Source organism: Ursus maritimus, unplaced genomic scaffold (genome assembly GCF_017311325.1).
Source record: "Ursus maritimus isolate PB19 unplaced genomic scaffold, ASM1731132v1 scaffold_26, whole genome shotgun sequence".
Lineage (NCBI taxonomy): Eukaryota > Metazoa > Chordata > Mammalia > Carnivora > Ursidae > Ursus > Ursus maritimus.
In genome coordinates this window covers 12,596,025-12,665,291 of record NW_024425119.1, presented here as the reverse complement: position 1 = coordinate 12,665,291, position 69,267 = coordinate 12,596,025, and the positions used below count along the sequence as shown (strand labels likewise).

Genomic DNA, 69,267 nt, shown 5'->3' with positions numbered 1-69,267 from the left:
ATAGGCCTCATGCCGCCACTTCTCCCTTACCCGTCTGGTTAGGTGGATTGCGCTTATCTGATCATTACTTTTGGCGTTCTCATCTCTGCATCCCCATCAGGCATCATCATACAGAATAAGAAACGTTGACACTTAACATCAAGTTCCTAGCTCCTGGCGTCCACAGACTATATCCTTCTCAAGGGGCCATTCCTGATCAGTTCTTTCAGCAGAGCTGAATCTAAAATAGTGAACCAAACCAGCAAGATCCTTGCCTTCAAGATCCTTGCAATCTATTGGGGAAGATGGACATTAAGCAACTAATAAAAAATGTATCATTATAAATCGTGATGAACACTATGAAGGAAAAGAACCCAGGACCATGAGAGAGAATTACAGGGAGAACATGGAAGAGGTGGGGCTGGGGGGGTGGCGGAAATGGCTCTCTGGGAAACTGAGACCCGAAGCACAGGTAAAAGTTGGCTGTGTAAAGGCATGTGAAGGCCCGAGTCAGAAGGAGCTTGGTTCTCGGAGGAAACCAGTGCACCTAGAGGACAGTTGCAAAGAGCTGGTGGTGAGAGTGACAGGTGACAGGAGCCAGATGGCACAGACGACGTGAAGGCTGTGAACTTGAAGGACCTTGATCAAAAAGTGATATGATTGCGTTGGCTGCTATGTGGAGAGTAAGTTGGAGAAAGACCAAGAATGCACACAGAGGGAGCAGTTATAAGAAAGAGGTCATGGTGGATTGAGTTACTGATGCTAAGCCTTTCCAACACGGGTGTGAGCACCTACTCCGACTTTTCACCTGCCTTCCTGAGCTGGCAAGAAAGAAAATACGGGTGTTGTTTCTTTTCCTCGTATTATGCAAACTATTAAACCTTACAGGACTCACATGTTTTCTTCTGGGAGCCTGACTGTAGATGGGACAGTTGGCCTACACCCAGCCGGACACGTGCCTGCCATCCACAGCCAGCTCTCGGTGCCATGGTCACGTGGTGACACAGACACAGGCTCCCTGGTGCTCTCCCGCCTTGAGTGAAGCCACTGGGCCATGTCGCCTTAGACAACAGCCCAGCACGCAGTGTATGGAACAAACTCTTTCCCTCTGTATTGATCCGAAATGAGGGGAAGGTAAATAGCCACCATATGAGAAGGTCTCCCTAACACACAATTAAATACTATCCGTTAGTTTGATTCCTATACAATTAACACTTTCAGTTTCCTCTATTTGAAGCACAATGTTATATTGTAATTTAGTGAATTATGTTAAGCCTAAAAATTATTTTAGGCTTAAATGTGAGCTGTGAAACCTTTGACCTAAAAATTATGTCTTATGTATTTTTCATTATAATCTTATGATCTAAAACTAATTTCTTACATAGTTTTCATGATAATCTTGCATCTAAGATAATCTAATAAAAACCTGATTACGGTTTACTTCTGACTAGCTTTCTGGGTTTGGTAGCGAGCTTGTCTGGTCAACCTGGAGTTTAATATGGCACGGTACTCGATGTGATGTTTAGTTTGTCTCTGACATGTTCTTTGAAGTTTTGAGAGGAGTAATCACAGTGACAGAGCTGAAGGGACGTGTGTCACCACAAACCATGCAAAGATTGTGAGACAAATACATCATCTACTCTACCTTTGCCACTACAAATATTTTCATTCATTTTTATTTTATTTTATTTTATTTTATTTTATTTTATTTTATTCTATTCTATTCTATTCTAGTCAAGAGCTTGTCCTTAAAGAACTAAAGGCTCTGAGAAAATTTCCCAGAAACTCTATATAAAGCTGCTTTTTATTTTTCCAGGTCATAAAATCACATTCATTGATTTTTCATCTTTCTTATCATGAACATTATTCTTTTATATCTTAATCTTCCATAGCTGGGAATATTATTCCTTCATCTGAGTAATTACTTTTTATTTCCTTACCACAGTCTTGAAGACACAGGTGGGTTGCTTAGAGATGAGATTGAGCATAAAGTTATTTCCTCTTTCCTAACACAGACTGTCTCATTTTATTCCTTCTTCTGGGTGAATCTCGGGAATTTGAGTTTTGTTCTTCACTTGGAAAGTTTTGCATGAAGCTAATCTTTCCACCACTTCCGCAGTCTTAAAAACTAGTGCCGGTGTTATTTGAGGAGATGTTTTATAATAGGTTGCTGTATTTCCCGCCGTCATCTTTTGGGGCAGCCTGTATTCCCCAATGCTAAGATTTCCATATGGAAGGATTCCTGCTAGAGTATCATGGAAGAAGTGAGTTTTCTGACTGGTGAGTTCAAAAGAAGGAAGGAGGACATGAGCATAGCTGCTTCCCCTTTGGGATTCATTCATTCATTCATTTTTAAAATTAGTCGCTCAACAAACATTTGAGTGACAGTTTCTTCCAGCCCCCATTCTAGATGCTGGGGATGTGAGATCAAACAAAATAGACAAGACTCCTTGCCCTCCAGTGTATGTGTTTTTAGGAGCAGTGGAGCCAGGCAGGGAAGAAGGTAGATAAATAAATAAAATAGATTCTGTAGCAGATGGTGATATATGTTATGGAGGAAAACAGAATAGGAGGGAAATGAAGTATGGAAGCTGCAGACAGTGAGGGGGGCAGGGTGCCCGATTTTAAATGGGATGGTTAAAGAGGGTAATATTTGAACAAAGATTTAGGAAGGCAGGATGAATAGCAAGTGAAACATCTGAGGCAGAAGCCTGGCCTGTTTGAGGACTAGCAAAAATGTGGCTGGAAAGGGTGGTTCTAGGGAACGATTTGTAAGAGATGAGATTAGATATGGCCAGAACAGAAACAGCTATGCAGAGTTTGCAGTAGGCCCATGTCAAGACTTTTCGGCATTTAGTCTGTATTAAATAGGAAGCCTTTGAACATTTAGGGGCACAGAAGTATTGATTTGACTTAGATTTCAAAAGAATGTGTTTGGATCACTTTGCTATTCTGAAAACAGGCTGTGGGGATGGTAGGGGTGTGAATGCTTTTGGCTGCTGCAATAATCCCGATGAGAATTGATGGTGGGAGGGGTGCCTGGGTGGCTTAGTCTGTTAAGCTTCGGACTCTTGGTTTCCTCTCTGGTCATGATCTCATGGGTAGTGGAATCGAGCCCCACACCTGGGTTCTGTGCTCAGCAGGGAGTCTGCTTGAAAATTCTCCCCGTTCAGTCACATAAATAAATAAATCATTTTTTTAAAAAAAGAAATGATGGTGGTTTAGAAGAGAATGGTGGCATAGGAATTAGGGAGAAGTGGTAAGATCTTAATTTATTTTAAAGATGGAGCCCACAGGATTTACTGATGAATTGAATGTGAGCTGTGAAAGAAAGAGGAATTAAGGAGACTTTGAGGCTTTTGGCCTGAGCACCTGGAAAAAACAATGAAGGGGAGACAGAAAGGACCAGAATGAAAGGGGAGATCAAGGTTTGGTTTGGGGGGTGTGCCAAACTGGACATCCAATTGGACATGCAAATGGAAGTGGCAATTAGGCAGTGGAGTTCAGGGAGAAGTCCTAGGTAGAGTTATAAATTTGGGGGTTGTTAGCATAGAGCTAACAAGGAGATCAGCTCAAGGAGTGAGTGTGGCAGAGGAGAGAAGGGAAGGGGAGGGAGGGGAGAGTGAGCCCTGAGGCATTTCAACACTCTTGGTTCTTGGAGAAGGGGAAGAATTAGCAGAGGAACCAGCAGGAGTAGCCAGGGAGATCAGAGAATAACCAGGAGAATTTGGTGTCCCAGAAGCCAAGAGAAAAACGTGTTTGGGGGTGGGAGTGTAATTGATAGCTTGAAATGCTGCAGAAAGACCAAGGAAGAATAGATTAGGACTGATCTGCCTACTTTCAGAGCATACATTTTGGTCTACTCTCTGCAGTTGTCCTGCTGGATAAGTCTCTCTAACTCAAAGAAAGAATTTGTAAGCCCTTTTGGCCACAGATCTAAGCCATGTCACTCAGTCTCACGTTCTTTTAATAGAGCTATGCAGAGAAGATGGGTATTAATTTATTGTCCCCCAAACCTTCAACAATCATAAATATTCTTTTTTTATCTCTCTGCCTGGTATGTGTGAATGTCTGTTCTCTTATACTATGTTTTCCAAATGATATTATTTCCTCTTCTTCTTGCCCTGCCTTAGAAGATTCTCTCCAGGGCTACTTTCTTCAGCTCAGGTTTTAACACCTATCATAGGAGTTACAGATACCTTGACATGGACCCAGATCGAGCCATACAGTGGTTCCTTCTTCTAGTGGGGGACAGATGGGATCTACGGACCATTCCTAATTATTGTTCTTAAACAAGGTACTGCAAGGTTCATAAACCTCTTCCCAGAAACCAAGCCGTACATCAGACACAAAAGAGAAGAAGGTGGATGTTTTTTACAACTTTGCAATTAAAATCCCCTCTTTATGGAGAAACCATGCTTGTATCTTTTCATATATCTAAGAGGACAGGAATAAACATGCCCCTTGGTGGCCCAAATGAAGTAGAGGAAATGATGGGCTATCTCCATGAGCTCACAGTATCTGCTCTGAGCAAAGCAATATATGGAGTGAAAAACAATCCTACTCCCTCCTTGAAAGTCAGCAGGTCACTCAATCGCCCCTTCTCTTCCATGTCCTCATAGAAAGAGACACACCAAATCTGGGCCAAGGACCCTGAGAGCTTTAAGAAAGACCTCTTCAGGTGGACAACACGAGCCACAAAGGTCATAAGGGTGGTGGGCAATCCTCTGGTGGCCTCTGGCCCTTGGTATCCGAACTTTCTCTCTCAAGGTCAAAAGCATCAAGGTACAGTCTAGCTGAGATAGGGTACCGGCCCCAATTTTTGAAAGAGCCTAAAAATAAACCAATGGGATTTATTAGAGAGAGAATATGTGCATGGGACTACTCTTGCATGAAATTAAACTTATTTATTCTTCATACTTTCTTTTATCTTAGAGTTTAAGACCTTGGATTTTTTTGTTGTTGTTGTTTGCCTTGTCAATTGCTTTACAAACTATTAAGTAGGATTCTTGGAGCAATTTACATGAAGTTATTTTCTTATTATTATCAACAATACCTTATTTTCATTCTAACCTCCCCCCAAAGGGTAAGATTTTATTCTTTTATTCCGGAGATTATACATGAAGCTGGTTTCTCATGCCTGTGACAAACACTTATTTTTATTTCTTTTTCTTTTTTTTTTTTTTAAGATTTTATTTATTTATGTGACAGAGAGACAGCCAGCGAGAGAAGGAACACAGAGGGGGAGCAGGAGAGGAAGAAGCAGACTCCCAGCGGAGGAGCCCGATGTGGGACTCGATCCCGGAACACCGGGATCACGTCCTGAGCCGAAGGCAGATGCTTAACGACTGAGCCACCCAGGCGCCCCTATTTTTATTTCTTTACATAAAACTTTCTCTTTTAAGACAGGTAGATTTCTGATAGTGACATATCGCGTAACGTCAACCCATTCTTTAAAAATACAATTTTCTTTCTTTTTTTCCTCAGCCTTAAATACTTATGATTGAGTTCCCTTATTGAGAAAATCTGTGTGCATCTTCTCTCTTTCACCTTGAAATTTGGCTAGAAATATTAGACACTGGAGAACGTATTACCCTTTGCCCTTCTGTTATATAATTCTTTCCAAGTGGAATAACAATTTAATTTTCAATCTATCTTCCATTACATCATTATGCAGGTTTTAAAATATTAATCTTATTGATACTACATCATCTCCTCCAGTTCCTGGTACATAGTAAATTACATGTTCTCAAGTTTGCATTTGAATGAAGGAATGGAGGAGACCATTTGGCAAAAATCTAGTTTAAGATGGAATAAACAAAAAAACTTCCTTAAGCTTAATCACACTCCATGCACTTGCCTCCGACATCATTCATCCACCAACTTTAATGTCATGCCTTCTAACTAAATCCACAATGACAACTGCAGATGAAAGGACAGTAAATACAGCCTTCACACCAGGGCAGACAGGTCTCCTGTTTATATTGATGAAGCCCTGCTAGACATATTTCCCCAGGTCACCCCCCACACCTACTAATAATCTCCCCACCACACAGAGCCACCCCACCTCACTCCCACCCCCATGTCCAGTGTCAGCCCTGCTGAAGGGGATCTGAAGGAGTGGGGTTGTTTCTTTTAATAATATTGGATCTCAGTGTTGGGAGGGATTTCAGAGGTCTGCAAATCTAACCCCCACCGATTAAGAATTGCTTCTGTACTCCCCAGTCATTTCAATCCTTCTCCATGTGACCCCCAGCCAGCAATAGTAACGCTCCCTTCCAAAGCCATAGGGAACAGGCCTAATCCCCGTGCCATATGGCAATCCTTAACAAGCTTGAAATACGAGGCAGTGTTCTCAAGAAATTTCACTTGAAGTCCTTTGCTCTTTTCTATCAAAAAATTTTTCTTTCTCCCTCCTACCCTTTGCCTTAGGTATATGAAGTCTTGTCTCCCAGGGTAAGATGTTTCCTTTGACATTAACTTCTTCAGCAATCAAGCCTCACATTCCTTAGAAGGTTTTTTTATGGAGTTAATTCCTCTTTCTTCTCAAAAAGGTTTTCTCTCAATGCATGGGCTTTATTTTTTTTTAAGATTTTATTTATTTATTCGACAGAGATAGAGACAGCCAGCGAGAGAGGGAACATAAGCAGGGGGAGTGGGAGAGGAAGAAGCAGGCTCATAGCAGAAGAGCCTGATGTGGGGCTTGATCCCATAACGCCGGGATCACGCCCTGAGCCGAAGGCAGATGCTTAACCGCTGTGCCACCCAGGCGCCCCAATGCATGGGCTTTAAATCTTTACAGACCTTACGTATATACTCTAAAAGCTGAAAATGTCCATTTCCATGGTAGAGGTTTGAAGATCAAGTATGGCTCTTTCTATTTTTTTTTAAGATTTTATTTATTTATTTGATAGAGAGCACAAGCAGGGGGAGTGGCAGAGGGAAAGGGAGAAGCAGACTCCCCGCAGAGCAGGGAGCCTGATGTGAGGCTCAATCCCAGGACCCCAGGATCATGACCTGAGCCAAAGGCAGCTGCTTAACCGACTGAAAGCAGCCCCAAGAATGGCTTTTTTTAAGAGAAGAGAATGTACCTAGAGCTACTTAGACCTATCCCACCTCATCACAGAACTCTCTGTTTCCCTTTCTACGTTAACTTTAAAGAACCAAGTTTTTGTTCTCATTTCTAGGAATGAAGCTCCTTTCTTCTTTAGTAGGCCAACCCTAACTAAGAGAAAGCACTTTAGAGAAAGGATTTTTGCATGTTTTTCTGCCTATCCCATATAACCCCTTACAAATTCTTTTTTTAGCCTTAATTTTAGTCCTGCAGCTCTGTTCTCTTATCTGAGAAATTGTTGATTACATTTTCCTCCACTCTCCCATCTTAAAGATCAGGGATGACAGAGTCCATTTGCTTCTGTTACAAATCTATTGCTTTTTACACCTTAGCCTTATAGATCTATGGATTTGTTCTCTCTTTTAGTGAATGAGCAAAAAATACAAACTGGCAAGTTAGAGAATAGATAAAACTGGGACCAATAAACAAGTACTACCTATTCAGGTTGAATGTATAATGTTTTCATTTTAAAAGAATAAAAGAAGGGTAGGGTTCATTTAATTTTATCTTTTTGTGCATCATTTCAATGAAATAAAAATGTAATTCATTACATTGGGGGGAAGGGTGGGCAAAATGGGGGAAGGTGATTAAAAGGTACAGACTTCCAGTTATGAAATAAGTAAGACCCAGTGATACAATGTACACATGGGGAATATAGTTAATAGTGTGTAACGACTTTGAGGTGACAGAGGGTAGCTAGATTTATCATGGTGAGCACCTCATAATATGAATAAATGTTGAATCGCTATATTGTACACCTGCAACTAAGTAATAATACAGTATGTTAATTACACACCAAAACAAAAGTTTTTTTTTTTTTTAAGATTTTATTTATTTATTCGACAGAGATAGAGACAGCCAGCGAGAGAGGGAACACAAGCAGGGGGAGTGGGAGAGGAAGAAGCAGGCTCATAGCAGAAGAGCCTGATGTGGGGCTCGATCCCGGAACGCCATGATCACGCCCTGAGCCGAAGGCAGACGCTTAACCGCTGTGCCACCCAGGCGCCCCAAAACAAAAGTTTTGATACAAAGGAATACATGATATAAAATATATGTTACAAATATAATTATTTAGTAGTCATCCATGAACTGGATACCCAACCCAAGAACTAAAACATTCCCAACAGTGCGTAGCCATGTGTTTCTTCCCTATTCTATTTCTGCTTCCCACAAGTGAAAACCGACATACTGAAGATTGCCTTTCAATTTCCTTACTTTATGAAAATGTTTTAATACATGTGGATATACACCTAAACAATAGCTATTTAATTTTGCTTGTTTCCGATTTTATGAAAATGGCATCATACATATATTATTGTCTGCATTTGCTTTTTCCTTCAACAAAATATTTCAAAGATTCATTCATGTAGCTATATTTCACCACTTTTTCTATTGTACAATATTCCATTGGGTGAATGTATCATAATTTGTGTTGCTATTCTCCTATTAATGTATGTTGGTTGTTTCCATATTTTCCCCATATGTAAGACTGCTGTTGTGAGTGTTCTTGTTTTTGTGGGAAAGTTTTCCTGGGATAGTACCTAGGGATGGAATTGCTGTGTTGAAGGATATGCAAATGTACAGCTGCAAAAAAAAAAAAAATTTAAATTTAAAGTTTAAAAATTTGAAAATATAGGGGTGCCTAGGTGGCTCAATCAGTTAAGTGTCCAACTTAAAAAAAAAAAAAAGGAAAATTTAAAAATAGCAATTTGCTTTTGAAAGTAGTACTAACATCATTAGTAGTTGTACTAATAGCATTTCCACTAACAATGTGTAAGAGTCTTTCGATGTACACACATCCTTGCCAACACATGGTATTGCCAAGACTTCTTTTTGCTAACCAGAAGGGTATATGCAGGGGCGCCTTGGTGGCTCAGTTCATTAAGCATCTGCCTTCGGCTCAGTTCATGATCCTGGGGTCCAGGGATTGAGCCCTGCAGGAAGCCCACTTCTCCCTCTCCTTCTGCCCCTCCCCCCCACTTGTGCACAGCTCTCTCCGTCTCTCTCTCTCAAATAAATAAATAAAATCTTTAAAATAAAGGGGGGTATATGCAGTATGTAATTCCCTGATTACTAATGAGGTTGAGAATATTTTCATATGTTTCTTCTCTTATGTGTTTCTTTTTCTGAAAATTGTCAATTATATCTTTTGCCCATTATTCTACTGAGTTGAGTTAAAAAAATATAAATCTAATGTATTAATATATGTACAAAATGAACTTCAGTGACTTAAAATAATGACATAGATCTAAATGTACTTAGGGATGTACTGTATGGTGACTAACATAAAAAATATTATTAAAAAAATTTTAAAAAATAAATGTACTAATATGGGAACATATCCGTCATTCCATTAGAAGTTTCAGAAATACATATATATGTATATATGTGTGTGTGTGTGTGTATATATATATATAATGATCCTGTATGTGTGTGAGTACATGTAAAAATGTTTAACGTATATAAAAAGGTACAATGGACTGAATGTTTGTGTCCTTCCAAAATTCATATATTGAAACCTAACCCCCAGTGTGATGGTATTTGGAGAAGAGACCTTTGGGAGGTGATTATAGGCAGAACTCATGAATGGAATTAATGCTCTAATAAAAGAGACCCCACAAAGCTCCCTCACCCCTTTGCCATATGAAGACACAACAAGTAGACAGCCATCTATGAGCCAGGAAGCGGGTTCTCACCAGACACCAAATATGATGGCACCTTGATCTTGGACTTCTCAGTCTCCAGAACTATGAGAAATACACTTTTGTTCTTTAAAAGCCACCCAGTCTATGGTATTTTGGGTACAGTAGCCCAGACGGACTAAGATAGGAAAGATAAATCTAGAACTGTCAAAAGTGGTTATCTCTGGGAGATATGTTGTGTTGCATCCATGAGGGAAAGTACTGTTACAGAACAACTTTCATTTTTGACTCTCTATTCACTTGTATTACTAGATAACAAGGGCATATTCCCTGTAAAAAAAATTTTAAAGTTGCCACCAGAACAGAAATAGAAAAGAAAAAAGAAAATGTACTAAAACCATGAGGTCAATCGAGAGAAATTCTAGAAAATGTAGACATTAATTTCTATCGAAATACTTTTCTAATGTCTATTTAAATTTTATTAAATTCAAATGATGTCACAAAATTTAATTTTGTAGTCTACTGGTGATCATGATCGTTTTAATATTGATTGCAATTTTCCTATAAAATAGTCTGTGATGAACTTTGATATCTTTTCCCTTGCATACCGAAGACTAGGGAAATATCTTAACATTATACGTGTTTGCCCACAGTAGAATTTCAGCGTTTTTATATTAAAGAATTCTTCGCAAAGAATACTTTCTTTTTCCTAGCGTTAGTCAATATTTTATTTTCTCACCCAGCATGCAGTTCCCAGCTTTGTTGAATGCCTGTTTTCCTCAACTTGACTCTAATCAGGTTCAATCTCTCTGGGATGTTTTCACAGAGTATTTGAAAGAGATGATAAACCAGAGTTTCCCCATATTTTCTCTCTTTAAAAAAAATAAATATCCCTTTCCCTTGTTAATTTTAGAAATCAAATAGAATTTCTGCTTCCTGTAAAGACGGAAACCTGGCTCAGATTGCTGGCTCCCTTCCCCAGAATCAAGTGAGGAAAGGCTTACAGGGGACGTGAATTCCAGGAATTAATGCCATCGATAGTCAGAAGGGCTGGGGAGGTGGGGGTGGTGCCCCTGCAGTGGGTGGGGGCACAGGTTGGCCACAGCCTGCGGCAGACAACCGGCAGGGAGAAATAGGTTAGTGAGAACAAGTTTATGTTTCCTCTTGCCTCTTCCTTACTTTGCTTTGAGGCCATGATTTTCTTCTGTTCACCAGGGAAATCAGTCAGATAGGGGTCCAGCGGATAAAATTAAGCAACTCAAATCTTAGCTAGAGTTAGGAGTTAGTGAAGACAGGGGAGAACTGACCACCAGCCTGAAGCATTTACACCTCCAATCCTTCGCCATCTTCCCTGGCTGTTAAGTTCCACGTTATTATGCCCAGCCTGGACCTTGCCCTTGAACTCCAGACTCGGATAGACAAGTGTCTACTCTAACTCTCCCTAGATGTGAATAGACATCTCCAACAAAATGTGTCTTCAACCAGACTCCTGATAGTCCCCTTAAAACCTGTTCTTTTTGCAGTCTTCCCCATTGCAGTAAGTGATAATTCTCTCCTTCAAGGTACTGATTTCAAATCTATTAGTGCTATCTTCAATTTATATCTGGATAAACGCACACAGTGGAGAACCATGCAGCTGTAGAAAGGAGTAAAATTTCTGGGGTGCCTGGGTGGCTCAGTCGGTTAAGTGTCTGCTTTCAGCGCAGGTCATGATCTCTGGGTCCTGCGATTGAGCCCCATGTGGGCTCCCTGCTCAGGGAGGAGTCTGCTTCTCCCTCTGCCCCTGCTCTTGTGGTGATGCTTTCTCTCTCTCTCTCAAATAAATAAAGTCTTAAAAAAAAAAAAACTTCTGTGTACCACTATAGAGTGATTTCCATGATGTTTATATTTAGTTCAGTGAGAAAAGCAAGGTACAATATAAAATGTATACTATTCTACACTTTTTATCTTAAAAGTGAGGAAATATGAAAAAATGCATACAGTTTCAAAAGTGGAAGAATAAATTAAAATGTAATGGAAAAATATTTACTTTCAGGAGGAAAAAGGAAGCAGGTTAAAGGGAACAAGGTTAGAAGCTAAACTTCTCTGAATATACTTTGTTGTATAGGTTTTAACTTAGAAACCGTGTAAATGGTTTACATAATTACAAAACAAAATTAAATCAAGATGGGAAAATATCAATCCCTGAAAATTAAAAAGCAAAATATCAAATATATCAAGTTGATGGCTTAACTATATAGAGAAGATTTAATTCAGTAATTTCAAAATGTAGCAATTTGTATTTTCCCAGTGGGATGTATTCTAAAGGGAAAATAAAGTTGCAAAGAAATCTTAAATTGTATTCAGGGGTCATATTGCTAATAACAATAGTATGAAACTATTATACTATATGTATATAATAGGAGAAAGCCAATATGAAATTTGCTAATGATGTTTGAAACTATTATACATATACACAGAACAAGCTAAAGCAAATTAAGTAATCGTGTTAATGAGTAAGATTAAAGAGACACAAATATAAAATAAAATATATTAGGTAAAGAAAAGCTGTAATGTTTTATTTGAATTGGAAGTATGGATATTAACTGATGAGGTATTTTTCTTTTTCATTGAAGAGTATGTGTTTCTAGTTCTGCCGAAGGAAAAGGCATAGAAGTGATGGCCGACCCAATGAGGACCCCTAGTGTCCAGATTGAATCTCTAAATACTACTCAAGAAACGCAACCAGGCTCCTTGGAAAAGTAGATGAGTTTCTATTGGGAGCAAGAATACCTAGTCATGCTAGAAAACAAGGAAGCTGTTAAAGTCCACTGGAGTCATGTTGAAAGGTCACAGGAACCAATCTGACGGAGCTCCCAATGGTCAAAACTGAAACAGTTTGAAGGGCTCCCAAGAGCCAAAGATGGAACATTATCATTAAGAATAATGACTACAGGGGCACCTGGGTAGCGCAGTCGTTAGGCGTCTGCCTTCGGCTCAGGGCGTGATCTCAGCGTTCTGGGATCTAGCCCCACATCAGGCTCCTCCGTGGGAGCCTGCTTCTTCCTCTCCCACTCCCCCTGCTTGTGTTGCCTCTCTCGCTGGCTGTCTCTATCTCTGTCGAATAAATAAATAAAATCTTAAAAAAAAAAAAAAGAATAATGACTACAATAGAATGAAACATAAAAAATATGTTGAAATCCATAAGTTTATAATGATACTTTTTAAAAAACCTTTACTGATCACTTTTAGAAGATACAAAAGGATGACATAATTTTTCTAAAAACTGGAAATGCAAGAGTTAATACCCCATGGGTCAATCCTCATAGAAGAACAGGAGTCAGTGATAAATATTCACTTCCTTCCCATTCAAACAGACAACTCTTGCACACATTCTTCCCTAGAAGGATTACCCTCTAATTACAGTGGGTCAACTCAGTGAGGTGCTCTTAGGCTATCTTTTCCTCCTTTCCTGCTTCATTCTTCCTTCTTCTGTTCCTTAGAGGCTCGTTTTCCAAAATAATGACCATCATGCAAGTCCCTGTCTCAGGCTCTGTGGTTTTGAAAAGCATGAGCTAAAACAATTGGTAGTAGAAGTAGCTGGAAAGCCCACCCTCAGAATGAGATTCTGGAATGGGGTCACTTATGGGTCAGCCAGGGGTATGGACTCCATTACTGGCAATAAAGTAAGAAGGAAATAATTATAAAGACTGTGGAGTTGGCTGGCTTTTGTTCATGACCTGAGAAGCCCTGAAGAAAAAAAAATGAAAATGAAAATGAAATGCGGGGATGCCTGGGTGTCTCAGTCAGTTAAACATCTGCCTTTGGCTCAGGTCATGATCGCAGGTCGTGGGATCAAGTCCTGCCTTGGGCTCCTTGCTCAGCGGGAAGCCTGCTTCTCCCTCTGCCTGCCACTCCCCCCACTTGTGCTCTCTCTCTCTCTTTGACAAATAAATTTTTAAAAAATTTAAAAATTAAATTAAATTTAAGTTAAAAAAAAGATGGGCTCAGGTTAACCAGACAACTCAAGACATCCTGTGAAAGTGAGAAAGCCTCCATGGCAGTGTTTAAAGAGGTGCTTATCCTTTGTCACCATGGGGGGCAGACTCTGCTGAAAATCGAGTCCAGGATTTCATTACTAGGCTAGCGGAGCTCAAAGAATATCCAACAACAGCCAAAACAGATCTCATATGAAGGTCAAATACCTGATACGATGAAAGTGAGAATCAGAGGCTTAAGACGGGGATATCTGGGTGCATGACCTAATGACGTTGAACCCTGATAGCTCTTAATCCTCCCAGTCCTATGAGCTCCCTCCCCCTTGCTATGAATGGAGCTTCCATTCAATTGGAAGCTCCCAAAAGACCCCAGCTGAGGCAGGTACTTCACAAAATGGTGCTTATCCCTCTCAAGATCTGGCTCCATCTTCTCTTTCTTCCAGCCAATGATGACTAGGGAAAAGTCACAGCACAACCCCAGTGGGTAATTCCTCCTCTGCAAACATGTTGCATACACACCCAGTGAATTTGAATACCTGGCCAACATATATCAGCAGGAACTGGGGCATGTATGGGAGTGGTTAGATGGGGAGGGAAGAATTTTAGGCAGGTTGAGAAACAATTGCTGACAAGGGAGCATTCTTCCATGAACTGGGGCTTCTGTTCTGACAAGGACACCTGACGTCAGTCCTCAAATGCTGTTGGGATGACTCCTCGAAGTTTGGACACAATGTTGGTCTGCTGTGAGATAAAAATGCTGAAATTGCCCTGACAGAGTATTGAGGAAGGTGTTAGTAAGCTGAGGAAAACATAAATGTTGGAATGCTTGGTATATGAATCAGAGAACCTGCTACCTAACTAGGTTCCCCATGAAGGCCCAGAGGGCACTCCCATCCCAAGAGCAGTAAGAGATAACACCGGTGATGGGGCACCAGGATCTTTGAGAGCTTCGGTAGTAACTGTCCTCTGTACCACAGCTGACTGCAGGAGAGTCTGCCATGAAACTGGGCTCTCTATTATCAGAGAGGCCAGATGAGGACACCTAGTCTTAAGACTCAAGGTGAACATAATTATTGTAATATAGACCAAGGTTGGAATGATAATTGCAGTCCATTGACCTGTCAGGACCAGTGACAATGGCTAATAGACCATGGTGTTACCAAGAACAATACAGATGAGCAACAGATCAGAACATTATTTGGTTTATATAACCACACAGAAATTGAAAACTTGTGAGTACAAAGCAGATACTACTTACCATTATGAATACTTGCAATCTCATTTTCCAGATCTAGGGCAATTCTGAGACCCAGAGCCTACTGACTGAAGAGAAACCCAAGCAACCTATAGTCATTTTCTAGAAATACTAGGAAAGGGGGAATACCTAGATCTTTTGAAAGCTATTAGACACACAGTCTGGCCTGATACTGATGCCAGGGCACCTGAAATGCCACCATAATGCCTAGGTTACAGGGGAAGTTTATGAAAGCCAGGAGACAATGGGGTCCCAGCCCAAGTCCATCTCAGTGTGTACAATGGGTACCTGAACCTACCAGTGGTTGTCTGGTCCCTAAGTACATCCTTGGGAGGACTATACTTAAAAACTGGATGTATCCTCAATTTTTTTCCTTGACCCATTGAGTTAAAGTCATTATGGTACAAATGGCCAAGAAGAAGTCTCTGAAATCACCTGCCTCCTCTTTCAGCCATGACAGTATATCATAAGAAATACCACATACCGTGAAGAATTACAGAAATTAGTACCACCTTCAAAGAATTAAAACAGACAGGGATGATGGTCCCTATCATATCCCAGTTTAATTTACCTTTCTAACCCTGAAAAAAGAAAGCAGTTATAAATGTAGTTGATATTCATCTAAATTTATTCATAAATACACCAGTTAAAAGACAGAGACCGTCAGAGTAGATAAGAAAAACAAGACCCAGCCATGTACTGTTTACAAGACAAGAAACCCACTTTAATTATAAAGACACAGTTAGATTAAAAGTAAAGTGATGGAGAAAGATAGATATAGATAAGGCTAACATTAATGTAAAGAATGTTGGAGGAGCTATATTAATTTTAGAGAAACAGACTTCAGAACAAGGAAAAATTTTAGGAATAAAGAGGAACACTACATAATGACAATGGGGCCGATTCTCTAGGAAGATATACTAATGCTAAACATGTTCACATCCAAGCCGAATGGAGAAACAGACAAATCCACTATTATAGGTGGAGACTGCAACACTTTCCTGTTAGTAACTGTTAGATCAAACAGGCAGAAGACCCATAAGGATACAGTTGACTTACACAGAACCATCACTTGTATAGATTATTACATCCAACATTAGCAGAATACACATTCTTCTCAAGCCCACGGAGAACACTCACCAAGAAAGACCACATTCTGGGCCATAAGACCTACCTTAGCAAATTTAAGAGAATAGAAATCATACAAAGGAATTTCTCAGACCACAGTGGAATTGAACTAAGAATCAACAACAGAACAATAGCCGGAAATCCCCCAACTATTTGGAAATTAAATAATACAATTCTAAAGTACACATGGGCTAAAGAAGAAGTTTCAAGAGAAATTTTTTAATATTTTCAACTAAATGAACATGAAAATGCAACTTACCAAATTGGGTTATGCAACAAAAACAGTGCTTACAGAGAAATTTAATCCTATGTTGGAAAAGCAGAAAAATCTAAAGTTAATAATAACCTAAGCTTCCACCTTAGGAAACTAGAAAAAAAAAGAGTAATTTAATCCTAAAGCAAGAAGAGCAAAAGAATAATAAAAATTAGAACAGATATTGATGACATACAATAGAGCAACAAAACTAAAGACTGGTTCTTTGGAAAGATCAATAAAATTGATAATCCTCTAGCCCAGCTTTAAAAAGAAGAAGAAGAAGAAGAAGAAGAAGAAGAAGAAGAAGAAGAAGAAGAAGAAGAAGAAGAAGGGGAAGATACAAATCACTAACATCAGAAATGAAAGAGGAGCCATCACTACTGATCCTATAGACACCAAAAGAATAAAAAAGAAGTATACAAGCAACTCAATGCCCCCAAATCTGACAGTTCAGATGAAATAGACTAATTTCTTGAAAGATACAAACCACCAAAACCCATGTATAGAGAAATAAATAACCTGAATAGCCCCAACTCTATTAAAGAAATTGAATCAATAATTCATAGCTTTCCAAAAAAGAAATCACAAGGCCCTGATGGTTTCACTGGTGAATTTAACAACCTATAATGAAGATAATTTAGCAATACCTATCAAAACTTAAAATGTATATATTCTTTGGCCCAGGAATTTTTCCTTAGATATACTTTCACACACGGGAAATGATACGTGTAGGGGGTTATTCATTGCAGCATTGTTCTCATTATCAAAAGGTGGAAAAATGTAAATGTCTATTGATTGGCTACTTTTTAAGTAAAGTATGGCACATCCAAACATGGGATTCTACACAGCTGTGGGGAAAATGGGGATGTTCCTGAGATATCAATGTGGAACGATTTCTAAGATACATTGGCACATAAAAGAAAACAATATACAGAAACCATGAGTATAGTATGCTGCCATTTGTGTAATAAGAGTGGGGAGCAGAATATATGCATGTATTTGTCAATGTACAAAAAGAAATCTGGAAAATATATCTGAAAATAATATAACAATATACACTTCTGAGAAAGGGAAGTGGGTAGCTGAGAAAGAGGGCTAGAAGGAAATTCTTTACTACATATCCTTCGGTACATTTTGGATTTTTTTTTTCAAGTAGGCTCCACCCTCAGTGTGGAGACTAATTTGGGGCTTGAACTCAACGATCCTGAAATCAAGACCCGAGCTGAGCTAAGAGTCGGATGTTTAACCGACTGAGCTGCCCAGGAGCCCCACATTTTAGGTTTTTGAAATGTGTACTTCAGTCCAAAAAAATATATGAAATTTTTTAAAAGTTAACTGTTTTCCTGTTGTCCCCTCCCAGAGATTCTGATTTTGGAGCCAAGGAATCAACACTGATGCAGGAAATAAAGAACACACTGTAAGCAACTCAGATCCACATCACAGGTCCACATATCAAAGTATTCCAAGAGAGGTATCACCAGGAAAAGACGCTAAAGAGAGCCAAAGATGACATCCAGGTGTCGCCATCTATAGAATGGCAAAATTATAAGACTGTTCTAAACAGGGTAAGATGAAAGGGGAATTTCCCAAAATAAAGGACCAATCATTCCATGTAGATGTGACTGGAAACTAGATCCTTTTACCATTTGAGCTGCAATCTTAATACAGATTCTGTCATCAAAAAGAAATCGCTGACATTACAATTGAGTTATGGATATGTCAATAAAGTTCCTTTCTTTTGATTCCTCTTTTTCTCCAAAACTGCTGATTATGATCAATCTCTAAGTTTCAAATAAGCAAGTTTTATACAACTTTTTCCTTCTCCCTTCTAAAAAAAATGTACTTGGTGTAGGATGGAACATTAGACAGTAACACACAAACACATACACACAGAGTCTCTCCGATAACTGTGTTCATACTGTCAACTTTCCTAGAATTCCCTAGAATCCTCCCCCTCCCCCCATCCTACCCCATCCCCGCTTCATTTATTCAAAAATCATATATTGAGAACTTATGTTTCTGACACTACATACTAGAGACAGAGTCCTAATCAAGGTTCCTCCATTCATGATATGTACATACTAGTGGAAAGAGGTAGAAAAAAGAAGGAAAAGCGTAGAAATCAACTAATTAAATATTTTCAGATAATGCTAAGTGCTCTGGGGGAGAGGGAATACTTAGGTTGGGTACTCAAGGAAAGTTTCTCTGAAGAGGTTATCTGAGACCTGAATGATGAGAGGGAGCCGGTCAAGTGAATTTCTGGGGCAAGAACATTCCAGACAGTGCCAAGGCCCTGATTCTTGAGGAATACAAAGAAGACCAGTATGGCCGGGGCATAGTAAACTAGGAGGAAGGCACTAACGTATTGGGTGAAAGAAGTAGGCTATGTGGGTGAATGTGCACCCTACTATAGTTTATCTCCACACCATTTGATAGTAGGCTAGATGGATATATCATGTGGCCTGCCCCCTTAATACTTCAGTGTGTTTTCCCTAAAAATAAGGATATTCTCCTGCACAACTGCAATACAGTTATCAATTCCAGAAACTTTGACATTGATACATTTATCTGATCTACAGTCCTTTTTCTAATTTAAACAATTACTCCACTAATGTTCTTTATAGCATTTCTTAGTACAGAGTCTATACCATTTCTTGTACAGAGTCTGGTCCACAATCACAGACAGCATTTAGCTGTCATGTCACCCTAGTTTCCTTTAATATGATTCAACTTTTTAAGCCTTTTCTTGTCTTTTAAGATATTGGCATTTTAAAAGAATACAGGCCAGTAATTTTATAGAATTTTCTTCTATGTGGGTTTTTCTGATCTTTACCGTTGGATTCAAGTTACACATCTTGGGCTGGAAAGCCATATGGGTGATTTTCCGTTCTCAGAGTATCAATCCAGAGGCATGTCATGCCTTGTTGGCGATGTTAATTTTGATCATTTGGGTAAGGGATTGTCCAGGTTCTCCACTTTGTGGAGAGATACACATTAATTTATACCCAACAAAATAGACAGGGATTCCTGGGTTCAATTTTCTGGATTATTTAGAAAAAATTTTTTAACCTTTAGTTTATTTAAGTCAGGGTCCAAAGAAGGACCATGCCATGCATTTGGTTGCTCTATCTCTTACTCCTCTTTCAATCTTTGTCCAGGGATCATAATTCTTACCGAGTCTTATAAGCATGGAATTCCATGATGGGGGAGAAGCATCACAGGCAAAGTCGTTATTCTATTTCCGGCACCTGACACAGAGAGCTCATAGACTTTTGAGGAACTACTGGAGCCTCAGTTTCTTGCCATGTACACACATGGTCTCCTTCTACTACTGTGGGCTCTCCAGACTCTAAGATCTCGACACTGGGCAAGGAGAAGAGCTGGGGCAGGGCTCCAAAACATTAGCATAGCAAAGTCCCCGCGAAGCCTGGGCTGAGACCGCTCGTGGCATGGAAATATCCAAGCACCACCTCAGGAGGCCGAGGTGTATGATGGAAGAAGATAGGCCTTCTCTGTCATTACCTCAGGGCTGAACCCGGCAAGACCATGAGCTCCTTGCTCTGACAGCTAGCTGGTGTGCAGAAGAGCTTAACTCCCAGCTGAACATGGGCTGTAAAATATTTAGATACCATTACTGGGAATGGTAGGAGCTGAAAAAACTCACTTCAAATACTGCAAACTTGTTGAGACGGCAGGGTACAAGTGTGGTGTGTGTGTGTGTGTGTGTGTGTGTGTGTGTGTGAAAAAACTCACTTCAAATACTGCAAACTTGTTGAGACGGCAGGGTACAAGTGTGGGGTGTGTGTGTGTGTGTGTGTGTGTGTGCATTACAACAAAGGCTCGCCTGCCCCCCTTGGTACAGGCTATAATGTTGGGGAAAACTGCTCAAACACCACATAGTTTAGTGAGTGTGAAGCATAGTCCCTGGTGGGAAATGGCCCGATTTGGGAAACTGAGGCTCCCAGGAACCAAAGGACTGGGAACACTGGCAAGAGGGCTTGTCAGTTGTGTAAGCTGAGGTCATCTGTGCACAGCGCCTCCTTTAGGGAACAAACACAATGTCCATTTTTAAGTAGGAACTTCGACTGCACTATAGCAAAAAACTAATGGTTGCTGGGGCAGGATATATTTGTCCTCATTTGAGGAATTACAACCAAGGGGCTAGGAGCTTTGCCAAGAGGCAAAGAAGCGTGCAGGGCAGACTACGTCCGCGCCTCATCCACACCCTCACTCCTGAGGAAGGGCCATAAGACAGTAACTGCTCATGTCCTACATACTGAGGGTTTTTTCTTTTTTTTTCTTTTTTACTTTTTTAAATAGGCTCCATGCCCAGCATGAAGCCCAATGCGGGGCTTGAACTCATGACCCTGAAATTAAGACCTGAGCTGAGATCAAGAGTTGGACACAACCAACCGAGCCCCCGGGTGCTCCCTACGCGCTGTATTCTTAAGGTTCCTCATTCTTCCAGCTGCTCGGGACAAAGACCTTGGAGTCATCCTCAATGCCTGACACCCCATCGCACCAGCCGAATCCTATTAGCCATACCTTAAAATTCACCTAGAACCCAGCCACATCGCACCGTCCCCGAAGCCCCCACCCTCGTCTGAGCCGTCAGTACCTCTCACCTGCGCTAATTACCTCAAGGGCCTACTAGCTGGCCTCCCTGCTTCTGCTCCTGCCCCCACCTCCACTGGCTTCCCATCCTCCTCAGGATAAACCCAAAGTCCTTACGATGAGCATGAATGAGGTATGAGGTCCTACATAATCTGCTCTGCACCCCATCTATATCAGGCAGGGTTCTTATTCTTATATAAATTTATATAAATTGATGTCTTTATTTAAATATGTCTATTTATTTAAATGTATATATATATAATCTTACCATATCTAATTTTATATATTGCATATAGAGAGATTTATTGTAAGGAATTGGCTCCTGTGATTATGGAGGCTGAGAAGTCTCACATTCCGCTGTCTGCAAGCTGGAGACCCAGGAGAGCCAGCGGTAGAAGTTCCAGTCTGAGTGGAAAAGACCAATGTTCCAGCTTAAAACCAGGCAAGATCTCAAATTCTCCCTTACCCCTCGTTTTGTTCTTTTCAGGCCTCTACCAAATTGGATGAGGCCCACCCACACGGGGAGGGCAATCTGGTTTACTGCGCTGCTGATTCAAATCTTGGTAGCCTCCAGAAACACCCTGACAGACACACACAGAATCACGTTGAGGCAAATATCTGCGTATTCCCATGAATCAGGTTACCGCATGAAATTAACCATCGCACCATCTCAAGTCATTTTTTTTTCTTCCTTGGTTTAAGATTCATTATAAAGCACTTACTGTGTGTCAGGCACTGTTCTAAGGGCTTTACAATGATCTATCCTTATAACAAGTCTATGAGGTAGGTATTATCATTATCCTCATTTTACAGATGAGAACCTTGAGGCACAGAAAGGACAAATGACTTGCCTGAGGTCAGCTAACTTGTATGCGGTGAAACTGGGGCTTGAACGTGGGCAGCTTGGCTCTGGAAGAGCCCATGCCTGTAGCTACTCTTGTGACTACTACCTTCTTCCCTTTCTCAGTCACCTCCAGCCACACTGGCTTCCTTGCTTGCTTCAACATACCAGATACTTTCCTACCTCAGGACCTTTGCACATGTTCTTCTCACTGGCTTAAAAACTCCCCTAGCTATCTTCTCAGTTATGCCCTCGTTTCTTCGGGTCTCTGTTCAAATGTCACCACCTTACCTAAAGTGGCACACAGTGACACACCCCCTGCCCTATTATATATTTATTGGTGCATTTACTTACTGTCTGTCCCCCACACTGAAATGTAAACTCCAAAAAAGCAAGGGTTTTTGTCTGTATTGTTCCCTGCTCCACTATAGAGCCTACCTGAGACCATAGTAGGCATTAAAACAAACATGTGCCAAATGAATATAAGACCACACAAACCAGACCTTAAGAAGCATTGAAAATTAAAGGAAATGACCTTCTGTTTTGTAATCTGGAAGCAAAACTGCAAGGAAGCAATCTCTGGTGAATAAATACCTGGGGTACTGATTGTATGCTGTGGTCTAAGAGGAGGCAGAGGAGAAACCATCACTACTGTGGGCAGAGAGGGGTCTCCCCTGGGGTTGGAACATGCACACAGTCAAACATCTGGTAGGGTGTCCTAGGTGAGAAAGGCTCACTGGGGACGCAGTCGTTGCGCAGATGGGGGAAGGAGGTAATGAGGAGAGAGCTCCCTCCTCTCTGAGCCTCAGGCTCTTAGGCCTGCACTCAGAAGCATCTTGGTTGCACCAGATGACACTCTCTGCTAATGTGAGGCAGGAACACTGATTATTTGGCCATCCTAGTTAAGAATCTTAGTGGGCTAGATCCCCATTACCTGGTCCATACATTCTAGCCTCCTTAGGAGTGCATACAACTGTGTTCTGATGCCCTATTGCCAATTATTCTTTGACTCGCCGATGCCTTGCCTTTAGGGAAAGAATGGTACCTGTTCTGTCCTGTCCCTATGCCATCATTCTCATAACCTACTCACAGAGAAAAGAAAAACCTCCTGATATGAGCTCCCACAACTTTCCACCTGGAACCTACATACGCAATAGACACCTATATTCATCTTGTCCTCCTTCCCTCTTTGTGTGATGGAAGATACGTCCAACCTCCTCAGAATGGTCTGATGCACATCTGCTTTCAACTTCTCAGAAATACTCAACCACCTCAATCCTGAATCTTTAACATCTTCCTTCTTTCTAGCTCCTTTTCAAAATTAAAACTTGCTTCAGTCCCTCCCATGTTTAAAAAAAATGTATCCAGACCTTCCCTCCTCCTTCAGCTGCTGTCAGTTACCCACCTCTTTTTAACAAGCAAATTGTGCCATCCACTTCTCTACCAGCCACACCCTCCTTGGATCACTCAGTCTGATTTCTGCACCTCTCAACCTGCATCGTAACTGTTCTTGCCAAGATCAGAGGCATTCTTTTTTTTTTTTAAGATTATTTATTTATTTATTTGAGAGAGAGCGGGGGCGGGGGTGTGGGGGAGGAGAAGAGGGAGAAGGACAGGCAGACTCCTCACTGAGTGTGAAGCCCGACTCGAGGCTCTATCCCCCCAGGATCAGAGGCATTCTTGTTGTTACACCCAGTGGATGCTTCCCAGTCCCGTTCATATTCGACTCCTTAGCAGCATTTCACACTGTCCATCACTCCTTCTTGAGACATACTCTTCTCTTGGCTTCTTGGCTCGGTGGCTCCATAGATTTCCCCTCTTTATGTCACAACTTTTTCTCATTCGCCTTAGTGCAATTGTCCCCCACTCTCGTCCCCTTGAATGTTGGCATTCCTCAGCGTCCTGTCTAGGCTCTCTTTCCTTATTCTATCTACTCTCCCTGGGCCATTTCATCGCTTCCAAGGTGCCCATGAGCAGCTGAAGATGCTGATGACTTTCATATCTATTTCTCCAACCTACATGTCTCCCCTGAGACACCACAGTCCTGAGCGTAATTCTCAGCCTCAGCTTTTAAGGCTCGGAAACTTGGTTTACCTCCTTTTCAGAGTGGCTTTTTCTCAGAGGAAACAAAGTTATAACTGTCCCATAGTAAAGATGCCAAAGACGTTAGGAGCTGTGGTCATTGATTTCATTGATATTACCAGTGGTATTCTTAGCATAGTCATCATGCACACTTATGTAAGATGCCAATTTTTTAATGTGCAAGTGATTTTTAAAACAATAAATTAAAGCCCATTCTGAAAGGGCTGAGGGGACCAAAAACAAACTGGCTGATTGCAATAATGTACAACATTGGAATGAGTTTCCATTATTCTGTCCAATTCGGGGGGTAAGATTTCATATTGTACCACCTCAGTCTAGAGCATGGTTTGGGGCTTCGATTCAAAGGAAGAACAAAAATAAAACTCAAGGTCAATCAAATGTTATCCAAAGTCATCGAACCTCATCTCCTTTTAATCAAGGCCAGGCTCAACTCTTGACTTCCCATGTGACCCACTGACCTGGGAAAGTCGGTTGACTTAATGAACATTCCTTGCAAAGATGGAAGAGGCAATTATCATATGTATCAGGAAAAAAAACACCAAAAAATCTCCCTTCCATTTCAAGTGGCTTTCCTCCAAATCTTCCTCTCTCCTCAGCAACTGAATTCTCTCTCCTTACCATACTCACTTCACCGGTCTCTTTTCCCACAGCTCCTGGTCTTGCTCTCTTCTCCTTGTAAATGGTGAGTAGGCAACTTATCCTGCATACGACTTCCGTCAATAGACCTCTGCTTTGTCCTGTCTTACACATAAATATTACTACTTGCATTACTTCACTCTTGGCCTCGGTAAACTCTGCTTCTGAATGTGCCTCCTATCAAGCTCCATGTTTGAGTGGGTTCCTCTGCTGTAGATATCCACCTCCACATCCACCCCGCCCCCCCATCTCTTGAACTCATCTCTCTTCCTGGGTCTCATTTCCAGGGAAACAACAAGCAGCTGCAGCCATTGCCCTGATTAATGGTCAAGTCCCCTAGAGCCTTCTTCCCCGCCCTCTTCAGCGCTTGGTGATTTGGAAGTTGGGGGTCATCCTTCCTGCTCTACTGCCCTAGATGCTTAGAGAAGCATTAAGAGCAGCACGCTCTGGCCCTACAGTACCTGAGTTTAAACCCTACCCTCACCGTTAAGAGCTGCCCGCTCCTACGTAGATTACTTAGCCTGTCTATGCCCCAATTTCCTAATCTACAACACTGGGGAAGTACTAGTGCCTTCCACCCAGGGTTAGGGTCAAGGTTAGATGAGATGAACCAAATAGAGCACTCACGATGCTTACGGGCTCATACCCAGCCCTCAGGGGGTATAAGTTATCATTATCCCTTTCCTACCAAATTCTGCTTCGTCATAACATTTTACCCTCAAAACCACTGCATAAACAATATATACAGTATCTTTTGTCTGCAGTACACACACAGTCAACATTATTCAATTTTAATACCTAATAAATTGCAAAGGGAAATATCTCACAATATATCAAAGTCTTCAGATAAAGGAAAACTCCTAATAATCTGTGCTTTAAAATGATGCACCCATGTGACACTCTTGAAGCAACTGGGTTCAGTTCTTGGTAGCAAAACCAACTTGACCCTGGAGATGGGGAGAGTCCAGCCCTTAACAGTGCACACAGTGGTTTTAAGTGCCTGAGCAATTTTGATCCTGCCAACAGCACTGAGGCGGCATTATCACCCCAACATTGCAGATGTAGGACTTAAGGCCTGCAAAGGTTCAGGAATTTGCAGAGGAGACACTAAGCACACTGGTAAGACAGAGACAAATTGGAATCCAGATCATCTGACCCTCTGTCTTCTGATCCCCAAATGTTTTTGCTCCTTGACCATGCTGAGTAATAAGCTCCATTTGGCTGTAACTATGTTAATAACTAAAATAGACATTAGATCCAATATCAAGAATAGTTTTGGGGCACCTGGGTGGCTTAGTCAGTTGAATGTCCAACTCTTGGTTTCAGCACAGGTCATGATCTCAGGGTCCTGAGATAGAGCCCTGTGTGAGGCTCGAGGCTCAATACGAGTCTGCTTGAGATTCTCTCCCTCTCCCTCTGCCCCTCTCCCTGCTCCCGCACTCTCTCTCTCTAAATTAAACAAATAAATAAAATCTTTTTTTAAAAAAAGAATAGTGTTGTTAATCATTGGACAGTTCTTGAGCAATCCTTGGGTGAGGGTAAAGCTAGAGAAAAATAGATCTTTGCCCTTTGATAGAGTAGTTTGTAATAAAGGGGACATAGCTGTGAGGAGGAAAGACTCAGGAACTCTCACAAAGCAACATGCAATCTCTTATGAATCGTACGCTGCGGGCTATTTCACATTTTAATGTCTCTGGATGATTTCAAATCAATTAAATGTCATAGCTTACTATGTAGCATTTGTTTTCTCTCTTGGTGGCACATAAAATAACAGAGACGCATAATCATTGTCATCTTAGAGTCAAGAAAGTATAAAATAATTAAATAGCCATTTATTTTATGGCGACCTATAAACATTAGTCAAAAGTAAATCTTTTTTATACATAGTTAATAAAGTTAATATCTGTTACCACAAAACTAGAAGGCATCAGTATCACCATTATTGATTCCCACTATCTGGTTCAGGTTCAAGGTCCCCTCTGCCAAGAAGCAGGCACAGCAGAAGTCCCTCAGGGTTGGTTCAGACCTGCAGCCCGCACAAATGAGACTCTCAATTAGGTTAGCAATTCCAGATGACAATATAACCAGGGATTAAACACACACATAAAATCCTCAGACAGGCAGAAACATTTGAGCCAACAAAATGGTAGGTGAGTTCAGACAGAAAGCCCACACTGTGTTTCTGGAGACACAATGAACGTTGGACTTTCAGAGAAGTCACATACCAAGGGGCGCAACAGAGGGGGTTGTCCCTGTGGGGCCATCTCTGTGGTACAGGGGCAGGAACAAACAAAATTGACAAGTCGCGCCACATGCAGGACGTACGTAGATCTGTAAGAGGTGAGGTGACCGGGAGCAATAAAACTGTAAGGTAACTAACATAACATAATAAAAAATTTTTAAAAAAAGAAACAAAAAAAGTGTTATGGATCTTTTTAAAGATATATTAACTTATTAGAGAGAGAGCATGCGAGCCCACACGCCTGTGCATGGGGGGCGTGGCAGAGGGGGAGAATCTTCAAGCGGACTCCCTGCTGAGCCGGGAGCCCAACCGGGAGGGCCCCCCAAACCCCCCTCGATCTCAAGACCAATGAGCTCATGACCTGAGCCAAAACCAGGAATGGAAGCTCAACTCACTGAGCCACCCAGGAGCCCCATAAAGGGTTATGGACATGGACACCACCCTCGCGGATTCAATCCTGGCCAAGCCGCCCATTGGCTTTCGACCTTAGGAAAGTCACTTAATTATTCTGAGTATCAGGTTCCTCATTTGTAAAATGCAAAAATGTAAATGTAAATGTAAAAAAAAAGTAAAAATGTAAAAAAAAAGTAAAAACTAAAAATACATATGAAATATGTATGTTTAGTGGTTTGAGGAGTAGAGATGATATTTGTAAATTACTTGTCGGGAAACAGGCACTCAAAAATGGTAACGAAATTGGTTAGAAGGTTTTGATTGGAAGGACGCAATGAGCAAGCCGTGCTTCGGGAAAATAACGAGGAATTTGTGATTAAAACTGATTAGAGGAAAGGAAGTGGTAAGGAGAAAACTAGTTAAGATGGTTTTTAAAAAAAAAAAAAAAGATGAGAGGTAATGGGGTGCAGGGGGAGACAAACCAGGTTATGTCGCTGGAGTTGGAGCAATCATGCGTCTCCAGGGGCGGGGGGCTACGGGAGACTTTGAACCTTGTCTATGCAGTCCGTACTGGAGGTAGAGCCTTAGGGTGGAGGACCGAAAAAGCTCCAGAGGAATCCAGTGGCTTAGAACTTTGGGGCCCAGGTATCTGAGAGTCAGAGCCGGGGTGGATGGGAGTACGGGGTGGCGGCGGGATGTAGAAAGTTCTCCGTCGCTGCGGCCTAAAACCCCAAAGCGGGAGAACGGGCAGCCAGGCCCCAGCCAGTAGTCAGACTCCGTAGAGGAGGAGGGGCCGGCGGAGGCGGGGCGGGGTTCCTCCTCCGCCCCGCCCACGACGCCCCGCCCCGCCGGCCTCCGAGCGCCTCTCCTCGCGTCGGAGTCCGAGGCGCACCACCGAGGCCCTCACCCGTGGTGCCCCAGCCGCTTTTGCAGTCCCGAGTCCGCAGGTGCGTCCGGAGCGCCGCAGCGACACCATGCTGGGCATGATCAAGAACTCGCTGTTCGGGAGCGTAGAGACGTGGCCTTGGCAGGTCCTGAGCAAAGGGGGCAAGGTAGGCCCGCACGGCTGCCGAGGACCTGAAGCGGGGCTGCGCCCCCCACCGCACCCTGAACGGGGCTGGCGCGGGTTCTGACGGGCAGGTGGGACAGCGGTGTGACCCCAGAATGTGCGTTTTGGCTTCTGCCGGGGGCAAGGCCCTCCAGTGCCCAGCACGTGAACTGGGAAGGAGGAAGTAGAAGGGGAGTACAGAGCAGCAGGCTGAGGGCTCTGCTGGGAGGAGGGGAGACAAAGAGGTTGCTGTAAGAGAGGAGTCCGGCGTGGAGATATAACAGCGCCTGTTGAATGCATTCGTTCATTTAAACATCCGAAGCATTCTGATCATTTGTTTGCTGAGAGGCCTTCGGGTGCAAAAAGACCGAAAACGTGCTTGTCCTCAAGAAATCCCCAACTCCTGGAGAAATGAGTATAAGAGAACGAGATCTGTGCTCCACAGAGGTAAAATTCAAGGGAGGGAGCACAGGGGAAGCACCGATCCATTCTGCCAGGGGCTGATGAGGGGGACTTCCCGGAGGAAGTGTCTTCAGCTGGACCTCTGGGATTTAGGAGGGCACAGAAAAGGGAAGAGTGTGCGCAAAGGCCCAGAGCCAGTGGAACTCCCATACAGGATGGGTGAAGAGGGCATCGCTGCTGTATCCCCCCAAATTGACATCAGTGCTAACACAAGCAAATTGGACTGCCCCCTGGAAACAGAGAATCTGCCACTAGATTATAGTCTCCTTGCAAACAGGTACTTTGTGCCCTTTGTATATTCAGCTCCCTGCTCAGCACCTCCTATGTTAAAGGACTGTGTTGTCTGGGGGTCAAGTTCTGGTACTTAGTACAATGATGGTCACACAAAGCCCTCAACTAGACTCTAGTCTGGACTCTTCACGCTATAACCAGAGGCCTGTCACTTCATCTGTCTGTCTCTGAGTTCCCTCAGCTGTACTTAGAAGGACCAAGTTTAGCCCATATCAGGGGTGACGTATTCAGATGCCTACAAACATCCAGGCAGCCTTGGAAATGAGTGAAGCTGGCTGTGTTAGACTCTAAGGCAAGGTGGGGACTGAGGCAAATCCGAGAGAGAACTCAGAGCCCCCTCTACAAAGGGCAATAATGTTGCTATGCAGGGATATAAACCAGGGTTGCCAGATTTTTAAGGAAAACCAGAAATCCAGATTCTTCATGTGAACTCTCCCAAGTTAAAATTAATGTATTCGACAAGTAGCTTTTGTTGAGTGTCATCTGCATGCCAGCCACTCTTACAGGCAGTGGGGATAAAGCAATGAACAAAACCAACCAAAATTCCTGTCCTCGTCGAGCTTACGTTTAATGGCTAATGCACGAGTAAACAGGCCAAATGTATCGTTATCAGATCAGGCCTGTGAAGAAAAACAAGCAGGGAAGGGAAGAAGGAATACGGAATTTGAGGAATGAGGCTGTGGTTTTGAGTAGGGCAAATAATGTCAGTTTTACCTGTTGGCATCTGCCTAGGAATGTTTGTAAACTGCAGGCCATGGGATCCGTCTGTGGCGAGACCGTGCCTGTGTGCGGTGTGCATGCCAGTCTGTGGACTCGGCCCAGGAGTGTCTAGGATGCTTCTTGGCCCTAACGCTTCAAGTAAATCCCCACATTCCCAACAGCTCCCAGAGAGCTCTCCTTTCTGTAGTGGACCCCAGCTCCCTGGGTCTTTTTGGGTTAACAGACAACTGCCAATGCAGGGTCTGGGCCGTTCTGCTACCTGTCTGTCCTCAGATCCCTCCCTCGCCCATTCCCTGGGTCTCACTCTGGAGTCTGGAGTGGGGGTCGTGTCTCAGTTTGGAGTCTGGAGTGGGGGCCGTGTCTCGGTCTGGAGTCTGGAGTGGGGGCCGTGTCTCGGTCTGGAGTCTGGAGTGGGGGCCGTGTCTCGGTCTGGAGTCTGGAGTGGGGGCCGTGTCTCGGTCTGGAGTCTGGAGTGGGGGCCGTGTCTCGGTCTGGAGTCTGGAGTGGGGGCCGTGTCTCGGTCTGGAGTCTGGAGTGGGGGCCGTGTCTCGGTCTGGAGTCTGGAGTGGGGGCCGTGTCTCGGTCTGGAGTCTGGAGTGGGGGCCGTGTCTCGGTCTGGAGTCTGGAGTGGGGGCCGTGTCTCGGTCTGGAGTCTGGAGTGGGGGCCGTGTCTCGGTCTGGAGTCTGGAGTGGGGGCCGTGTCTCGGTCTGGAGTCTGGAGTGGGGGCCGTGTCTCGGTCTGGAGTCTGGAGTGGGGGGCGTGTCTCGGTCTGGAGTCTGGAGTGGGGGCCGTGTCTCGGTCTGGAGTCTGGAGTGGGGGCCGTGTCTCGGTCTGGAGTCTGGAGTGGGGGGCGTGTCTCGGTCTGGAGTCTGGAGTGGGGGGCGTGTCTCGGTCTGGAGTCTGGAGTGGGGGCCGTGTCTCGGTCTGGAGTCTGGAATGGGGGCCGTGTCTCGGTCTGGAGTCTGGAATGGGGGTCGTGTCTCGGTCTGGAGTCTGAAGTGGGGGCCGTGTCTCGGTCTGGAGTCTGGAGTGGGGGGCGTGTCTCGGTCTGGAGTCTGGAGTGGGGGTCATGTCTCAGTCTGGAGTGGAGGCTGATTCCAGTTGCCTACTTCCCAGGCTTCCAATGTCAGACAACTCACAGTGAGGTTCACCCAGGGGGAGGCACTAGTGGGAGATAAAAGGGTGGCAGGAAGGGAAGAAGGTGTTTCTCCCTCTCTTTCTCTGAACCATCAGGTCTCTGGCACCAAGAGTTTCTCTGTAGCTCCAGCCCTTTCTAGACAGGCCACCATGGTTCTAGCTTCCAGCGAGAGATCAGGTATCTGAGCTCAAGTAACAGAGAATCCTCCCTCTACTTCTCCTAGGTGCTCACCAGCCTCCGGGTTGCCTCACTGTTCCCTGTTGGGCATCTCAACTCTTCTGTTATCTATGAAATTAATTTCTCGAAACGAGGTGCCTCCGTTCAAAATACTCAAGTAGTTTCTGTTTCCTGTTAGACCCGTCATGATACGGTGTCACCCGCCACTGACTTGGTGCCTCTGGGGATGAATACAGTTCCCTGAGAAGCATCTTCCCTCAACATTTGGTGGGAATATGGCACCCTATGGCATATTGCTGCCAGGCTGACGCAGATCGTTGAACCTGGAGGATCTCAGTTTCTGCAGCTGTAGAATGGGTATGAAAATATCTTTCCCATCTACTCCCAGACTAATTATAAATATTAAATTTCTAAAAACCATGAAACTGCGTTGTAAACTCATACCCCCTACAAATGTAGTAATATCATTATGTCAGAACTCATCTCAGCTCCGCTCTTACTAGCTGTGTGGTCACAGGCAACTTACTTAACTTCTCTGAAGCCAATCACGAGAGGAAGTAATAATTTGTATCTTACAAGAATGTTTGGAAGTTTAAGTGAGACCACCAGTTATAAGTAGTTCAACAAAATACCTAGCGCTTGGTTGGGTGTGGTAACCGTAGCGTCCCCCTAGTGTCACAGGTAATTTGGGGTAAACTACTTAACTTCCTAAGCACTCTGAACCCTGAAATCTCTCAGCTGTGATATGAGAACAACAGTGCCTCTGTGACAATTACTCGACTATTCAAAGATACTCATAAGCCTCTTAAAAAAAAACAAATTCAGGGGGTTATTATTTTGAAGACAGACTCTCCCTGAAATTAACTCTCTTGCCCCAGATAGCGTCTAGGTCAGGAACCGTTGCCCACTCTCTTGAGCCAATAGATGGCAGACAGTGGGCCCTCGGTAGCTCCGGGTCAGGCTCACCAGATGTTCAGGACTGATTGTGGTGAGGGAGCTCCAGGCTGCTGCGGAACTTATCAGGTGTCTTCCACATTGCTTCGGGAAGGAGGAAGGCACCCTGCTGTCTATGTTGGATTAGGTGGGTCTGGTGGATGCTCGGAGCAGGACTGATACTAATAACTGACATCTTAATGGGATTTTTTTCCAGCCTGTGCACATTGTTTAGGACCCAACAGCCAGGGTTTGAATCCTGGCTCTACCCCTTGCCCTCTGTAACTCGGGCATGTTACTTAACCCCTTGTGCTCCAGTTTCATCTGAAGATAAGGATAAAAACACTCACTTCTTCACTGGATCATTGGAGGGATTGAAAGAACAAATCCATGCCAAATATTTAAAATAATACCTGACACATAGAACTGCGTTAGGTTGGCTATTATTATTATTATTATTTTCTTACAATAACAAAGCTGGCTTCCAGAATTAACATGTACACCCACCCCAGCAGGTGGCAAGGGGAAAAAACTGACCTTGCAAATCCCATAGCAAGAGGCATTGTTGCAAGATCCCTGCCTGGAATTGGAATTTGACCAGGGTTCCCAGGGAATGTTGAAAACTGGTGTTTGCAGCCATGGGCCGAATCCTTATCTGATTGGGAGCATAAGCTAGCTGGATCTGGGGCAGAGGTAGGCTGTTATTATGTTCCATGTGACAAGGACACACGCTGAAGACACTAAATTTGAAGAATCAAATGTGTGAGCTGTGTTAACTTAGGTGCTTTATTTTCTGCGGAAATAGAACTCTATTTAAATTCTGCTCCCTGGAGAACTAGTTTTGTAATATCCATCCCTCAAACCTAAATCTTCACAGTGATCCAGTGGTTCATATGAGAATATATGGACATAGATGCTATCAAAACGGGGGGGGGGGGCGGCGCTGGAGTAACACTTCAGGACATTGTGAGTTTGCTTTTCTCCGGCATAGATACAATTAGACTAATTTCTCATCTGTCCACCCAGCTATGTCTATTGTATTCCTTGTCATTAGAGTAAAACCGGGTTTTACTCCATAGCCTCCTTTCCCACAAATACTCCTAGTACCTACTATACGCAAGACGTGGTACTTGATGCTAAGAGATACAGTGGTAAACACAGACAGCCCCTGACCCCGGGGGGCTTATGGTTGCAGATAGAAGTTAAACACATTGTTATTCGGTTATAATTACAATAACTCTTGTGTTGTGAAAGTACAGGGGCCTCTAAAAATATCATGGGAACTTGTTTTAAATGAGGATCCTCTTTGAGGAAGTGACTTTTAGGTTGGGACTTTTTGGATAAGTAGGGGTCCGTCAGGCAGGGACAGGAAAGAGATACTCCAGGCAGAAGAAGAGGCAGGTACAAAGGCCCTGAGGCAGGAATGACCATGGCATTGAAGGAAATAGCAGAAGGCCAGTGAGGAAGTGCTCTGGGTGTGGCTGGCAAGGTAGATAGAAGCTAGGTGGTGCCTGGACCATCTGGGAGAGGTTAAGAACTTGGTGAGTGAGGACTTTTAGGTAGGGCATTCATTAACATGTGACGTGATACGGAATGCTCTGTGTGTGTTTCCTGGGCAGTCTCAGTTTCGTTCACAGCGTTGTTACCCCTTTTGCTGATGACTCCCAAATTTATCTCCCATGTCAGTCACCTGCTGAGCTCCAGACCCACATGTCCAGTTGTGCAATGGATAGTTGGCTCATTGTAGCAGGAGGCAGATGAACTGATAGAGATGAAAGGGCCCCTCTAGCCTTAGTGTTCTTTGCCTTTGGAGTTCATGGGAAGGAGGGATCACTCAGGAAGAGGAGGTGGAGTTGAGCCTTACGCATTGGTAGAATTATGGGGCGCCTGGGTGCCTGCGTGGCTCAGTCGGTTAAGCATCTGCCTTCGGCTCAGGTCATGATCCCAGGGTCCTGGGATCAAGCCCCACATTGGGCTCCCTGCTCAGCAGGGAGTCTGCTACTCCCTCTCCCTCTATCCCTAGCCCCTGCTCGTGCTCTCTCTTGTTCTCGCTCTTGCTCACTTTCTCTCAAATAAGTCAATAAAATTAAAAAAAAAAAAAGATTGGTAGAATTATCATGGGGGACTTGGCTCTCTGAATCCAACTGGATTCCCTTCTTAGCAGCCTTTCTTTCCTTGCCATGGACCTTCTGCCTGGGGAAGAGTTTGAGAGCGCAGATCACCTGTACCATCCCCAGATTCCTTTCTGCTCCAGGACCCCTCCCACTCAAAATCCCACGTTCGTATCACAAAGTCAGTTGAACGAATTTGACTTGCACTCAGATCACCATCGCTGGAACGAAGGTTACAAAATCCTCCCTATGGCAGCCTAGGAGTTCTTGAGGGGTCTGGCCCCGGCCAGAGTCTCCAGCCCCTTTCTTGCTATATGTCCTGCTTGGCAGCCTTTGCTCCAGCCCCAGTGAGCCACTTGTGTCCTTCACCTGCAGCATATTGTTCTCCTCTGCTCTCTTACACCTGTGGTGCCCGCTACCTGAACTCGCCCTCCCCAAACTACACAGAACATTCACTGCATCATACGATAATTTCATAATCTTCTCACCACCCCGCAAGACTGCCCATATCATATTAATTGCCAAATCCGTAGCACCTGGCCGAGGTTTTCAATAATATTTCCTCCATAAATCCGTGCATCAGTGACTGAATGTCCAGTTGGAGGATCTGTAAGCACCTCAAGGTCCGCCCGACCTAGCCAAGCACATCAACACACACCCTGCCCCCCAAAATAACCAAGGTAGTCCTTTTCTGTGTTCCCCTGCTGCCCTGCCTCTCCTCTTAAATATATCACCAGGTTATAATGTGGTTTCCTGGCTACTTTTTTTTTTTTAATATTTTATTTATTTATTTGACAGAGAGAGAGACAGCCAGCGAGAGAGGGAACACAAGCAGGGGGAGTGGGAGAGGAAGAAGCAGGCTCCCAGCAGAGCAGGGAGCCCGATGTGGGGCTCGATCCCAGGACCCTGGGATCACGGCCTGAGCTGAAGGCAGACGCTTAATGACTTAGCCACCCAGGCCCCCCTCCTGGCTACTTCTATTAGACCGCACCCCGCCTGGTGTCAGAGACTGTGTCTTTCATCACTGTGTCTTAGCACCTGGCACGGTGCTCCGCACATAGTAGAAGCGTCTTTGTTGTTCCCTGAATGAATAAGAGAAGGAAAGAAGGAAAGAGCCAAGCAGCTCGTTTCTCCAGTGAGAGCCTATCATTGGTTTCTCCATCTGTGAGAGAAGCAGCTGCATTCAGTGACTTTAGGTGCCCCTGTTCGGAGTTGGACACAGGCATACAAATGTCCATCAGAAAGAACTAACTCAGTAGCTAAAGGGAGATGCTTAAAAGCATTAGGCTAGAGTTTGGAGATTGGAATTCTGGTTCCAATGTCACCACTTCGTAGCTATGTGTCCCTGGGCAGCTCGGTCCCTCCAGTTCTTCATTTCCTCTTTGGGAAAATTAGTTTGGTTGGATGAACTTTAAAACCGCTTTCAAGCTGCAATTCTCTGATTCACAGAGTAGCGTTTCTGGAATTTTAAACATAAGTGGCAAGACTCAATGGGACCTCAAATGAAGGGTGAGTCTAGTCTCTGCTGTGACAGAGCCAGAGCCAGAGCCAGAGCCAGAGCCAGAAAGAGCAAAACACCCCAGGTTTATACAACATGGTTGGCTACCGAAGGCCCTTTGGAAATGTGACACTTTCCAGGGGGAGGACCTCACAGCAATCCTCGGAATTAGGAGCCACGGTGGATTTGATTTGCAGCTTCTTGATTCCTGGTCTGGTGCAGTTTCCCCTGCCCCACATGAAGGGAAGTGGATGAAACTGGCATTCAGAGACCTTTCCAATTTCCTGGGCCCCTTTCTCACTCTTCTCCTTTAATTTTGCGTTACGAAAAAAATAGGTTTTTTTTTTTTCATTCTAAACATCAAATTATAATGTAAATGTACTTCTCCAGACAATACAGGTCTCTTAGTCCCACAGTCCTATCCACCTCACCTCCAGAACGTCATTCTGTCCTCTTGGGAGTTGAGAACTTTCAGTCTAGGATGTCACAGGAAGGCCTGTCTGCCCAGCGGGGCGGCCACGTCCTCTCTCATGTGTCTATTTTTCATAGTCATTAGTAAGAGAGGCAGCTCCTTGATCAATAAATAAACACCTATTGAGCATCTAATTTATGATGTTCCGTGGCGTAGGTCTTGTCCACGAAGACTTTATAGCAGATTTTTCAAATTGCACCAGTGTTCCGTTACCAGATAGCAAAATCAATATAGACTACATCTTTCTTCTTTAGTGAAATAGAATAAAATTCACTTGAGCAGAGTAGAAGTCAACAGGAAAGAAAGAAAAGGCTACTATCAGAAAGCCTGCCCTCCATAAGGGTAAAGTATTAGTATGTGAAACTTCGTGTCAATTACATGTATGTTCTTGATGGGCCCTGATGTACAAAGGCATTTCTTGTTTTGGATCATGTTGTTTTTCCAGTTTGAAAAACACTGTCTTATAGCGTATGTTCAAGGAATATGAAATTCTATCGTGAGACATCAAAGGGCAAGGAAGAGGAGGGGGGATGGAGGAGGGCTGCGTGGGTCCATAAGGCAAAGGATAATGACCTTAGGACAGACACTTACATGGAGAGTGGTCCTGATGGGTGGGGTTCCTGCCAGGGAGGAAGGCTTTGTGGGGAAGCGGCAGTGGAGCTGAGCATTCAGAAGGAGAGGGGTAAGGTTTAGTGAGATGACTTGGAATGAGGAGTCCTGTCTGGGAGTACAAATGAAGAGAACGACTCTGAGTCCTTTTTTTTCTTTTAATTTTGTAAAAATTGCCATGGGGATCCTTTATATTTATTTTTTTTTATTTAAAGCCAATTAATTAACATAGAGTGTATTATTAGTTTCAGAGGTAGAGTTCAGTGATTCATCAGTTGCATAGAACACCCAGTGCTCATTACATCACGTGCCCTCCTTAATGCCCATCCCCCAGTTACCCCATCCCCCACCCCTCTCCCCTCCAGGAACCCTCAGTTTGTTTCTTAGAGTTAAGAGTCTCTTTGGGTTTGTCTCCCTGTCTGAATGACTCGATTCTTCTTGACCTGCTGCCCTGCTTCTAGAATGAGGCTAATGCTGGGGCTTCGAGTTTGTGGCATTGTTGTTGGATTTCTTTCTTTCCTCCTTTCTAGTTTTCTTCTTCTCTTTTCCCGGCTCTCCTGTCATTCCGATGTTGGATCTCCTGGCTTGATCCTCTGATTTCCTTTTCTCTTCTGTTTTCGACGTCTTTGCCTTTTTACGTGACTTTCCGGAAGATTTCCTTCAGCTTTATCTTCTGACTTCTCCCCTGAATTTTTCATTTCTGTTATATTTTTAATTTCTAAGAGCGCTTTGATCTCTGAACATTCTATTTTTATAGCATTCTGGTTATGTTCTGAGTGGCTTGGGATGCAATATCTTCTCTTATCTCTGAGAATATTCATGATTTGAAGTTTTTCTCCCAACTCCACCTTTGTAAGAAATCCCGGAACCTTCTTCTCGTGGCCCTTCATACCCCTACCATCTCTTCTTTTTTTTTTTTTTTTTTTTAATTTATTTGACAGACAGCCAGTGAGAGGGGGAACACAAGCAGGGGGAGTGGGAGAGGAAGAAGCCGGCTCCCAGAGGATGAGCCCGACGTGGGGCTCGATCCCAGAACGCTGGGATCACGCCCCGAGCCAAAGGCAGACGCTTAGCAACTGAGCCACCCAGGCGCCCCTACCATCTCTTCTACCCTGTCACCGTGCCCAGGTTCATTATGGAAAGTTCTTTAGCAGTTCTTATGACTGGACCATTACTGCTTCTAGAGGAATCACCGGTTGTCACTTTAAATCTCTGAAGCATGTACATTCTGTCCCTAGGAAGACGTCTCCTTTGAGGAAAGGACCTGTGAGGGCGGGCGGTTTGCCACAGTGGAAGTGACAGACAAGCCTGTGGATGAGGCTCTACGGGAAGCAATGCCCAAAGTCATGAAGTATGTGGGAGGCACCAATGACAAGGGTGAGTACCTATTGATTTTGCTCTGGTCTCAGAGGCAAGCTTGCTAGGTCTCATTGCCATCGGGGGAAATGCAGGGAGGGTCCACAGGGCACCTGTCACCACCTGCTTCAGCCGCATGTGAACTTGGGCAGTGTGCACAAGGGACGCTCTAGGGAGACCACACTGACTCCATCCCAGCCCACCCCTCGGTGTGCGATATCCCTGCTCCATATCACTGATGCATGCTTCTCTCCCAGGCGTGAACATACACTCTGGGGGTTTTAACCCTAACGTGCTTATGGTATCTTTGGATTGGTTGACTGAATGAAGAAAGCCAAGTCACAGAGCCAGGCCAGCCTCAGACTTGAGACCTCCGCCACCAGGCTGAACATTTCTGCCCAGTCCCCTGTTCATTCAATCTGCAGGGCACTGAGGCTCCGTGAGTGATGAGTATGGCAGGGGCTCGGCTCCGTTCTGGCAAGTGAAGGGCCTGAGAATTTTTAGGCTGTCCCACTCTTCGACATGGCAGTCTGTGCTGGCTGTGCCCCTGTTTTTAAAATGATGGGCCTGAAGTTTCAGTGTACCTGTCGGCATGTAAACCATGTTTAAATATGAATTTTACTCTAAAGCTCTCTCATTTGGACTGCTCTTTAGAATCAGTGCAAACCCAAACCGGGTCAGAAAGCGAGGTGAAGAAAGAGATGTGATGTTTAGTTTGTAGGATATTTCTCAAGCTGGTAATTTAGGGAGTCAGAAACTGGTATTAACCTCAGCAACAGTTAGTAGCACCAAAGTAATCAGGCTTTGGGCAGTAAGTCAACCAGTAGGAGGTCAAGAAGAAATCTTTTCCTTCTTAATACTGTTGTAACCTTTTTTTTAGAAGAGTGTATGTATAAAAATGATAAAATTCAGGGGCCCTGGGTGACTCAACCAGTTGAGCATCCAACTCTTGGTTTCAGCTCAGGTCGTGATCTCAGGGTCGTGAGATCAAGCTCCACGTCAGGCTCCATGAGCAGCACAAGTCTGCTTGGCATTCTCTCTCTCTCCCTCTCCTTCTGTCGCCACCCCAATAAATAAATAAATACATACATACATCTTTAAGAAAATGTTTTTTAATGATTAAACATAAAGAAAATCTTGAAAATAACAAAATAGCGCCCCGATCCATCTTTTTAAATAACAATCATTGCTGTCTTCTGAATGTATTTCTTTAGGGCTTTTTAATAGGCCTTTAAAATGTAATCATAGTGTTTGTGCAAATTGTATATCCTTCTGTTACTTATAGTTACTTATAACTGTTTTCCACTATTGCTAAATAGTCTTCTTAAGCTTAATTACTGATAGCTACATTATATTGCATCATGCGCTTATAATTTACTTAGACGTATTCCTGTTTGGAACATTTATATGGCTCCCAGTCTCTCACAATTATAAATTTTGCTGCAATGAATATCCTATTACCTATAGCCTTTGCCATATTTTGGATTACTTCCTTAAAATTTATATTTAAATAGAAAGTAATTAGATACCGATATATTTACAGTCTTGATATATATTACCAAATAATTTTTTCCAAACACGTTGAGTCACTACACTCCTATTTCCAATATATACAAATAAGAGGTGTTTTATATATATATCTGACTGTATATTTTTAATGCCTAAAAGGTTTGTTATTAATTTCAAGAACAAAAAAGACTGTCTTGGAGGAAGAATGAGACTGGCAGATCTTCCAGTCCTGAGCAAGTTCCGCCTGTAATACCCTCTTCACTCTGTGGGGTTTTTTACGTTTTCAGGAATCGGGATGGGGATGACCGTTCCTATTTCCTTTGCCGTGTTTCCCGGTGATGATGGCTCCCTACAGAAGAAATTAAAAGTCTGGTTCCGGATTCCAAACCAGTTTCAGAGCAACCCGCCAGTTCCCACCGATGACAGCATTAAGATCGAGGAGAGGGAAAGCATCACTGTCTACTCCCTGTAAGGAGATGATTCTTTAGGCATCTGAGGGTAACACCTGATCTCCGTAACCACTCCTTGATCTTCTGCAGTGGGCATTTGCATGACATTGATATTTTATTCCAGTTTTATTGAGATATACTCAACCTATAACCTTGTATTGACTTAAGGTGTACAATATGTATTGCTTTGTTATGTATAAATATTATGAGATGATCCGCACAATAAGTTTAGTTAATATCCATCGTAGTTACAATTTCTTTTTCTTGAGAACTTTAAAGATCTGCATTCTTGGTAATTTTCAAATATACGTGACGGCGTTGTTAACTATAGTCCCCTTGCTTTGCATTGTATTCCCAGGACTAATTTATCTGATAGCTGGAAATCTGTACCCCTTGACCACCTTTCACCCATTTCTCCCACTCCCCACCCACATCCCATCTCTTGGCAACCACCAGTCTCCTCTCTGTATCTATGAGTTCAGTTTTGGTGGTTTTTTTTTTTTTGATTCTATGTATAAGTGAAATCATATAGTATTTTCCTTTCTCTGTCAGAGTTCTTTCACTTAGCGTAATGTCCACAAGGTCATCCACGTTGCCACCAATGCCAGATTTTCTTTCTTTTTTTATGGCTGAATAATATTACTTTGTGAATCTATATACCATGTTTTTATCTATTCATCTCTTGATGGACGCTTAGGTTGTTTCCATGCCTTGGCTATTGTGAATAATGCTGCAGTGAACATAGGAGTACAGATATCTCTTCAAGATAGTGATTTCATCCCTTTAAAAAAAAATTTCTTTTTAAAGATAGTGATTTAAATTCCTTTGGATATATACCCAGAAGTGGAATTGCTGGATCATAGGGTAGTTCTACTTTTAATTTTTTGATGAACCTCCATATCGTTTTCCATAGTGGCTGCACCAATTCCCATTCCCACCACGGTGCATGAGGATTCCCTTTCCTCCATAGCCTTGCTAATACTTATTTCTTGTCTTTTTGATACGAGCCATTCTAATGGGTGTGAAGCGATACCTCCCTGGGGCTTCGATTTGTATTTCACTAATGATGAGTGATGTTGAGCACCTTCTCACGTGCCCACTGGCCATGCGTACGTATTCTGGGAAAATGTCTATTCAGATCCTCTGCCCATTACTTAACCAGAATGTTTGGCCTTTTTGCTATCGAGTTATAGGAGTTCTTTATATATTTTGGCTTTTAATTCCTTATCAGATATATGATTTGCAGATATTTTCTCCCATTGAGTAGGTTGCCTTTTCATTACATTGATAGTTTCCTTTGCTGTACAGAAGCTTTTTAGTTTGGTGTCGTCCCATTTGTTTATTTTTGCTTTTGTTGGCAAATACAAAAAATTGTCGCCAAGACTCATGCCTAGGAGCTTACACCTTATGTTTTCTTCCAGGAATCTTATAGTTTCGGGTCTTAGGTTCAAGTCTTTAACCTACTTTGTATTGTTTTTTGTGACTGGTGTGAGATAGAAGGCCAATTTCAATCTTTTGCCTGTTGCTGTCCGGATTTCCAGACACCATTTATCGAAGAGACTATTCTTGGCTTCTTTGTTGTAAGTTGGTTGACCAAATATGCATGAGTTTGTTTCTGAGCTCTCTATTCTGTTTCATTGATCTATATATCGGTTTTTATGCCAATGCCATACTGTCTTGATGACAATAACTTTGTGATATAGGATATATTTGGAAATATATCAGGAAATATGGGGTCTTTTGTAGTTCCATACAAATGTTAGGATTGGTTTTCTATTTCTGTGAAAAATTCCATTGGAATTTTGATGGAGATTGCATTGAATCCGTAGACTGCTTTTGATAGTATGTACAGCTTAACGATATTAACTCTTCCAATCCATGAGCATGGAATATCTTTTCATTTATTTGTGTCTTCTTCAATCTTCAATTTAGTTTTCAGTGTACAGATCTTTTACCTCCTTGGTTAAATTTATTCCTGGGTATTTTATTCTTTTTGATACAAATAGGATTATTTTCTTAATTTCTTTATATTATTGATGAATTAAGTTAAATACTGAGTCCTGACAATTTCTCATTTCATTTTCTTCCGCTTATAGCACGCAAACATTTGCATTATGTCTGAATAAATACTTTGCCAGTTGCCAAATTGACGTGGTTAGAGTATCCCCGCAGCTTAAGCTGAACACCTACATCAGCCACAGTAGGGAAATATCTAAGTCAAGCTGTTGTTTGGGGTCATGAATATATAAATGAGTATATGAATATATATATAGGACTTGGGGGACCTCCTTTTTACCCCATGCTCCCCTTGAACGCCAGAAGGGCAGGGAGTATTTGCCAGAACTGGACTGCCACCCCCTCAGTTGTTCATTGTCCATGGTCCTTTGAGCAGAGCACACATGCATCCTATTTTCATTCTTGTCCTGTTTCCAGGGCCTCATTTGGGGTCATGATCCTTTTGACTATAGAGCATAACAGGGGCCGATGGTTGCATGTTTTTATTCTTTGGGCCCCAATCTCCCTTCAGAAACCAAGTCTCTTGTAGAGAATCCGTGACTCCCCATTTGTTAAGATCCTACTTTGCGACAGGCACTGAACCAGGTACAGTCACAGCCTTACCAGTATTCACTATAGGTGCAGATTTGGTTCTATTCTAGAATAACCTGAGGAAAAAGAAATACACAAAGAATCTTGTACCAGACAGTTTTTGTCCACTCCCAGGGGCCTCCAGACTTACTTATTTGGCTGCCTTGCCCCAACACTGCTACCTGAGGCTGTAGCTTTCTCTGGAACTGACACTGATGCTGGGAATGTGAGCTTGGCTGCTCTGGCAGTCCCAGGCCTGGTGACGCACGCCCCCCAGAGGACAGTGAGTGTACTGCAGCCGGGCTGTGAGCCCGGGAACCCACACTCCTCTACTCCAGTCATCATTCCGACCTTCCAGCCTTCACCGCAGAGGCTGCAGAGAACGCAAACTCTAGGTCAAGAGTATGTTTCCCAAGGACAGGGACTAGAGTGGGAAAGCGAGGTGGCTGTAGCACAAAATTTAGGGAGGCACCCACTTTCACTGTTAACTCAGGTGCAGGATTGGCTGTGAGAGTGAGCACCTCCTTAAATCTTGGGTGCTGCGTCTCCTCTGTCTCACCCTCTCTCCGCTCTCTCGCCATGTGTCTTGGGAGGCAGCCTGGTGCACTCTAATGAGCAGGTGTATTTGAGTGGGAGTCCCACTCAGCGTCTCTAAGACAGTTTCCCCATCTGTTAAGTGCCCTTAACCACCTACCTCATAGGACTTCTACTGAAGAGTATCTTCCAGTAGTTACTAAGATGCTTCCGTTTTTACAAATAACTTCATGTGTATGAGCTGTGGGAGGTTTCAGTAGTTATTTTTTCCCTTCGCCCCTTTGATTTCGTAAGGAATGAGGTTGACGTGATCAAATCAGTTCATGTACGACCTCAGGGAGACAGGGCTGTTGTTTTAGCAAAACCAGGGTAGTGAGCTGGTATGATGGTTTTCTTTAGTCCTTACCTTTTTAGTGTGGAAATTTTCAAACTTATGAAAAGATAGAATAAGATAATGAGGGACATCTGGGTGGCTCAGTTGGTTCAGCATCTGCCTTTGGCTCAGGTCATGGTCCCAGGGTCCTGGGATTGACCCCCACATCGGGCTCCCTGCTCAGCAGGGAAGTCTGCTTCTCCCTCTCCCTCTGCCCCTCTCCCTGCTCGTGAGCTCGCTCTCTCTCTCTCTCTCTGACAAATTAAAAAAAAAAAAAAAGAATAAGATAATGAAACCCTATGGAACCCATCACTCACCTTCAATGATAATTGACTGAAGGCCAGACCCGTGGGCTATGTACCCTCACAATTGCCATCCAGCCCCTCCACTGGGTTATTTCGAGGTGAATTCCAGACATCGTATTAATTTCATCCATAAATACTTCAGTGTGACTACTAAAGACTTTTTAAAAATACAATCGTCATGTCTTATTACTCCTAAAATTTTAACGACATGTCATCAATGTTATAATAATATAAAATGTCCAGTGTGCAGATTTCCCCCACTATCTGATCATTTGTTTTTAAAGTTTGTTTGAACCTGGATCCATATAAAATCCGTCCATGGCAATTGGCTGGAACACCCTTTAAGCTTTTACTAATCTGTGGTTCTTCTCACTACCACCCCTTTTCCTTCTTCATGGCTGCTTATGGATCATTTGTCCTGTGTTTCCCGCGGTCTGAATTTTGCAGACTGCCTGTCCATGGCATTTTAACGTGTTCCTCTGCCTCGGGCATTGCCTGTAAGTTAGCGGTTAGAACCAGAGGCACGGTCACGTTCAGGTTGTGCCTTCGAGTGGGATGTTTCAGACGTGGTCATGGATACCGCCATCGGGGGCTCGTCACGCTGGCTCACCTCTGTTTCTGTGACTCAGTGACTTAGATCACCCTTACCTAGATGCCTCGCTTCGTTAGAGTTGGTGAAATGATAGTGTGCTCTGTTTTTCCCTCACTTATTAGCTGGCATACTTTGATAAGGAGAAACCTCCCCTCGTCTGCTGTTTGGTTCCCCTGAGCTGCAGTCCCAGAGAAAAGGCCAGATACCTTCTCTTTAGCTCGTTGCCTTCTCTTTGTCCGTTTCCAGAAGAAGGACTTCATTCGTGGCCATCCTGCACAGGAAGGTGGTGTTGATCTCCGGTTTTGGAGGGTCAGTGTAAACATACGAATTTAAACGTAATTGGTATGTTTCAGGTCTTGGCAGTTGTTCTCACGGATGCTCACATGGTCCCATCTTTGGCCAGTGGGAGCCTCTTCAGATCGGCCCCTTAGTCCTTTTGACATGACTCTAGTCCTCGATGGTAGCTTCCTTGCTTTCTGGTCTGACAAGATGTTTCAAGCACATGTTGGCATTTCTTGCCCTAGAGTTGGCGTTAGCCGTCTCTCCAAGGAATCCTAGTTCCTTATGGTGGGACAGGGTGTTTCTCTAAAAGGTACTATTAAAGTCAGGTCTGTGGAAGTTTCCTGTTAATTCTCTGAAACCTAAAGAGACGAATGTGATAAATACGGTGTCTAGCATGGCTCTGTGAATGTTTTTTTAACCTAGCCCATGGTCCTTAATTAGCCTGTTATCCCTCAACTAGCCACTTGGTGTCACTGCACAGTCAAATGTGCATTTAAGACTACCTCACTGGGGAAGGCAGAGTGAATGAGGTATTAGAAGGCAAAAGTACTATTTCAAATCCATGGTAAGTGCATTAGATGGCAAAATTAATTCTAAAGTGAAAGCCTTGCCTCCTTAATTCAGGCTTCCTTTTGTATGACCTTGTGAAAGGATGTTCAAAAGGGATTATGCCTTTCATTTCCGTGGTATGTATTCCCAGTCAATGGATAGAAGGCTAAGAAGGAATAACACTATCAGAATCTTCTTAGTAGTCACGAGAGACAGTAGAAGTATCCTCACCCTTGTATGGGTGGCCACATTCCAGCTCCTCTGTGTTCCCTAAAGGCCGCTTAGGTGACAGTGCAGCAGTGGCTTCGACAGACCAATGGCAGGAGAGGGTTGATGGTTTTAGTGAAATGTCTGGGCATTAAAGGAAAGAGTTGGAAACAAGGAGTTCGTTGTCGGGGGGGACTGTGATCCAATCCTAGTTCTTCTGCTCAATGGCCACAGGACCTTTGACGTGTTACCGAGCCGCTCTGTGCCTCAGTTTCCCCAAGTACGAGATGGGGTAAGAGTACCTAACGCCCAGGGCTGTCGTGAGGAGGAAACAAGGTATCCGTAGATGCCTACACGGTGCTGGACGTTAGGCAGACCCTCGGTACGTGTTAGCCTCTTTTCCTGTTCTTGACTTCACCTCGCTCTGAGAATCAGATAAAGTTGTACTAGAATTAACGACAAAGTCAAGCGACTACAGATACACTTCAGTTCAAACCACAACTCTAATAATTACGAGTTTTATAGCTGGGCTTTCTGAGCTTCGGTTTTCTCATCTATAAAATAGAACGTATGACACACTGTTGTTAGGGTCCAGCGAGGTGTGCGTGTGATACAACTATGTGAGCCACAGGGCGCCTAGGGTGCCGCTGTGGTTTCCCTCTCTAAATGACCAGCCCTGACCGAGGCCACCGGCAGCTTGGGCAGCTCAAGCTAGAGAAAGAGAACTTGGGAAGAAAGGGCCCAACTGCTAAGCCTCTAGGGTGTTCCATATTACCGCTTAGGAGAGCTATAGACCAGTGTTAGCCAAGTTCCTAGATAATTCCAGCACCCATCTGTAATCACAGGAGGCTCTGGCCACGGGGGACATAATACAGTTTTGCCTCCTTGGTCTGCTTAACACCTAAACTCTGTCATTTTGACTTCAGGGACCCTCACCTGACCATTCCATCAAAAATAGCACCCCTTCCTTTTCTCTCCTCTTACGCTGCTTGATTTTTCTTCACCTCACTTATTCGGATCTGCATTATATACCTATTTGTTCATGTGTTTATTGTCTCCCTTACTAGAATATTCTTGAGGGTAGGGTCTTGGGCTCTCCTCTAGTAAGTGCTCAGTTAAAAGTTCGGGAATAAATGAGTGAAAGTCTTGGTCCTGGCCTTCTCTGCAATTCTCTTTCTCTTTTTCTTTCTCTCTTTTTTTTTTCTCTCCTCCCTAAAGATCTTGGTCCCCTCCCATAGCTTCACCTGTCACCCTCATTGGTAAATCTCCAGCCTGACCTTCTCTCCAGCTCCCTTGAATGTCTTAGCATTCATCAGACTCAACGTGATGACCAAGATGAGGCCATTTACACACTTATTCATTCATTCAAAAAACCATGTATTCATTATTCACTTAGTCTGTGCCAAGAATTGTTTCAGTGCACAAAGTAAAACAGGGAACAAGCAAAGTGTCTACTCTTTGAAGCAGGAAAAACATCCTAGTGGGGAAAATAGATGAGAAACAAATGTCTCTGATATTTCGGGCCCGTGTTATTCATTCATTTTTTTTTTTTAAGATTTTATTTATTTGTCAGAGAGAACGAGCGAGAGAGCACAAGCAGGGGGAGCAGCAGGCAGAGGGAGAAGGAGAAGCAGGCTTCCCACTGAGCAGGGAGCCCAGTGTGGGGCTCAATCCCAGAACCCTGGGATCATGACTTGAGCCAAAGGCAGACGGTTAACTGACTGAGCCACCCAGGCGCCCCAGGCCTGTGCTATTTCAGAGACGACAGGTGGTCTTTGTGGATGGAAATTATAGGGAAGCATGTTTCTTACGGAAAAGCATTCTGACATAAAGTATCTGCCAGTAAGGTGGACAGGTAACAGGGTGAGGAAGCCTTGCCTTGGAGGAATTCAGGCGTCATCTGCACAAACGTGCAGCAGTGACGCGGTGTAACGTGTGTGCTCGGTGGCAGCTTTGGTTCCATCTGGCACGCGTCTCTTGAGGACCTCTGACACTGAAGCCACCTCACTTCTAAGAGCCCTGCCAGTGACAAGATTCTGAATCTAAAACGCAGTTAATCACCATTTCCCTCCACAACAGGTCAGGTATCCCCCCAGTCCTTTACAGACGGGCGCTTGGAAGCGGCTTCAGTCACCATTTCTGGGGGCATGACCCCAAGTCCACATGGCTGGGGCCGCCATTGTCTCCCAAGCACCAGCTCCCCTCCCCCACCCCACCCCGGCAGGCGTATCCAGCTAAACCTCCCCAAGGTCTTCCAAATCAATATGTCAAAAATGGAACTCCGATCTCCTCCCCAGACCTGCTGTCCTGTGTTCCGTCTTACTAAAGGTTCCCTCCATCCTCCTACTCTTCCCATTCAGATGGCATCCTGACTCCGTCACCTTCCACATCAACTGTTGGCCAAGTCCTAGTCACCTCCCAGCTGTGCCTTCCCTTCCCTCCGCACGGCCTTGGGCTTCAGCTCCTCTTGCCTGAATTATTGCCATGTCCTTCTGATCATTCCTAGCTCTCCCACCTCTGCCCCTTCCAAGGCCGCCAGCCCTAAAGCACAAGACCCATCCCACTACGTCCCCCTGTCTCTCAGCTCTGCTCATGGGCCTCGGGCACATGGTAGGCTTGGGACCAAAGTCTGAGCTGGTAATAAAATGAGATGGCAGATGGGTAGCCTTTGGGTTGGGTCCCCAAATGTTTCGCCAGGCAGCGAAGCCTAGTAAAAATGCTTCGTCATGGCATCTAATCCACAACACAGCCCCACTCCGTGTCCACCTGACCTCAGGGCATGCCCCCCCAAACATGTCCACAAGCAGCATGCACTTCCACTCACCCAGCTCCTCCCACAGCCCTTCTCCAGCCTCTGCTTAGTGGAAGCTGTGTGAGGCCAGGCATTTCTGTCGTATTGTTCATTGCTGACATCAAGAAGAGACGCTCAATAAACAACGGCTTAATATCAGGTCTTCCAGAACGCCTTCCCTTCATGTTCTCAGTCAGAACCAATCATTCCCTATTTCCCACGCCCGGAGCATTCCATCTGTTCCTTCTGCCTTCATTCTAGGGCTTCCTTCTGCCCTATATAATCTTTAGGTGTGTCTCTGGCCTGACCACTGCAGTTAGACCTCACAAGCGTAGACAGACGTCTTTATCATCTTTACAGCTCTGTGGTGTCTAGCTTGTGTTTTGTGCCTCGTCATGCTCAACTCAGTAAGCATGGTTCAGTCTGATGGAATGAAATGCCTTATGGGGTGACGTTTCTTTCCTGTTGACATGCAGTTATCATCAGCTCCTGGCCTTACACTTCCCTTGCCTAGCACAGAGCTCCACGCAGAGCAGAGCCTCCCCAAGTCTGTGTTGACTTGTTGATTGCCTTGGTCAGGAGAAGGGTCAGGCTCAGAGCATCTGTTTCTCTCTCTACCCCACTGCATGCCTCAACCATTATGATTTCTTGCCTCCTGGGACCAAAGCCTCCATCTGTTAGCCGGCTTCACTGATGCCTGCCCCATCCCCGCCCCACAACCCCATCCAGACCTTTTTAGTTAGCTCCTTTTGTGTTTCTGGAATCCAGGGGGTGTGTGTCTTTTCCTTGGTTCCCATAGTAACCAAATTCTTTGTTCCAAATACTGAACTCTGATGTGGGGGGGGGGGGGAGATAAAATACAGTGCCATGTATTTTTGAAGATGGAGAAGGAGACTTGTTAATAGGCTTACAAAAATAATGTGTAGACTTCATGTTTATGTCCTTTGAGGAGCTCAGAGTGCTTTACGAGGATTCTTGAAGTCACAGTCAAACGTGCTTGTGAGGTCGGAGAGCTGTGGGCACTGTGTTACCCTCTGTGTAGGGCTTGGAAGCTGAGGCAGGGAGGAACGAGGTGGCTCATCCCCGAACAAGCTGAGAAGCTAGCCCTGGGCCTCCGTCTTGTATGGTAGGGCCATGTGCCTGGTAGGGGTTGGTTTTCTGGCTTGTTTGTGCAGTTCTGCGCTTGGGTGAGGGTGCCATGAGGAGAACACATGTATCTGTTGTTTCCCAGCCTATTCGCTTTGCTTGTTTTCTAGTAGAATGCTTCCATGATGAAGCAAGGGGGAAATTTTTATCCTCGTTATCAGCATCTCAGTCAGCCTGGGAATAAATTTATTTTTTTTAAGATTTTATTTATTTATTGGACAGAGAGAGACAGCCAGCGAGAGAGGGAACACAAGCAGGGGGAGTGGGAGAGGAAGAAGCAGGCTCATAGCGGAAGAGCCTGATGTGGGGCTCGATCCCGTAACGCCAGGATCACGTCCTGAGCCAAAGGCAGACGCTTAAACCGCTGTGCCACCCAGGCGCCCCCGGGAATAAATATTTTTAAATCGTTTTTGTTTTGTTTGGGGAGGGTTTTTTTTTTTTTTTTAAGTGAATTTAAGAATCCCCAGATGATGACATTCTCCGTACCACTTGCTGGGTCGCTGTGTTTCTGAGACAACTCCTTGGCCCTTGCCAAGACCGCTTCTTCCACCCACTACCTGGGGACGAGGATTCCCAAGAGCAGCCTGCTGACCGTCTGTCTGCTCACCATCTAGGCCTCATCTCCCTCCTTTCTGTGATTATAGCCAGTACCTACTCACTGAAGACTCCCACCTCCTTCCCAAGTCGGGATCTCCAGCTCCAGTTCTTTCCCAGGTCTGAGGAGATTGGCACAGTGCCTGACACACAGTAGTTGTTACGTGAATGTATTTCACAGACGCACCTTCCTATCAACATGGCCCCCGAACTGTATTATTAACCATCCCCACCCCTCCTTGACTTCACCCTAGCATCCTTAGCAGCAGTTTCTGTCTAGAGATGTAACTGGAAACCCTGGAGAATCCTCGACTACCTCCCCCCGCCCTCCCCTCACATCCAGTCACCTCTCAAGTTTGCCTTTGTCCAGAGGCCTTTGCCATCTCGCGCGTGGCCATTCCTGGCCTCCGGCAATTCCGTCTCTTTCCCTCCACTGTTGCCAGAGGGATTTCTCCAAAACCCAACCTGATCATGTCAGCCCCTTACTTTCAAAGCCTTCGTAGGTTCACCCCTGCTTCTAGGATCAAAGTCCTTGGCACGGCATTCACGGCCCTTCCCAGTGTGGCTCCAGTCAATCCAGTTTCCTTGTTTGAATTCCCACCGCTGTCCCCTTAGTGTGTGCTTCAGATTTTATTCTATGAGTGAGTGTATGTGGAGGCAAATAGTCTTAAGTGCTTTCATCTTGAGGTCTATCAACCTGAAGACTTGAAGACACTAACTTATTGTTTACCCCAGAATTGTTGATTTAGCTAAGGGATCGGACGTGTGTCAGGCACTGTGTTAGGTGCTCAGGCTGCACCAGTGCACAAAAGCTGACAAAGATCCCTGCCTTCGTGGGGCCTATATTCTACTGGGAAACCCAGACCATAAACAATGAACACGGTAAATGAATTATGTAGTATTTTAGAAGCTCATAATTGCTGAGAAAGAAAGAAGAAAGAAAGAAAGAAAAGAAAGAAAGAGGAAGGAAAGAAGAAGGGAAGGAAGGAAGGAAAGAAAAAGAAAGAAAAGAGAAAGAAAGGAAGAGAGAGGAAGAAAGGTAGGAAGGAAAGAAAGAAAAAACGAGAGAAAGAAGGGAGAGAGAGAAGAAGGAAGGAAGGAAAGAGAAAGAAGGAAGGAAGAAAGAAAGGAAAGGAAAGAAGGAGGAGGGAGGAAGGGGAAGAGAGTGAGAAAGAAAAGAAAAAGCAAGGAGAAAAAAAGAAAAAAGAATGGGAAGGGGGAGTGGGGTTCAAGATTAAATAGGGTTTTGAGAGAAGGCCCAATCAAGAAGGTGAGATTGTTTATCAAGCCAGCTCTTCATCACTAGGCTCTCTTCCTGGGTTCCTGATATTACTTGAGATCCTCATCATGTCCCTCACCTCGGGAGGCAGGGAACTGGGTGGCTGTTCTGAGCAATTGTAAAGTAACAGTAATAGCTCCTGTTTGTTGTGGGCCTACTGTGGGCCGGCACTGCGCTGAGCAGTCCGCCATCTTGTCTCCCTTGGTCTTCACAACAGCCTTCTGAGATGGATACGATCAGCCCTATTTAACAGATGAAGGACATGACGGTAGAGAAGTTAAAGCATTTGCCCAAGACCATGAGCTAGAAAGGGGCCAAGGTAGGAGTGAGCGCACAACTAGCCCTTTTGCCGCCAACTGATGAGTGAAGGTATTTGAGGACCACTCCTTCTTTGGACGTTTCCAAAATTCAGTAGCGTAGAGAGCCAACATGGTTCATTTTCAAGGATAATAATGGAGGGTCACAGCATGAGTGCGGGATACAGGGGGCACTCACCGCCTGCTCCTCCATTCAGCACCTGCTTCGTGTCAGGCAAGGGGTTCTCAACCTATAGACGTTCTTTGACAATAATTCCATTGTCTTGCAGGCTTTTACGGTCAGAACAGTCTTTCCTTAATGTTTATCCTCGGTCTACTGATCCAGTTTCCTCTGGCTTGAGCCTTAGTGAACCTAGAGTTAACTTTCCTCATCTGCCTTGTGATCTTTCTTCAATATACTTGAACCAAACTTCTTCTATTCCAAATTGGTCTCGGCTCTGTCTGTGTACTAGCAATTTGTCTAGACATCTAGATTGAAAGAACCAATCCCTTAAAGATGAAATCCTGGGTGTTTTTACATCAATAACCCTGTAATCAAAATGCTGAATGCTTGTCGAGCATGACTAACCACTTCTAAAAGAGCAAAGCGTGACTCAGAGAACCCCACCAAAAATAATGCATTTGGCCTAATCTTGGCCTGGTGCAGATTCAGACTTTTGAGTCATAAAGCTCATTAGAAATGGGGACATATTTGACTCTAATAAAGATTTTAGTGCAACCCAGATTTAGAGTGGTATATTTAGGGTAGGCCACAGGATGAATTTTGGAGCGTAGGCAGATGACGTAAGGAGGGAATAATCATCTTGAAAAGACAAGCTTTATTCCGTCTCTGTCCCCACCTTCTGCCATTAAGAGAAAAGCCTGATTTAGGAAAGTCTTTTTACTTACTAGAAAAAGAAGGCTTTCATGATTTGACCAGGAGAAGGGGTTTATTAGAAGTGATTTCTTTATTTGGCGCATGCTTAAAGCTTGCCAAGGGGCCTCCCAAGACTTCCTCGGGTCCCTGCCTTTGGTCGCTCTGTTTTTTAACAAAGCTGCTACTTGTCACTGCTGTGATGTGCTCACTTATCAGGAAGGATCGGCTGGGGGAGAAGATGAGCCGCCGCTTCACCCTAATGCCCCAGCACCTTCCTCCTCCCCCAGCTGGACACAGAGGGGCTCGGAGGAGGAACTGCCGAGGCAGGAGAGAGCTGGAGAGAAGGGTGAAGGCGCAGCTTAGGGTAAGGTCAGCCTACCATCACTTGGGGACGGTTCAGGAAGGGAAGAGAAGCTCACACCGAGTTCTTGACTGCTGTGTTTCAGGCTCTGCATTCGAGTTTTTCACATCCATTATTGTATCGAACGTTCATAACAGCCTCGGAGGAAAAAGACAGCATATCCTGGGCACACAAACGAAGCTCTAGGGCTCAGGGGGTCAGACCCCGCCATCGAGGGAGTGGCAGATGGGCCGTCTTACTGCTCTACCGTGCTTGTCATAGTGCAAGCGACTCCTTTTTTTAAAGATTCCCCCCTTTCAATAAAATCTTTAAAAAAAAAAAATAAAGGCCCCTGGGTGGTCCAGTTAAGTATCTGCCTTCAGCTCAGGTCATGATCCTGGGGTCCTGGGATCGAGCCCCACATTGGACTAACTGCTCAACAGGAAGCCTGCTTCTTCCTCTCCCTCTGCCTACAGCTTCTCTCTCTCTCTCTCTCTCTCTCTCTCTCAAATAAAATCTTTAAAAAAATAAATAGGGTGCCTGGGTGGCTCAGTCAGTTAAGCGTCTGCCTTCAGCTCAGGTCATGATCCCAGAATCCCGGGTTTGAATCCCATATCGGGCTCTCTGCTCGGCAGAGCCTGCTTCTCCCTGTGCCCCTCACCCTGCTCGTGCTCTCTCTCTCTCTCTCAAATTAATGAATAAATAATTTAAAAGATCCCCACCCCTTAGAGATCATGTCTTCTCTAAACCAGCAAGGAGTCTGCTTCTCCCTCTGCCCCTCACCCTGCTCGTGCTCTCTCTCTCTCGCTCACTCTCTCTCTCAAATAAATACATAATAAAGAAATAATAAATAAGATCCCCACCCCTTAGAGGTCACGTCTTCTCTTAACCAGCCCCTTGCTCTCTTCTACCTCAGGCAGTTTGGGGGTTACGCCAAGGAAGCCGACTACGTAGCCCACGCCGCCCAGCTGCGTACCGCCCTGGAGGGCACGGCCAGCTGCCGGAGCGACGTCTACTTCTGCACCGGGTACGACCCTCCCATGAAGCCCTACGGGCGTCGCAATGAGGTCTGGCTGGTGAAAGCATGAGTCGTTCGCTGCGGTACGACTTCCGGGACGTGTGTTTCTGCGTCCGCTTCCTCCGGGGAGAGGGAGGGGGCACGGCTTCCGACTGCATCTCCAGCGTCGCCAGCTCCCCGTGTCGGAGCCTGTACTGCCAACTTTCTGAAATACGCATATTCCGCCTGTGCTTTCTCTCCTGCGGGGAGCTGCGGCAGCCAAGATAGGCAGCGCCCTTCGAACTGCCTCAGACAGTGCAGCGGCAGATCGGAAAAATCCAGCAACGTTTTCTCAGCTTTCTGGGTCACTCAAAACTGATCTTTAGAATAATGATCGAACCTGTATTTTGGGGGCGGAGGAGAAAGTGTGATTTGTGCATGATCTTTCAGCTGTGATTCTTACAAGACCTTTTTCTGTAAAGAAACTGAGAATAAAGATCTTTGACTTAAACAGCTGAGACAAATCCAGAGTATAGTTATTTCCAAGACTGCACAGTCTTATAAATAATATCGTTATGAGTACTAGTGATGATGTTTACTGTGACAGGAATCCCATATTTAGTTCCAAAGTCCTTCAGAATATAAAGCCAAAGATCCCAGGGTAGAGGGACCTGGACCGGCTGCTGGAACGTCCCCACACCGTAGACGTTTGCCATGACCCTGTCGTAGGGATTCGACGATCGAAGTTGAGGGTCCTGTTTGCGGTTGTGGTCCACGAAGGGTTCCAGGAGGGACAAAAGTAAGCCAAGGAGAAAAATCATCACATTCTGATACATATCCCTGGAGGCCAGAAATCCGCTTGGAGGGTTTATTCATGGGGATAAGATGAGGTGAGAAAAAGCTGAGGTCCAGTTTCGTGAGCTGAAGAAGAACGTGAGGTTTGACCTGCAGAGAAGGAAAGGGACCCCCCAAAGGCTGTGAGGGGCAGGTGGGAAAATAGCTGAGCTGAAACAGAATGTGTGGGTAAGCAAGAAGACGGAAGAGCCCAGCAGGTCACAGGGCACTTGGTGATCCTCCCAGGGTGTGCCAAGGCCCGACCCTGTCCACAGTCCCCACCCCCCGAGCCCCCCAACCCCCACACCCCTGGGGACTGCTGGACAGGTTTTCCAGGAGAAACCCACCTTGGCACCCATTAGAAAGTTACTACGTAAGTGGTGAGGAAAGAAACAGAGATGAGCTTGAATCCTCACCAGGGAGGGTTCTCACTGGACATAAAATAGGATTTGCTAAGGAAAGGGGTGAGAGCTATGCCATCACCTTTCCTGGCAGCCGTTCAGAATAGCCATCTCTTCTGAGGGCCTCTTCTGGCTGGGCCCCTCTCTGAAGATCATGGGAAAGCACACTGGCCACTGAGTCCTGACCACCTGTCAGACCCCATGCGGGGACCCCTTACATCATCCGCACGTACCCCACATGCACCCCCTATGAGGGAGCTACCATCGAGACCCTCACACATGGCTGAGGGCCCAAAGGCTCATGCACTGAACTCAGGATCAAGACAAAAGTGCAGCCACGGAGGCCTTAGGTCATGTCAAAGAGTTAGAATTTTATGAAAAGTAAGTGAATGACTTTGAACAGGAACATGATACCATTATGTTTCAAAGGGAAAAGTCTGTCGTCAGTGTGGAAAATAGAAGGGAATGCAACTGGCAGGAGGAAGACCAGTCACAAAACTCTAGATGATGGGGGCCTATAAGCTCGGATGGTGGCATGGGGGTGGGGAGAAGGGGACAGTTTGAGAGAACAGGATCAACGGGACTTGGAGGGGAACAGGTGAGGGAGATGAGGGAGAAAGGGTCAAGGCCAAAGCCCAGGAAGTTGGCTCGGGTGGGGTGGACGGGGCTGCCACTCTCGGTGGTAGGGAGCACAGGCAAGAAGCAGGTGATGGAGAGCAGTGTCCGAAAGACAGTAGTTAGGCCCGCAGAGCCCCCGGGCGAGGCTGTCTCCTAGACCCTTGGGAGGAGGGTCTGATGCTGAGGAAGAAGCCTGAGCCACAGACCTATGCGTGGAGATCACGAATATTCTGATGGAGGGGATGAAGTATGGCCACTCCCAGGGAAAGGCTGTGGAGTGAGAAGAGAATGCAGGTGAGAACTCAGGGGAAGCCCGATGTTCAGAGAAGAGCAGAGAAAAAGAGCCTGACAACGATTGAAAAGAACGGCCAGAGGTATGGGAGGAAAATGAGAAAATCAGCTAGGAGAAGGTGACCAGTGAGCCTTACAACATCCGTAAGTACCACTGAGGCAAGTCTGCCTCCACTGGACCGTCCTCAGCCACGTCACCATCTCTCTTCCCTGGACTCCGGCAGTGACCTCCTAACCGATCTCACCTCCCTTCGATCCGCTTCTTTCCAACATCCAGAGAGACTTAGCTTTAAAGTTCTCACTGCCCTTAGACTGGAGCGTACGCTCCACTTCATGGCCTGCCAGGCTGTGTGATTTGGGCCCTGGCCACTCCTTCCCCTTCCTTTCTCTCTCATCTCTTCCTTTGATCCTCCAGCATCCTCCAGCATCGCTGTTACTTCCTTGAACACACTAAGCTCTTTATTGCCCTGGGGCCTTTGCACTAGCTGTTCTGTCTGCCCGAACCCCTTTCTACCTCTTTTTCAAGCGGCTAGGCGTTCTCATCCGGTAGGTCCTAACTTGACCCTCTTTGTTAGATGGAGTGGCCCCTCCGTCTAAACCAGGGTCCCCCACAGCTCTCTATCATCATGTTGTGTTTGTGTTTTGCTTCTTAATACAAACCACCATCTGCAGTTTGGAGACTTATTCTTTTTCTCTCTCTCTTGATAATAAAGAGGAGACCCATACCTGCTTTGTTCCCCCTTAGCCCCCCAGCACCTAGCTCAGGGCCACATTTAGGGATGAATTAAGCTGTTAATAACAGACAACTGAACCAACAGCAGCTTAAACTAAAATGCTTTTATGTTCTCACATAGCAAGAAATCTAGCAGTAGGCTTGGCAGCTCAGTGCTTACGTTTCTGCACATGCCTTGCTGTTTCCCTCATGGCTGCAAGATGGCTGCTGCTGCTCCTGCCATCACATCCATGTTCAAGGAAGGAAAAAAAAAAGAGAGGAGGAAAGGCTATATCTGTGGTATCTGTCTAATTTTTATGAGGAAACAAAAGCAGATGCTCCCCCAGCAGATTTCCACTTATATCTAATGGGCCAGAACTGACAGGCACCCACACCTGCAACAGAGATGAGGCCAGATTGCAAAGGATCTTAAAGGTTTTAATTCTACATTCTCACTTCTGAGCTGATGCAAATGGCTCAGGAGCACTTTGCTGCCTCCCCTGGCAGTGTCTCCTGTTCCCCCCCCCCCAACTCTCCTCTCTCCCCCTTTGAAAGCCCAAAACAGTGGAGTATCCATCAAGGTGAAGAAGGGGTTGGTTTTCAGTCTCCTACCCCACAGTGAGGACACAGGGTGACTGGATGCTGGTGATACAGTGAATTCAGAGAAAAGAGGGACAGGAGCAAAGGAAATAAAATGTTTATCCTCGATCTGGATTTAATAATGAAAAACAGAGCCACCGAGACCAGGGTTTCTAATTGCCAATCCATGGACTAATAAAGCAATCTCTTTTCCTGACTCCCAAGTACCTTCTTGTCTGTATCTTTCCCAAAATAGAACTTTATGAAAAGACCCTCTGGCCCCATCTCACTCCTCCTCTCCCTAGGGTCTGGAGTAGAGCATATGGCTAACATTTTAGGTTATTGTGTAATGAAGTCGGAAAAGAGGAAACAGTAAAGTACAGATATTAACAAATACCTAAACTCTGCTCAGGGTTTAATGCCCGAGATCACAGCCTGGAACTGCATATGTAAGGGTGCTCTGCCTTCAGCCAGAAGCCGTCTTTCTGTGGCATGAATAGCCTTGTGTGTTTTGTGAGCACCACCCAGGAAACTTTGTCCTGTACAGAACACGGCCCAATACCACACTCCCCTGCTTGTACGAGTGCTTAAGGGCCATCGGCTGATCGCGGGTTTAAATACAATGGAACATTTTTGGCTAAGCGCAGGGAACTGGTCATCCCTTGTTTAAGGAAGACTTCCTTCATTTACATTTGGCTTCTCCACTCTTGAGTAATGTTACTTTGATCTTGAGCTCAGTAATTAAAGCTTCATAGCATGCCACATGGATGGGTATTTACTTGGTTGAATGCCATGGATCTTTGCCTTTGAATTTATATTCCTGGCTCCCTCTAGGTTTTCTCTTTGGAAATACTGTGTTTCTATGGCAATCATCATTTGGGGAGAGACCCAAACAGTATGCAGAAATGCAGACTCGAGAATCGGCCTGTGTACCGTAGAAATGCCAAAGTGGACCGGACGTGTGGCAAGAATTGGTATGGGCTCCATGGAACAATCTCGTATTCAAACTTCGGGTAAAACTTGAATTAAGTTTTCCTTGGCAATGAACTCATTAGACCCTCATCGAAAAGTCGTCTTGTGAGCTGGCTCAGACCCAGCTTCTTCTCATGTCATGCCTCTTCTTCTCTCTTGGGCTCCTTATCGTGCAGGAGCTCGAGCATAAATGCTGGTTCCCCTAAGGGGCCCCTCACTTTCCCTGCTCCATGCCTTTGCTCACACTGCTCCCCACGTAGGACCTCCCCATGCCTCCCAGCCCCTCCTCTGCCTGTCCCGCAAATCTCAGCTGAAGAGACTCTGAATTCTCCCCTGATTCCCCCCCCACCCCGTGTCACCCCTCTTCCCCGTGTCACCCCCAGAGCATGAGGATATGTGCACAGTGGATGCTCAGTCTTACTAATGTAGATTATTTTGAATTTTTAAAGGAGCTTTTGGTAACTAACGCTTACGGAACATTCGGAACATTCGTCATGTCCCGGGCACTATGCAAACGCATTACGCGAATTACCTTATTTATCGCATACAACAGCCCCGTGAGGTCGTCACAGGTCCTGCCATCTCTCTTGCAGATGAGCTGGGGCAGCTCGGGAAGGCTCACGAACACGCACCAGGCGGCACAGATGGCACCCGACAGAGACAGGAGGGGAGCTCAGAAGTTTGACTCCAGGACCAAACACTCCTAAATTCAGTTCCATGTCTGGTTTCCTCATCTAGCGAGAAGGAAATGAGGCCGGGAGGGTGTATACTGGGTGGGCGCTCCCTCCTCCCTCTGTGATTTACTCTGAGGCTCAGCCAAAGCGGCAATGATGTAATCCCTATATCCCTAGGGTACGTGCCGCTGCCTGAAATTTCGGCGAACAAACCCCAGCAACTTAAAACCCCAGAAACAACACAGATACCCAGCAGCAGCCTCTTTGCCACCTGTCCGACTGTCTGTCTTGTCTCTCTCTCTCCCTCTGCAGATCAAAATCCAGCTGAGAGAAGGTCTTAGGCCACCCGGGCAAACACAGGACCATTGCCCCTCCTTAAATGATGTCTACAATGTACTTTTGAATATATAACATGCGTCCATAATGATGCCATCTCCACTCTGATTTTAGAGTCCTTTCTTATGGGTCACCAAATGGGGGACTCACACAGGGTGTCTCGCCGGCTAAGCAGAGCGAGCTTCGTGAACGGAGAGGCCCACCCTAGAGGCAGAGCCCAGTCAAGCCTCAACCATTCTAGAAACCTGGAGGAACCTTCAGCACTTGGTTGCACCTGCAAAGGCCCCGTGGAGGAAGTGGAGTCATGGCGTCCATGTAATTTGTGAGAAGGGCATGGTGGTCATTGGAAAACACCGTCCTCGATTCCTTCCCTCTCCCGGAGGATGAGGTGTCCCACTGTCCTTCCAGGCTGGACGGCTCACCTCCATGGGAATTCTGTCCCATCATACTCCATCCTTGTGATTTCAATCTTGCCCCTGCTTCTCTCCTCTCAACACAGAACTATCCCACACCCTCTGGTTAAAGCAAAGAAACTTCCCTTGGTCCTCTCTTGTTTTCTAGTATCATCTCAGTTCTCTCATTTCCTCCACAAAGTGCCTTACAAATTACTTGACACACAGACTGTTCCTTTCCTTTCCTTTCATTCACTCTATCGAGAGACATTTACTTTCTCTGAAATTGATCTTCACTTGCAAAGTCCAGCAGGTGCATTTTGGTCTTTATCAGGGCAGGTGCCTCCTCTGTACCATTTGACAGAGACCCCCCCCACCCCTGCCCTGCTCCTTCTCCCTGACATTCCTCCTTGGGCACCTGTGATCTGTCATTCTCGGCTGCACCTACCTCAGATCACCCCCTGCTGCCTTCGTGGGCTTCTCTCTCCCTGCCCCGCCCTTAAGCTGCTGGTGTCCCCCGGGGCAGGGGTGAGCGGCATCCTCCACCCTCTTCCTGCCGCATCACACGCTGCACACCCTCCCAAGGGGAGCCCATCCACAATGTCACCACAATGTCACAGATCTTGCCCGCGGCTTCTGTGACCATCCATGCGCTGGAGACTCCCCAGTATTCAACCCCAGCCCATCCTCTGACTTAACCTCTGTGCACATCCCAACTCCTTCCAAAATGTGTCCCCGCAGGCATGTGGAAGCAAGAAATGGGTCCATTGCTGAGACAAACACTGAACAGCGCCCCCCCCCCCGTGACACAAAGACATAACAAAACCTTTGAAATAATCACTCGTAGGGGCTAATAGGTCATTGATAAGACCCACCCTCGCTGGGAGGTCTTTTTCTGGCAGGTAGGGAGGTGGATGTATTCATTTATTCTTCAAGCGACACACACCATAGAGAGGATAAATCTCGATATTTGTCAGCATATCTCACCAAGGAGATGTGATTTCTTGAGTGCTGATATTTAGTGTTATTCGTTCTTGTACTCCCAGCTCCCAGAAGAATACCAGTTCTTAGCAAAAGCTCCGCGTTTGATTGCGGGATGAAGAAATGACAGAATGTGCTTCCTAATTCATGCAGTTGCTGAGAGACAGCTGGAAACTGAGGGTGGAGGGGCACCCTGGCCACCTGTCTCCCTGTCTGCCACCCAGCTTGGTGCCAACAGGAAGCTGGCACATAAAGAAAAGTACGAAAAAGCAAAAAGAAATCTATAGGCTCCAGATTGCATTTATCCAACAAACTACTTGACATTCACACACGCAATTCACAGGTACCTCAGACTTGACGTGTCCGAAACTGAACTCTTGGTCCCCAAAACCTTTTCCTCCATCCGTCCTCCTCATCTCTCTAAATAGCACACCATCCGCCTACTAGCTCGAGGCAAAGACCTGGAAACCATCCTGGGAAGAGACAAGTCTTCCTTAGTTGCTGGGTGGTCCTCAAGCAGCTTCTTCCTATCCCATGGGGCTGTCATCTGAGATCAGAAATGTTCCTCTGGCCAGCAAGGCCATTGTCCTTTTTAGAAAGCCCCTATTTTAACTTGATCCGTTACCCGGTTGTTTCCCAACTTCTCTTACAGAGAATGCGGGTGGGGGGGAAGGGTAGAGACGCTCTCCCAGAGCACACGCCTGGCCAAGAGCGACAGTCTGGGGGACTACAAAGGTTTGGCTGACCTCCTGCCTCTCAGACTTCCCTATTAACCATGCGTTAGCCTGTGTTTGCTGCATTAAGCTCTTACTCTCTGGCTTAACGCATTCCTGATCCTTCTCATCGTTCCTTCATTTCACAAATATTTATCGAGCCCCCACTATATGCCAAGCACTGTTGTGGGCGATGAAATTCATCAGCGACCAAAACAAAGAGCCGTGTCCTTGTGGAGCTGGGGAATGTAGGGAGTACACGGTAGACATAATAAATCATTTACTGCCTTATATTTTAGAAAGTAATAAATGCTACGGCAGAATTAGAAGGCAGAGCAGGATAAGGAAATAGGCAGGGTTAGAGGATGGTGTGACATTTTTACTAGTGTGGAAAGCCCCATGGAAAACAAAGACGAGGCCGCGAGCGAGTTAGCCGTGTGGCTATCTGGGGGGAGCACACTCTAGGCAGAGGAAAGAGCCAGTGCAAAGCCCTGACACCAGGTAAGCCTGCGTGACCTTGGGACAGCTGGCAGGTCAGAGGGCCTGGAACAGCGAAGACAAGAGCACAGAAGGTGAGGTCAGAGAGGTAACAAGAAGGGCAGGTCCTTTGAGGCCTTAGAGGCCACTTGAAAGCTTTGGCTTTTCCTCTGTACAAAAGGGAGAAGCCCGTCGCAGGACTTTAGGCAGAGGAGAGAACTAATCAAAGCCAACCTTTGAAAGAATCCCTCTGGCTGCTGGACTGAAGATGTCCTGTAAGAGGCACAGGCTTGGGAGTGGGGTGGGAACAAGAGCAGAAGCAGATGGCCAGCTAGGCATCTCCCTGCAGCCCTGCAGGCAGGGGTGACAGCGCCTGGGGCCGGCCCGTGACACTGAAGGGGTGAGAAGTGATCAGAGTCTGTATGTATTTTCACGGTAAAACCAACAGGATTATCCATTAAACTGTGCGGCGAGTGAAAGTAAAAGTCAAGATGACGCCAAGGTTTTTCATTTGAGCAGCTGGAAAGATGATTTGCTATAAACTGAGATGTGGAAGGGACTGAGGAAGCAGGTTGGGGACTTCAGGGTCCAGTTCTCCTCCATTCTCTGTCTTTCAACCACCAGCAAGACAGAGATTCCACTGCCTGTGTCTCTTGAATCTCCCGGGCTCTCTCCCACCGCCCCCGCCCCCGCCCCCAGAGCTAGGAAATGAAGAGCCACCAGCACATCTTGCCTGGACTCGAGGTGGCCTCCTGCTTCCTATTCTGATCCTCTCCCATCCACTCTCCCATGCCCCCAGTTCCTCAGCTGGTTAGATGGTCTGCAGCCAGACCGATCTTGGACGGCCCAGCTGGGTGGCATCACTTCCCCGCCGACTGCCCTTCAGCCCCGGGTCCCAAGCCCTGCACCATCTGACGCTCATTTCCCGTTCCACCCTCAATCTTTGCTGCAGACACGGTGGCCTTCTTTCCGTTCCTCAGACACTCCACGCTCCTTGGCACCTTCAGGCTCCTGCTCAGCTTCACCTCTCTGCCTGGATTGCTCTTCCTCCCGCTCCGCATGGCCGTGGCTGGCTTTTTCCCCTTCCCCGGGGGTCTCTGCTTCAGTGTCGCCTTCTCCAAGGGACCCTCCTAATCCGCCCTAAAAGACGCACCCCACTCCATTATTCCCTATTGCAGCATCTTTCTACAGTACTATAGTGCTTTCCACAATCGGTAAATATATATATTTTGTAATTGCTGTTTTACAGTCTGCTCTCCTACCAAACTGTCAACTCATCGAGATGAGAAACATGTCTGGCTTCTTCACTGCTGTATCCGCATCATTTGACACGGGAAATACTTGCAGGTGCTTCATAACGATGTGTTGGGTCGGGGAATAAATGAATTATAGTAAGTGTGGTGCAACACGAAGCTTAAATGCAATAAATAAAATTACCCTCAGAATAACATCTATACTCTTTAAAGGACAAGGGCCCTCCTCCTCTCTCACCCGTTCATGCCCTGCACCCCACTCTCACCTACTTGCCCTTCCTGACCTTGGCCACTGCGCAGGCAGGCTGTTTCCTCCATCTGGAGCTCTCTGACCCCTCGTTTCACACAACTTATCTTGGCTTAGACATCGCTTCCTCTGGCAGGTCTCCTCTGATCCTCCGCTCTGGTGTACCCACAGATTATTTACTGAATACCTGATGTTTCCATTATCTGCTCACTCTCCACCCACCCCCATCTGTAAGCAACCTGAATACGGACATCGGGTCCTAGGTCTCATTAGCTGGGACAGCTCAGGTACAGACACGGGAGCTGGCACAAAGCAGACGCTCAAAAAAAGTCATTAGAAGAACGAATGAGCAAATGAATGAATGAATGCTGTAACACATTTCTAGAGAGAGGTTCTAGAAGTAAATAAATGGGCTACGTTATTCTGTAGACCTCACATTTGAATTTAACATAATAGTTTGCACATTGATAATTAGGGTATGAAAGTCCTTTAAAATTAATGGTACTCCTAGGTTGAACAGTCTTATCTAAATTTCCATGTAGTTTATACCACCACTTTGCTTTCAAAACTGTTTAACCCAGCCCATACCAAATTATCACAAAAATCATTGATGTTTCTTCTCTATGTAAATAAACCCACAGGGAAGAGGAAACGTTTGTGTAAATTCAGAGAAACTTACGGAAGTTTCTCTGTCCAAGATCAGAGAGTTAATTCATAGCTGATACCCAAACCCAAGTCGGATTCCAGGCAGTGCCCATTTGATGAAACTAGTATACCCTTTGAACCTGGTTCTTTGCCCTTTAAAATCCAATCAAAGTTGAAAACCCTAAAAATTCGCCCAAATAGGTTGCTGTGATGGGTAATATAGTAATACGCTCTATTCGGCACTAGAAATTTTTCTTAATCTCAATCTAAATAATAAACATAATGTCTTTTAATCATTTTTCAGTATCAGAATTAAATGCAATTATTTGTTCTCTACTCTGTTCACCAAGGTTAATTCAATTATTGATTCAGATTCAGTGAAAAGCAAATGCATCTTTTATTCAAATATTTTTCTTTCAAGCTTCAGATTTTCCTCTAAAAAGGAATGATTGGGACTTTGAGAGAAAAATGAAGTGTAACAATATCTCTCATTTTATTTCATTCAAACTGATTTTGTGATGTTCCCTTCTATGGGTGGCAGTAATGTTGGGAACAGCCCGTAGCTATAATTATTACATTTATAAGGAAAATTTAAAGACTTTGGAATGAATATCTTTTCAGTGGAGTGCTCGTGCCTCTGATCCTATAGGAATGTGTGCCTTTGGCTTTGACTGGGTTGGCAGGCCCCCATCTACCCACCCAAGTCAAACATGTCAGTTTTTATTTGGAGCACTGAACGAGGTTTCAGGGCACTTCGAAGCTTGAGGATAGGAACAATATTTAGAGGGTAGGTGTGATATTGGCATGTGTTTAAGAGTCTGACAATACCAACTTGAAAAATATTATCTGTACTTCTGCTACAGAAAAAAGCTGAACTGTCACTAGGACATCTTCATCAGTGGGTTATTGAGAGCCTTCTATGAAGATCCAACAGTTTATTCAAGTTATATGTATCACGCGGGCAGGCACGCATGTTGTCCACAAATTTTCCAGAGAGACTCATCACTTCTAATAGTAACTAAGCCAATATTTGCTCTCTCGCTAAGTACCCTGCACTCTTCCAGATGTTAATTTTTGGTCATTTGGCCATTCAATGGGTAAGGAGGTAGGTATTTATTCACCTCTAGAAATGAAAAACAGGAGACCAGCACATTGGCAAGTCAGTCAAAAAAAAAAAAAAAAAAGACCAACCCAACTTTACTAGTGCAGATCTCTCCAAACTTGTTAACTCATACTTGATTCAGCAAATCCACTCAGTAGTAATTGCCAAGGTCAACTTTGCCTTCAAAGTGGCCTACCTCACGCAGTATCGACTTGGCTCTTTTGGAACTCTGTAGACATCAACATTAACTTGTAGAAAACTCATAGCAATGCACGTAATTCTTGCATTTAGACAGGTACATAAATTCTGTTCTGTGAAGTTTCAATTGAATGCCTGGAACAAGGGTCCATTCCCCAGATTTCTCTTCCATTCCCATGTCTAGTGCTTTGTTGTGGATGGCTGGAAGATGGGACTCAGCGGGTACTGTCGACCAGCGAACCTACATGCGGCCTCTTACGTGGCTTGGGATTCTCAGAGCTTCACAACTGTGTCTCAGGAGAAAGCATTGGGAGACCAAGTATTCCAACAGACCAAAGCAGAAGCTGCCGAGTCTCATTTTGACCCAGCCTCAGAATTCATACATGCTCATTTCCACCATATTTTATTGGTTACAAGAGGGTCAGCCAAGATGCAAGTGGAAGGGAGTTCGATCCCATTTCTTGATGGGAGGAATGTCACATCATGACAGCCATGTTTTAAAACTGCCACATCTTTTGGAATCCTTGAATGTATCTGACATGTTAAAATACAGTTTTCTTCCAAAATCGTAGTTAAGAATGCTCCCAAATCAGCCAAATATGCACTTTTACTATCCAAGTATCATATCCCCCAATATTTGCCAAATGAGATATTTTCCCAATTCAAGAAATCTAAATCTTATTTCTGAGTTGATGTATCATGCTTTGCTAAGTATTTTATTCTATGGCAACCAGGAATTCTACCATGTATAATAAGTAGATATGGTGAGCTCCAACATCTGAACAAAATATTTCTACACGTTTTGCTAACTGGCATCTCATTCGATTTCAAGAAATCCGTGAGGTTGAAGAAAAATTTCTATAGGTGCCAAAGATTCATAATGAATAAACCATGGTTATTAATCAGTTTTAATAATTCTGACATATTTCCTGGTCCTATTTGTTGTCCAAGCCTATAATTCCTTTACAATTTCTCCAGTCTTGATGATATTGAACCAAGAACATATTTTTTCAACTCAGACATTATATCTAATCCAGTCGTAGGTAAAATTAAATTTAAATGACACAAAAAAATCCTCCACAAAACTTGTCTTGTCATTCATACCTGATCTGACTAAAAGTGTTGACGACTTAGATCGTGCTTTTATCAGGTCGAATCACGAAATTTGTATGAGACTATAATTATGTTAAAACACAGCTTCTCTATGTTCTTCAATAGTACAGATTTGATGAGACATTGTGGTATACAATGGGGTTACATCCCAATAAACCCATCGCAAGCTGAACGTATCATAAGTTGAAAATGCATTCAATACACCTAACCTGGGGCGCCTGGGTGGCTCAGTCGGTTAAGCATCTGCCTTCAGCTCAGGTCATGATCCAGGGGTCCTGGGATCGGCCCTGAGTGTTGTGCTCCCTGCTCACTGGGGAGCCTGCTTGTCCCTCTCCCTCTGCCCCTCTCTCTCGCTCACACTCTCTCTCTCTCTCTCTGAAATAAACAAAATCTTTTTCAAACAATACACCCAACCTACTGAGCACCCTAGCTTGGCCTAGTCCATCTTAAATGTGCTCAGAACACTTACATTAGCATAAAGTGAGGCAAAATCATCTAACGCAAAGCCTTCATTTTATAATAAAGTGTTGAGTAGCTGAGGAAACTTACTGAATACTCTACTGCAAATGAAAAACAGAACGGTCGTATGGGTACGGGCTGGTTGTAAGTGTAGGGGTTGTGTCCCCTCGCGATCACGTGGCTGCCGGGAGCTGTGCCACTGCCCAGCATCTCAAGAGTGGATGGGTCAGCCCATCAGTAGCCTGGGAGAGGATCGAATTCAAATTCGAAGTTCAGTTTCTACTGAATGGGTGTCTCTTTCGTGCCATCATAGTCAAAAAAAAATTGGAAGTGAAAGCATGGTAAGTCAGGAGACTGTTGTACTAAGGGGTATAATTTTTAATTTGTCAGCTGATTTATCATTTCATTTTCAAAAATCATGTGTTCCATACATCCTAAAAGAATAACTTTTGGTGGCTATGTGGACTCATTTTCTTTTTTTGCCACCTAATATATTGCTAGATAGGTGATTAAGAGGCTCTTTCATTAATAGTAGTTGACAACTTGGAAACTCTTAATCAATATATGTATTTTTCTTTGGAAACGTGGGGGACTTATTGACAGGGTGTCATGCTGTTTTCCCATTTGAAGATTGCAGGTTTTCATTTGTAAAAGTTTCATTATAAACTATACGTCGAGTCGTCATTTTTGTTAAGCTTTGCATATTTAATTAAATACCATTTAAATCAGCTTCATATTCAAGGTCCTGCATCAATTTTTTCCTTTTTATTATGCAGCTCAAATAAAATCAAAGTTTTTATTAGTCAGCGTTGTTCTCAATATTGTTGTGTTTACACTTCCGATCCAGCAGTTAAACTTGACATACCTCTATATTTCTCACATCATCTGCTTTCTTCTAATGACGATGAGACAACCCAATATGAAAGCAATGTATACTAGTTCAGTTAAAATGTTGTAATGGTTACAAACTGGAAAAAAATGTCAGATCATTTCCTTTCCAAAAAATACCCTGCACATTCATAAATGATACTCAGTTGCGTCTTGACAATTTGCCGATCTAGACAAAACATTGCAGTTTTTCATAAATAACCGTGCTTTCTATTAATATACAATGAAACTGTACACTGTTAATATCCCTATATAATGTTGATCGAGTTAACCATCTTATACCAGAAAGTTTAATGAGATCCCCAAAGCCGGCTACATAATTTGCAGGGCCCAGTGCAAAATGAAAAGGTGGCACCCTTGCCTCGACGTGGGTAAGTCAATTCTCCCTTTCCAAGGGCCCACCACCTCAACCCATGGGGACAGGTGACCACAGGTGGAGTGTGGCAGCAGTCACAGGACACGGGCAGAAATGGAGAAGCCAAGTGACCCAGGGCACCAAGGGGTGGTAGGGAGTGGGTGACAGAGAGCCTGTCTCAGGGAAGCAGAAACGGAATGGGAGGCAGCGTCATACCCGAGCCCAGGTTCCAAGCCCCCAGTGCACACTCCATTGTCCTATCTGACTTCATGTTCAAAACACAAATTCACAAAGACAAAATTAGGAATTTCAAGACAATGACCACAGAGCCTTCGATTTCCAGCATGGGATCCTTCTGAGTGGGAGTCCCTGAACAACCCTACTGGTTACACACCCATGAAGCCAGCCCTGGAGTTGCTAGAGAGCAAAATGAGCAAATAACCCATTCCCAGCCAGCAAACACCCCCTTCACACAGACAGTCCTCACGCAGCCGGTCATGATAGCGACAGGGTTTCTCGCAGGATGCAGAATAGCTGATGCTCTCTCATAGTCTACGCCTTTTCCTTCTTTCTGGTCCTGACCCACATGTCATATCTAAGTGCTTGTCTCTTTCAAGGCTTGTCCACCTGAGATGGGAAGGGTCAGGAAGGCAACCTAGGATGGCAGCAAGAATGTGCCCACAGTCAGACAACCCTGGTTGGCCCCTCTCACATTCCCTACCTTGGGCACCTCCCTTCCTCTCTCTGGGCCTCTGCCTCCATATTATGAAATTCCTCATGTCATAATTTTGGCTTCCTTATTATTAATTATCAGTGGAGTGGTTAGACTAGGTGATCTTTCAGCTCTGTTTCTGGAAGAAGGAGACAACACAAACGGGTGTTAGGCAAAGGCGTTTGACCTCTTGACTGTTTTGTCTTCATCTTTATTGGACTTGTGGTAATCAATATACTTTGATTCATCAAAGCCATATCTGAGCTGTTCGGTGTGACGTTGCTGCGTAAAAGTCAAAAGAAAGGAGACGTGAGTAATGTAGACGTATGTGGGCAAAGGGAGCCTCATTTCCTGAAAGCCTAGAAGCAGATGGGTTAATTCCATGACCCCAGATTTTAGAAGAGAAATAATTAGTACCTGAGACAAGCTCTTTTATCTAAGGTGCTCAAAGGGCTTTGTGGTCATTAACCCATTAATTCACCTGCCTCAAGCCATCAGGAGGTCAGGAAGATTCTCCTTAGAAGACAAGCATGCCAGAAATGGAAACATCAGCACAGTGAGGAGCAGCCGTGAGCAACTAGCTGGAAGGAGGGAGCGGGGGGGGGGGGGGGGG

General features: G+C 44.6%; 1 protein-coding gene across 2 annotated transcripts; it reads left to right on the top strand.

Moving 5' to 3' along the window:
- Window positions 1-28,020: 28,020 nt before the first annotated feature.
- Window positions 28,021-54,208, top strand: HEBP1 (heme binding protein 1). 2 transcript variants are annotated; one of them, XM_008707010.2, is made up of 5 exons: window positions 28,021-28,232; window positions 37,879-38,017; window positions 39,793-39,973; window positions 52,582-52,729; window positions 53,622-54,208. In XM_008707010.2, exons 1-5 carry the CDS (start codon window positions 28,155-28,157, stop codon window positions 53,769-53,771), a joined length of 696 nt encoding a protein of 231 aa, XP_008705232.1. In that variant the 5' UTR covers window positions 28,021-28,154; the 3' UTR covers window positions 53,772-54,208. The 2 variants fall into 2 exon arrangements, with proteins under 2 accessions (XP_008705232.1, XP_008705233.1); XM_008707011.2 differs by lacking the exon at window positions 52,582-52,729 and having other exon boundaries at window positions 28,026-28,232.
- Window positions 54,209-69,267: the final 15,059 nt, after the last annotated feature.

Excerpts from the sequence above, each read along its gene's own strand:
- HEBP1 (XM_008707010.2), top strand. The coding sequence starts at position 28,155 with ATGCTGGGCATGATCAAGAACTCGCTGTTCGGGAGCGTAGAGACGTGG. Across the intron at positions 39,974-52,581 it reads AGCATCACTGTCTACTCCCT|GAAGGATCGGCTGGGGGAGA; the intron begins GTAAGGAGATGA and ends CTCACTTATCAG. Across the intron at positions 52,730-53,621 it reads GGGTGAAGGCGCAGCTTAGG|GCAGTTTGGGGGTTACGCCA; the intron begins GTAAGGTCAGCC and ends CTTCTACCTCAG.